The sequence below is a fragment of the Vulpes lagopus genome, chromosome 3 (genome assembly GCF_018345385.1).
Source record: "Vulpes lagopus strain Blue_001 chromosome 3, ASM1834538v1, whole genome shotgun sequence".
Classification (NCBI taxonomy): domain Eukaryota; kingdom Metazoa; phylum Chordata; class Mammalia; order Carnivora; family Canidae; genus Vulpes; species Vulpes lagopus.
Window position 1 is genome coordinate 127,082,770 of NC_054826.1, and position 52,869 is coordinate 127,135,638.

The window sequence follows — 52,869 nt, forward strand, 5'->3', positions numbered from 1 at the left end:
ACGCCGCCGAGTAAGCATCATTAAAGTCTCCCTTCCCACCGCCATCATGTCTAAGTCAGAGTCTCCCAAAGAGCCCGAGCAGCTGCGGAAGCTCTTCATGGGAGGTTTGAGCTTCGAAACAACCGATGAGAGTCTGAGGAGCCATTTTGAGCAATTTGGGGCGCTTACAGACTGTGTGGTAATGAGAGACCCCAACACCAAGCGCTCCAGAGGCTTTGGGTTCGTCAGGTACGCCACCGTGGAGGAGGTGGACGCGGCCATGAACGCTGGGCCGCACAAGGTGGACGGAAGAGTCGTGGAACCAAAGAGGGCTGTCTCCCCAGAAGATTCTCAAAGACCCGGTGCCCACTTAACTTGAAAAAGGTTTTTGTCCGTGGCATTAAAGAAGACACTGAAGAACATCATCTAAGAGATTATTTTGAACACTATGGGAAAATTGAAGTGATTGAGATCATGGCTGACCGAGGCAGTGGCAAAAAGAGAGGTTTTGCTTTTGTGACCTTTGACGACCACGACTCTGTAGACAAGATTGTCATTCAAAAATACCATACTGTGAATGGCCACAACTGTGAAGTAAGGAAAGCCCTATCGAAGCAAGAGATGGCTAGTGCTTCGTCCAGCCAAAGAGGCCGAAGTGGTTCTGGAAACTTTGGTGGTTGTCGGGGAGGTGGTTTTGGTGGGAATGACAACTTTGGTCATGGAGGGAACTTCAGTTGTCGAGGTGGCTTCGGTGGCAGTCGAGGTGGTGGTGGATACGGTGGCAGTGGGGATGGTTATAACGGATTTGGTAATGATGGAAGCAACTTTGGAGGTAGCGGAAGCTATAACGATTTTGGCAATTACAACAATCAATCCTCAAATTTTGGACCCATGAAAGGAGGAAATTTTGGAGGCAGAAGCTCTGGCCCCTATGGTGGTGGAGGCCAATACTTTGCCAAACCACGAAACCAAGGTGGCTATGGCGGTTCCAGCAGCAGCAGCAGCTATGGCAGTGGCAGAAGGTTTTAATTACTGCCAGGAAATAAAGCTTAGCAGGAGAGGAGAGCCAGAGAAGTGACAGGGAAGCTACAGGTTACAACAGATTTGTGAACTCAGCCAAGCACAGTGGTGGCAGGGCCTAGCTGCTACAAAGAAGACATGTTTTAGACAGTACTCATGTGTATGGGCAAAAAACTCGAGGACTGTATTTGCGACTAATTGAATAACAGGTTATTTTAGTTTCTGTTCTGTGGAAAGTGTAAAGCATTCCAACAAAGGGTTTTATTTATTTATTTTTTTTGTTTTGTTTTGTTTGTTTTTTAATGAGTCAACAAACGGTTTTAATGTAGATTTTTTTTTTGCACCCATGCTGCTGATTGCTAAATGTAGTAGTCTGATCATGACGCTGAATAAATGTGTCTTTTTTTTAAATGTGCTGTGTAAAGTTAGTCTACTCTGAAGCCATCTTGGTAAACTACCCCAACAGTGTGAAGTTAGAATTCCATCAGGGTGATGCCAGGTTCCACTCGAAATTAATTTGCAACCTGCTTGGGCACAGAAGCCATTGTCTCCACAAACCTTGGTGTGGTTGAACTGACAGTTAATGTGTTGTGACCTGGAGTTCACCGTTAAAAGGGTCACCCAAGCAAAGTCCTGGAGTTTATTTGGTTATTATGATTGTTGGCACATCCTATGCAATATATCTAAATTGAATTATGGTATCAGATAATAAATTATAGATGGGATTAAAGCTTGTGTATCGTCCATTATCATGTGTAATCAATAAATGATTTAATATTCTCTTGAAAAAAAAAAAACTAGACCGAATGGAGTCTCAACATTGATTTAACTACTCAGAAAATATTTATTGAGCACTTACTATGTGACAGACTTTAGCCTCTTCTTGGAGATGAGCGGAAATACTTCCAGGGCTGGCTCTAGGACCAAGCAGGTCTAGGAGGAAGAGTCTTCACATTTACTGTGCGGGAAATGCAGTCCCTAAAAGATTTCAGAAAGGTCCCTGGGAAAGCATAGATCAAAAACGCCTCCAGCAAGCAGGCAGCACCATAGATGACCAGTGGCTTGGGTGCCAGATGGTATTCGTGGAGGAGCTTCAGGGGCTTCAAGAAATCATATTTTGTTCAAAGGGGGCAGTTGGGGGGATCCCTGGGTGGCGCAGCGGTTTGGCGCCTGCCTTTGGCCCAGGGCGCGATCCTGGAGACCCGGGATCGAATCCCACATCGGGCTCCCGGTGCATGGAGCCTGCTTCTCCCTCTGCCTGTGTCTCTGCCTCTCTCTCTCTCTGTGACTATCATAAATAAATAAAAATTAAAAAAAATAATAAAATACCAAAGGGGGCAGTTGGGGGTTCAGTATTGTCAATTCTTGAAGATTTTTCAAAAGAAACCAGAAGAAAAAGAAGTAGAAGGAGGAAAGAATTAGGTTTATATGTGAAATATCCTGACTTTTAAATGTTGATGATTCAAACACAAAATTTAAGAACCCCATAGAACTGCAGCAGAAAACGCCTGCTGTTTAGCTCACAGGGCACCAGTTTAGGGATGTACTCACCTCAGGAGACTGTCACAAGGAAAACTACCATGGATAGTAGTGCCTGTCTGAGCTTTATTTTTTTTTTAATATTTTATTTATTTATTCATGAGAGACACACAGAGAGAGAAGCAGAGACACAGCCAGAGGGAGCCTGATGCAGGACTCCATCCAGAGACTCCAGGATCGCTCCGTGGGTGCAAGGCAGGCACTAAACCGCTAAACCCAGGGATCCCCCTGAGCTTTAGACAGAGCAAACACTCAAGGAATGCCAACTCCCAAATCTGGTGGCTTCGCTGAGTTTAAGAAGAGATTACCTTTGGGCAGCCCCGGTGGCGCAGCGGTTTAGTGCTGCCTGCAGCCCGGGGTGTGATCCTGGAGACCTGGGATCGAGTTCCATGTCGGGCTCCTTGCGTGGAGCCTGCTTCTCCCTCTGCCTGTGTCTCTGCCTCTCTCTCTCTCTCTCTCTCTGTCTCTCATGAATAAATAAATAAATAATCTTAAAAAAAAGAATAAATAAATAATCTTAAAAAAAAGAAGGATAAATAAAGAATCTTAAAAAAAAGAAGAAGAGGTTATATTCTGTAAATAAATCATGATCTGGGATCCCTGGCTGGCTCAGCAGTTTAGCACCTGCCTTTGGCCCAGGGCGAGATCCCGGATCCGGCATGGAGCCTGCTTCTCCCTCTGCCTCTCTCTGTGTGTCATGAAGAACAAATAAAATCTTAAAAAAAAAAAAAAAAAAAATCATGATCTACTTTCAGACATTGACTTGAGACATTGACTTGAGAACTAAGACATTGACTTGAGAACTAACTCAGGTCTTACAAAAACACTCGGAATAAGAAAAACTAGAGGGACGCCTGGGTGGCTCAGTGGTTGAGCGTCTGCCTTCAGCTCAGGGCGTGATGCCAGAGTCTCACATCCAGCTCCCCGCATGCAGCCTGCTTGTCCTGTCCGCCTCTCTGCATCTTTCATGAATAAATACATACAATCTTAAAAAAAAGAAAAACTAGACAAAGGAAATCATCTGAAGTAGGAAAAAAGGTTTAAAAAAAAAAAAAAAAAGCTTGCACTAATTAAGGCTGTTCAGCCAGGCTGGAGACGGTAAAGCAGAGCTAGCCTTAGGAAGAGAAGAGGGGTAGGTAGATAAAGGAATGCGAGAGAGGCCAAGATAAACAGGAATAATCGAATAAACAGCAGAGCAGATGTAGAGCAGACTACGGAAAAAAAGGGAAATCCGGTGGAGCCCCAAGAGTACAAATTTTTTAAAGAAAATAACAAGAACTCCCAGGGCCGCTGAACGGCGAACCCGAGCCCTCCCGCCCTGACGCCAGGCGGCCGCAGGAGCCAGCGTTCGCTGCCGCGGGACGCCCCTGAGCCCGCGCAGGGGAGTCGGCGCCTTCCAGCCCCCCGCCCTCCGAACACCGACGCGGGAGCGCGTCGCCCAGGCAACGCCACCGCCCCGCCCACGGGAGACGCCGGTGATTGGCTGGCGCCCACGGCCCCGCCCACCCGGCGGTCCTTGGCTCCTCCCGGCGGCCCTTACCTGCGCGCTCCCGCCCGCGCCCTCGAGGGACGGCCCGGCCGAGGAGGGGGTCGCTCTGCTGCCGCCTGCCCCCGGCCGGTGTGCCCGCGTTTCCCGTCCGGCTGCCCCATCTCAACTTCCGGTTTCCCGGTTCTCTCGCGGCGCCCGCCCGTGGGCATCGTGCGCGAGGACGGCAGGGGCGGGGAGACCGCGGCGCCGATAGCCACAAGCCCCGCAGTCGGCGAGCCCCGCTGGGAAACTGAGGCTGGCTGCGCCAGGGCCCTTTCCCGGAGAGCGCGCGGGGCTGGACCTCCTTCCCTGACACCTGTTCTGAAATTTTTTTTTCTTTTGAAAAAAATTTTTAATATTTTATTTAATTTGCCAACATGGAATATAACACCCAGTGCTCATCTCATCATATACCTGTTCTGAATTTTGTCTCAAAAACGAAAGTATAGGGATCCCTGGGTGGCGCAGCGGTTTGGCGCCTGCCTTTGGCCCAGGGCGCGATCCTGGAGACGCGGGATCGAATCCCACGTCGGGCTCCCGGTGCATGGAGCCTGCTTCTCCCTCTGCCTATGTCTCTGCTTCTCTCTCTCTCTCACTGTGTGCCTATCATAAATAAATAAAATTTAAAAAAATTTAAAAAAAAAAAAAAAAAAAACGAAAGTATAAAAAAACCCACAACGAAAGTATAGCTGCTGACCTGCCCCCTCTGTGACACATACCTTGTTCAATATAAAAACATACGGAGAATTAAAAAAACATGCTGCGTCAAAAACCAAGTAACCAGACGTTCGTGGAAGCAGTGAAAGCAGACTTTATTCCCTAACAGCTGACAGCAGGGGACAGAGCTGAGCTCTGGTTTGTGCAGAGCTGACTGGGGTTTTACGGGGAGGAGGAGGGAGGGGGAGAGCAGGGCCCACTAGAGTCAGAGTCGTGAGGATCACAAAGAGCCGGTCAGCGTGGGTGGGACTGGGCCAGGTGTGTCCACCCGCAGGTATGGAAGTCAGGAGAAGGGAGACAGAGGCCGGTCCTTCCTGATGGGAACATTCCAAAGGAATGGCTCCCAGGCTCCCTGCAGATGCTTCTGGGCTGTAAGACACATGCTCACAATAATAAACCCTTTTCTGTAAATGCCCTAAGAAAGGGAGGTCAGGTGTTGGCTGGAAGAGACCCTAAAATCTCCTGCAGCATTGAGCTTCCCTGATCGGGCAGGCATTTCAGTGGGGGCTGGGGTCCTCCTAGCCGCCTGCTGCTGAGGCCTTTCTAGAGTCTGTTCCAGTCTCTTAGTGCTGGTTTGGACAAGGCAGTTATGTGCTGAGAGTTCTGTAAAACTCAAGCTATGCCTTGTTGTTTTTAAGCTGTGGCGTATTGCTTTGTGGGGCTCACCGGGCAGCCTGCCCATCACAGTCAGCAGAAATGGCCTTTTCCTGCCCTGGGCAAGCTCCAGACAAGGGCATGAGGCTTCTTTCTAGGCAGCAACACCAAGCGCTTCCTTCTGGCTCTGTCAGGGCTAGCAACCTCAGCCCTGGCCAGGCAAGCTGTGGACTCCAAGGCCAGAGATCCCCCCAAATCTAGAAGAATTGACTGCTGGGTTCCACTAGCCCCTACATCCCAACTTCCAGAACACTGTTTCTGCCTGGGACCTTAAGTCAGCTCCCAGCACAGGAAGGGAGGGGTCACTCTAGTGAAACCAAGCTCCAGAGCTCAAGACTCACTCTGGCTGGCCCTTTGGTGTGGAAATTAGAGTAAATCAAGTTAATTTTTCTTTAGAGATTGGTGCATTTTTAGGAAACCAGGACAGTGTCCTCATCCCAAAATGCCCTTTGTTGCTGCTGCCACCTCCTACTGTCTCATACCTAAAGTGTCCCCCAGTCTTGGGTAAAGTTGCAGGTTACATTCCGTCACTGATGCAAGCCTAAGACACTGAGGCAGGCGGCCGGTGGTGACACGGGCACTCAGAAGGCATTCTGCTTGGTTCAGCCGGAGGACCCTTACCGGAGGCCCTCACAGGAGCAAACGGCGATGGCACCCAGCACCCACACTTGAGGGCCTTTTCGGCTGATGCTTACAGCCCTCATCCTGCGGCAGTCTCCTTCCCCCACCCACCAGCCTCAGACTCCCTCCTCTACTTGTCATGTGGTGTCACACAGAATCTTTTATATTCTTTTTACTTCACTGAATGTGAAAAAAAAAAGTAGAGTTTCCATTTGTTTTTACTTTATCTCATCCTTTGAAAAGTTCAATTTTTGGGATGCCTGGGTGGCTCAGTGGTTGAGCATCCACCTTTGGCCCAGGCCATGATCCCAGGCACTGGGATCAAGTCCCACATCAGGCACCCTGTGAGGAGCTTGCTTCTCCCTCTGCCTATGTCTCTACCTCTCTCTGTGTCTCTCATGAATAAATAAATAAAATCTTTTTTAAAAATTTATTTATGATAGTCACACAGAGAGAGAGAGAGAGAGAGAGAGGCAGAGACATAGGCAGAGGGAGAAGCAGGCTCCATGCACCGGGAGCCCGACGTGGGATTCGATCCCGGGTCTCCAGGATCGCGCCCTGGGCCAAAGGCAGGCACCAAACTGCTGCGCCACCCAGGGATCCCTAAATAAATAAAATCTTAAAAAAAAAAAAAAGGAAAAGTTCAATTTTTGTGAAAAAAATTTTTTTGAGTTGTCTCCACGCTGGGTGTGGAGCCCAATGCAGAGCTTGAACTTACATCCCTGAGATCAAGAGTCAGCTGCTTAACTGATAATACCCCTTTGTGAATATTTGTATAGTGTGTGTGTGTGTGTGTGTGTGTGTGTGTGTGTGTGGTGGTGGTGGTGGGAATCACTAATAGTAAGAATCAGGCCCTTGGAGAAATGGCTGCTCCTAGGACCAGGGCAAGACATACACCAAATGAGTCTGTAGGTGGTGGGAGGGGAAGCAGCACAAGCTCTCTAGACAAGTGTGGGGCCGAATATTCTGAAGCTGAACACCCACGGTACATCCTGTGACATAGTGATTCACTCCTGGGTAGAAACCCCGCGGTAACTCACATGCACACTCACCAGACGTACAAGAACTGCTAGATGTAGCCCCAAACGGAAAACCACCCACTGTCAAGGTAGGTGGGGTGAACAAATATGCAACAGGCAATACCATTCAGGAAACAAGCAGCATGTGGATTGAGTCTCCCACTGTGGAGTAAGTGAGATGAAGAATTCCTTGGGGAGCCTGACTGGCTCAGGGGGTACAGTGTGTGACTCTTGATCTTGGGGTTGTGTGTTTGAGCCCCACCTTGGGTTTAGAGATTATGTAAAAATAAAATCTTAGGGGTGCCTGGATGGCTCAGTCGCTTAAGCATCTGCCTTCAGCTCAGGTCATGATCCAGGGGTCCAGGATCCAGGCTCACGTCGGACTTTCTTAGTGGGGAGTCTGCTTCTCCCTCTCCATCTGCTCCTTCCCCGCAGCTCATGCACTCACTCACTCACTCTCTCAAACAAGTTAAAAAATCTTAAAATAAAAATAAATAAGATCTTTAAAAAAATCCTGTTGCGGGCACTTGGGTAGCTCAGGTCATGATCCCAGAGTCGTGGGCTCGAACCCCGTGTCTGGCTCAGGGGAACGTCAGCTTCTCCCTCTCCCTCTGCCTGCTGCTCTGCCTGATTGTGCTCTGTCAAGTAAATAAATAAAATCTTTTTAAAAATCCTACTGTGTGACTTCGTTTACATGAAGTTCAAAACTAGACCAAAGGTATTTGCTATATGGTTGGAAGTCAAGTCGGTAATTATGGGGGAGGGAAGTGGCCAGAAGGGGGCACCCGAGTAGGCCCAGAAGGCAAGCGCTGTCTTTGCTTGGTGGAAAATCATCACTCCTCATTTTTGGTTTGTGTACATTTCTGTATGTTACACCTAAAACTTTTCTTTTTAAAAAAGTAAATGAAGAGAAACCAGTCAGACCATTGCTATGGTCCAGGAGGGTGACAATGGTGGCCTGGACTTGGATGACAAGCAGTGGAAGTAGAGAAACAGGCAGATTTGAAAAATATTGAGGTAAATCCTACAGAACTTGGAGACTGATGAGATGTGAGAATGAGGTAAAGCGAGGTGATCCAGGATTAATTCCAATTTCTGGCTTGAGTGACTGAATAGATTGTCCCATGTTTACCAAATTACCAGAGACACAGAGATGTCATGTGGAAGATTCATTGGACCCACATTTAATGAGGATTTGCTACATGCAGGGCACTGGGGACAAAGCGGTAAAGGGCAACAGAAACAGTGCCATGGAGTTTGCATTTATGTGGGTGCATTTGTTTGGTCTTGAACATGAACACTTCAGGGCAATTAGGAGACATCCAGGTAGCAACATCAAATGGACAGAATTGAGACACAAAATATAAATTATGGGGATATTGGCACTGAGAATGCTTATGGAGGCCACAGCCGCTTTGAAACCAGCCCCGGTGGTACAGCGGTTTAGCGCTGCCTGCAGCCCAGGACGTGATCCTGGAGACCCTGGATCGAGTCCCATGTCAGGCTCTCTGCATGGAGCCTGCTTGTCCCTCTGCCTGTGTCTCTGCCTCTCTCTCATGAATAAATAAATAAAATATTTTTAAAAATTATTTATTACTGTATAACAAATGATCCCCAAACATTGCCACTTAACATAAATACTTATGGGGACGCCTGGGTGGCTCAGCGGTTAAGCATCTGCCTTTGGCTTAGGCCTGATCCTGGAGTTCTGGGATCGAGTCCCACATCGGGCTCCCTGCAGGGAGCTTGCTTCTCCCTCTGCCTGTGTCTTTGCCTCTCTCTCTGTGTCTCTCATGAATACATAAATAAAATCTTAGGAAAAAACCCATAAATACTTATGATCTCATGGTTTCTGTACCCGATGGGGCTTAGCTGGATGTCCCTAGGTCCAGCCTCTAGGTCAAGGTCAATAGCTGTGGTCAAGTCCTCTGCTTGACTGTGGGAGAGGGCCCAAGTCGACTGACCTTGGTGCCTCCCCATGAGGGCCTCTCCTGACCTGGCTGAACAAGCAAGAGATGAAGAGAGAGCGAATGAGGAAGCCACAGTCTGTTTTCAACCCCATCTCGGAAGTGATGGCCTCTTGCTCGTACTCGATTCTGTTTATTAGAAGTGAATCACTAAATCCAGGCTCCACAGAAAGAGAGTGGACGACACAAGCGTGTGATGGAGGAGACGTGAGGGCCACTGAAGGCCTGGAGGCTGGAAGCTTGCAGAGCACCAGTGTTCACTGCTCAGGCAAAGGCGAAGCTGGTGAGGAAGGCTAAGCAGAGACGACAGGAGAAAAGGAGAAAGAGAAGATAAGTAATAAAGAAGGAGGACAGGCGATCAAACACCCTGAGAGGTCCACTGGGAACCAGTGACCCACGGAGACACGCTCTGTGGCTGACAGTCCCACACGGGGGACAGATGAAAGCCAAGCAAACAAAAAAGCAGCAAGTGAATTAGAGATTATGGCAAGTGCTACAGGGGAACAAGCGTGCACCCAGATGGGATGTTGTCACAAGGAGGGGAAGAAGCAGCTGCCACAAGGAGACTGGCATTAAGAATGAAGTGGGGGGTGGGGGGAGTACCTGGGTGGCTCAGTGGGTGAACTGTCTGCCTTTGGCTCAGGTCTTGGTCCCTGGGTCCTGGGTTCAAGCCCTGCTCTGGGTTCCCTGCTTGTTGGAGAGTCTGCTTCTCCCTCTCCCTCTGCCCTCCTTCTGCTTGTGCTCTTTCTCTGTGTCTCAAATAAATAAATAATTTAATTAAAAGAAAAAAAAAAAAAAAAGGGCAGCCTGGGTGGTTCAGCGGTTTAGCGCGGCCTTCAGCCCAGGGCATGATCCTGGAGACCGGGGATCCAGTCCCACATCGGGCCCCCTGCATGGAGCCTGCTCCTCCCTCTGCCTGTGTCTCTGCCTCTCTCTCTCTCTGTGTCTCTCATGCATAAATGAATAAAATCTCAAAAAAAAAAAAAAAAGAAAAGAAAAGAAAAGAAAAAGAAAGGCAAAGGAAGAGGGCAGATGTGATTGTGGATGGGCGCAGGGGTGAGCTGTCTGGGTGCAGGGCTAACGCACATGGGGGAGCCGTGAGCAGCAGAAAAAGGATTCCACTAAATGATGTTGAAGTCGCGTGGATGGGGCCAAGTGGCAAAGCCGCTGCTGCCACTGCTCAGGCCTCTGGAGCCAGGGAGACAGACCAGAGGAGAGGCATGGGGAGTGCAACTTTACAGACACCAAAGAAATAATGGGGCTTGACACAAGGCTTACCTCGTGTCCCCCTCTCAACATCCCTAGCACCTCCGTCCCAGGGCTGGTCCTCAGTGAGGGCTGTGCCCTCGACACCCTGCAATCCTTCACTGCAAGCACCAGAGGAAAATGCTGTGGTTACAGCTCCAGGTGAGGATGTTACTTAACTCGCGGTTCAGAGACAGGCATTTAAGCCGCTGGAATAACCAGAGGCTATTTAACAACAGATAATAGAGATCTGTATAGTAATCTTTCCCTGAGCTGGAGGAGGATTTCTCCCTTTGCCCTCAATTATCCTAAATGGGAGAATTCTACGGAAACAGAAAATACAGGAAAATTTGTCTTTCGTTTGCAATCTCTGAAAAGATGAAAGAGATGAGAGGAAGATTCCCATCAGAGAGGAAGATTCCCATCAGGTGCTCTAACTGGCTGACACTAGACATCTTCACATTTGATAAGTAAAGTTGTTATACGCTTGAAACTAACATAACACGGAGTGTTAACCATGCTGGAATTAAAATTAAAAACTTAATTTAAAAAAGAATTACTAAAATAAAAAAAAGAATTACTATATCAAAACAAAAAATAGTGCGGTTTTTTTTTTTTTTTTGCTTGTTAGACACCAGCTACTTAAAAAAAAAAGAATTCTAAGGTAGGTAACAATTAGAATAGTTTGTGTGCATTTTCAAAATAATTTTAGGAGATATTGAAATATATATACCCCAAACAGATAGATTTTTTATTACAAGTCTCTCCTTTGGAGGTTTATCTTCTTGTTAGGTGGAAATAAGTAACAATCCAGCAACTTCACAAGAATTTTCATCTGTTAGGGGGTAACGCTGGGAGAGCGGAGGCAGGAATGGAAGGACTTCAATGTTCATTAAGCCCTTTTCTCAGCAAAGTTACTTTACTCAATAGAAGTCCAAAGGAATCCGAGCTTGGTAGCCCCATGCTGCCCAGCTGTAAGCCTCACGGGAGCAGCACCTGTCCGCTCCGCTCCGCGCCGGGTCCCCAGGGCCAGGGCCGGGCCGCGCTCTGGAGGAGAGCGAACATTCCCCGAGGGAATGCAGGGCGCGAGCGGGCGGTGGGCGGGGAGCGGGGGACGAGCCGAGCCCAGGGAGCGGCTGGGGATGACGGAGACCCAAAGCTAGTGTTGCTCTGGCGTCCGTGCGGGCGCCGGCCCTTCTGCCCGGGTGCTGTTTCCGGTGGTTTGCTCCAGCTGGTCTCTGCTTTTCTGACACATTTCCAGAAAAGGGGGATCACTTCGGAGTCAGAGACCTGGAAATCCGTGCTAACGCGAAGGCCGAGCCTCCCCGCCCAGCTCTGAGCCAGCTGCCCCGGGCCCTCGGTGCGGACTCCCGTCCTCACCGGAGAGCCCAGTTCTTCCCATCCTAGCCGCCCAGGCCCCCTTTCCCGCAGCGCAGCCCCCGCTGCCAGGGCTCACAAGTGGCCACGTCCACAGAGGCCACAGCCAGCCCCGCGCAGGTCGGTCTGGGGGGCGGAGGCGGAGGCGGGGACCGTGGGGAGGAGTCCAGATCTGGGAGCGCCGAAGGCGCCTCCGCCCAAGGGGTGGGGTCTCCGGGCTGGGTCCAGGAGATGGGGGGTCTCCCGGCGGCGCCCAAGAGATGGGGGTGTCCCGGGGCGTCCAGGAGATGGGGGTGTCCCGGGGCGTCCAGGAGATGGGGATGTCCCGGCGGCGCCCAGGAGATGGGGGTCTCCCGGCTCCACCCTGGGGTGGGCTTACCGGGCCGGTAGGTGGGGTTTCGCAGCAAATGCCGGGAGTGGGAGTGGGGTGGGGACTGCGGCGGGCAGAGTCCGGGAGGTGGAGCCCCGGGTGCCGGGCGCGCCCGCTGCGCACTTCCGAGCGCGGGGGCCCGCAGGCCTGCTCCCAGCCCATTGCCTATTTCGTCCGTCTTGACACACGCCAGCCCTGCGCTAGGTGTGGAGGACGCGAAGCAGCAGCTTGTGTTCCGGTGAGGCCCACGCTAGACAATAAAGGGACGAGATAAGCCCAGGAAGACGACGATCCGGCAGCGGAGCCAGAGCGGGCGCAGGGTGTGGCCCCGACGGATCCTCGGGGCTCGCGGAGCGGCGGCCCACGCCCAGCCCCGGGCCACGGAGCAGGTGGCCCGGGGCCCCAGGACAGGTGGTGCTCGCGAGCTCTGAACCGGAGGAAAGTGCCCTCGGCCCCGCGGCCAAGAGCATTAACCCTTAGAGGCAAGGGAAAGGCTTGACTTTGGAGGTCGAGCTGGGCTCAAGGCCAGTGGTGAGGTCACTTCCCCTCCCGGAAGCCCCTGCTTTGTCTTTGGGAAAGTCCGGACAAAAGCCACCTTGCGAGATTCTTAGGAAGATCTCAGGTGGCGCTGATGGTGCGCTTCTTCCCCATCGGGTGGTCCTGTCCTCTTCTTACCCGGGACTGCTCCTACACACATGCGTGTTAGCGCTCTGAGGTCAGGGCCTGCTCCCCCTGTTAACCTCAGCAAATATTTGTCGCATGAATGAAATGCCTAGCAAAGAGCCCCAACGCATAATAGGCATTTTTATCTATTTATTAGATTTTATTTATTTATTCATGAGAGACACACAGAGAGAGGCAGAGACACTGGCAGAGGGAGAAGCAGGCTCCCTGCAGGGAGCCCGATGTGGGACTTGATCCTGGGACTACAGGATCATGCCCTGGGCTGAAGGCGGGGCTAAACCACTGAGGCATCCAGGCTGCCCGTATAATAGGCATTTTTATAGGGCAGCTCTGGTCCCCCAGAAAACACAGGCTGACACACTCCCCCAAAGAGAACAAGACCAGTCCTGATTAGGAGGCAGGCAGTTCTTAACCTGGAGGGGTAGTCAGATTCCAGATTAGCCACTCCGTCCTCATTTCTCTGGCCCCGCCCTCTCCCCACCCCACTCCCAAACTGGAAGGTTAAGGGTTAACTGTAGGAAGCCCCTTCATTACCTGTACGGGACTAGAGCAGGGAACTTCCTGTTTAATTTTCCCGGAGTCCTTTCCCGGTCTGGCAGAGGCTGGCTCTGGCCCTAGGGCCCTCAAAGAACCCCTAGCACTTCCACCTCTGGAGTGGGGACCACGAGTGGTGAGTTGCAGGGAAGCCTGGGGTGCAGGCTGCCAGGAGAGACATAAGGAGTTCCTAGCAGCTTGGAGGGAAAAAGGGACCCTGGGCCTCAGCAATGGGATGGGGGATTAGGAAGCTGGAAACAAAGTCTCGGGGGGATCTGGGTGGTCTATGCCAGCTGGCCGTGCCAGCCAACTCTGCGGCCCTGAAGCTGCGGGGTGAGGTAGTCAAGGAGGGTGGCGGGACTTCTTGAAACATGGGTTTGCTGTACCCACTAGGGAGGGAAAGGTAGGTTCCATGTGCCCCCAGGTGGACCGGGCGGTCTCATCGACTCACCCCGGCACTGGGAAGGGAGCCTGGCCAACAAAAACAAGCCAATCCATCTCTTGCCAGCTGTGTCCAGGGAGAAAGGGAGGCTCCTGGCCCAGGATCACGGCTCTGGGCTCTCCTGCTGTCTGGGTGGGTCTAGTGGCAGCACCTCAACATTTGGCAGGCCCAGCCATTGCTTCCCCACCTCTCCGCTCCAGATTAAGCTGGTCGAACGCGGGAGGGAGGCTGAAGAGCCTCCCACCCCCCACAGATGTGCATATGAACAGAGCTTTTGTCTTGAAGACTGAGGGGGGAGGGAGAGAGTCTCTGGCCAATTTCCCCTAAATTCCGTCTCTTTCAAACCTTTTGGCAAGACCTCACCTGGAGGTTCCGGGCACCCTTGAGTGTGTGTCTAGGCCTGGGGGCCAGAATTTGGCATCTTATTTTTTTCCTGATTCGTGCAGTCATCTTCTGGCTAAAATTAGGCAAATTGCATGGGGCAAGGGGTGGGGCAGGAAATTGGGTCCTTTTCTGCCTCTGAGGTTTTCCATAGAGGTCAAGATCAGTGTTCTTACCTTAAAGAAAATCTTGATTCTACTTGGTGTGACCTTGAGCAAGCCACCCATCCTTCTGGAGCGTGGTCTTTGCCCTTGTCAAATGGAGAAGTTATAATTTACCATGTGGGCTGGGGTGGGATTAAGCAACCCTGAGCAGAGAGCCCATACATCCTTGCACTCCTACCTGCCAGCTGTTATTATAAGGTGACTGATTACCCGTGATTGGTTCTATTATTTTGCTCGTGCCACCAAAACATAATGATACAAAAAGCCCGTTTACTCGAACACTTCTCCGAGAGCTTCTCTGCACCAGACATTTTTGCATGCTTTCCTCAATCATCACACCTGCCAGGTAGGCGTTAATCATTTTCGTCTTATTACCTCTACTCACAAACACTGAAGCCACTCCAGGTACTAGGGGAACAGTTTTGAACGAGACGCGGTTCTTACTTGCCAAGGGCAGAGAGACACCCAACCATGATTGTGGCACAGTGACAGTAGACGGCAAGAGACAGGTTGCTGGTGTGTCGTGCAGTCCCTGAAGAGAGGTGCCAGGGGTGGAAGGTGCCCCATGTGGGGCCAGATGCCAAATGCAGGAAAGAACGTTGGCTCGTAGGCTAGGTAGGAGAATGGAGAAGCAGGAAGGGGGAGGGAGGCTGGAGAGATGAGGGCTGGCCTGGTCAGATGGCCAGGATGGAAGCCTGGGTGTTTGTTTTTTTTTTTTAAGACTTTATTTATTTATTCATGAAAGACACACACAGAGAGAGGCAGAGACACAGGTAGAGGGAGAAGCAGGATCCAGGCCGGGAGCCCGATGCAGGACTCAATCCTGGGTCTCCAGGATCACATCCTGGGCCGAAGGCGGCGCTAACCCACTGCCCCGAAGCCTGGGTCTTTAGCATCCCTATCATCCTCCTCCTTGGGGTGGGAACTGCTTGGCCAGGTTTAAAAAACACGATTTCCTCTTTTCTGCCACACCTCACTGCCCCCGCATGAACAGGAGCTTCAGGGAACCCTTAGCCCCACAGCAATGCCACAAAGGGGCTCAACAAAGCTCTTGGCCAGGCCGACTTCTCCCTGGCTGCATTGCCAAGGCCGAGTTAGCTCCTTAGGCATTTGCCTGTACCTCTGAGCCTTGGTGTCCTCAGATATAAAATGGGTCAGTGATGGGACCAACTAGCTGTGTTGGCTGTGGCCATGTGTGTTCTTGCTCAGTAGTAATGAGAACAGCAATTGCTAGCACTCCTGCACACCCACCATGTGTTGCCCTCCAGGGGCCTGGCCCTGCTCTCCTTCCCCCCTTTACGTGGTGGAGAGTGATGCCAGAGGCTTTCCAACCTTGCCGCTGCTTGGACTGTCCATGCTGGGGGTCAGGGGTCAGATTTGGAAGTTCATTTGTAGCCCTGAGGCAAAGGGGCGGGAAAGGCAGACAGATGTTGGAACTTGGGTTTTTGTTTCTATAAAATAATTTTGTCCAAAATTAAAATATAAAAGTGCCACAAAACTCTGGAGCAGAAGTGCTGGCCTATTCAAGACGACATAAGCCCGCTGGATTGTGCTGAAGGAGGGAACTGAGTCCTCTGGGTGAGGCTGAATTCAAGGCATCTCCCTGTTGGTAGATGTGGGCAGTCCCACAAGGAAACAGTAGCCCCACACCTTCCAGAGGGGTAGACCAAGGAAGAATCCAGAATTAAAAAAAAAAATTAGGGATGCCTGGGTGGCTCAGTCGGTTAAAGCATCTGCCTTCAGCCCTGGTCATGATCTGCGTGTCCTAGGATAGATCCCTGAATGGGGCTCCCTACACTGTGGGGGAGTCTGCTTCTCTCTCTCCCTCTGCTGCTCCCCCTGCTTGTGCTCTCTCTCTAATCAATAAATAAAATCTTTTTTTAAAAAATTAGGGAAGAGGGACAGCTGGGTGGCTCAGTGGCTGAGCATCTGCCTTTGGTTCAGGCCATGATCCTGGAAACCCAGGATCGAGTCCTGCATTGGGCTCCCTGCATGGAGCCTGCTTCTCCCTCTGCCTGTGTCTCAGCCTTTCTCTCTGTGTCTCTAATAAATAAACAAAATCTTAGAAAAAAAATTAGGAAAGAAAGAGAAATGATTGCCTCCACTGCCCATCACCCAGCTCCCAAGAGTGAACCCCCTAGAGGCCTCCTCCGGAGCAGAGCAGTCACAGATCTCTGCAAGTTGTAAGCCTTCGTCTTGGTCTCTCCTGTGGAGACGCACCCACCCATCCCTGCTCTCTGGCTCATCCTGGCCTCTGTCTCTGGTGGGACCCCAGTTGGTGAGGAGATTGGAACCCTGGGTGGGTGTTCAGCTGTGCACTGACCACCTGGCGGCTTTGGCCTTGACTGCTGAGCGCCACCTCCAGAGCCATAAAGTGAGAGTCAGGATGTCTGGTCAAGGAGAAATGAGATGCATGAACCCCCCCTGCCCTCACCCACACATGCACACCTATTATCTTCAAATTTTCAGACTTCCAGAGACATTGAAAGAGCAACACAATGGGGGCGCCTGGGTGGCTCAGTCAGATAAGCTGCCAACCCATAATTTTGGCTCAGGGAGGTGGAATCAAACCCCAAAGTGGGCTCCCTGCTCAGTGGGGAGTCTGCTTCTCCCTTTGCCCCTTCCCCTGCTCATGCTCTCTCTCTCTCTCTCTCTCTCAAAGAATTGAATAAAATCTTTTTTTTTTTTTAAGTTAAAAAATAAAATAAAGACGTCAGGCTCCAGTCCAGGTTCATTCATTTGGATGCGTGGCTGTTAGTTTCCTCAGGAGCAATGCGCCCCCTACAGGCGCTTTTTTTAAAACAACACGGAAGAAACCGTTCCATTGCGAGAATGTCTCGTATTTGCAATTATTCCGTTGTTTCCTTAACGGATCATTTCACTTGTTTGTTTTTAATTAATTATGTATGTATTTATTCGAGCGAGCGAGAGAGAGCACAAGTGGGAGAGGCAGAGGGAAAGGGAAAGAGAACCCCAAGCCAATTCTGTGACGAGTGCAGAGCCTCCAACCCACCCCCCAGATCATCGCCTGAGTCGAAACCAAGAGTCAGGTGCTCAAGCTCAACGGACTAGGCCATCCAGGAGCCCTATTCTCTCTTTTTTTTTAATTGAATAAATGTGATGTATAACACTGTGTACCTTAAAGATGCACAGCCTGGTACTTTGATACACTCAGGTATAATAGTATGACTGCTGGTGGAGTGCTACTTATCACACCACATAATTACAGCACACTATTGCCTGTATTCATCATATTGTGCATTAAATCTCTGGATTACTACTCCTAGTTACACGTTTGTACCGTAAACTCCATCACTCACCCACCACGCCCCTGTCCCTGGCAGTGCGAAGCTGGGAAAGTAGAGCTGGATCGCAGGCGATGGCCCGCTGGTGCAAGGGCCCACGTTTGGTGGTGCCATACTCCCTGTGGCCCAGCATCAAGAGGCAGGGAAACTAAACGGTCCTGTCTCGGGAATGCCAGTTTTGATCCCTGGGGGGAAGTGAACGTGGGGTTCTAAGTGCTGCAGGAGGGAACGTAGAGCCAGAACAGTGTTCTCTGCCTGTCAACATCCTGCTCTCCGAGCCATTACCTCTGACCAACGGGAGAACGGATTCTCGTGAAGGTCACACCGTTAGGCATTTCTTATACCACAGGTGCCACCCGAGAGGGACCAGCTGCCGTGAGCCGTCCCCCAGCTGAAAGATGCCTGAGGAGCCCGTCCCGGCCGCCCGGGAGCCAGAGCAGCTTGGAGCCGTCAAACTGGAAGAAGAGGACGCCGCTGGGCAGGAGGACCTCCAGCACGCCCAGGCCAGGCCCCGGCCCGAGGTGGCTCACCAGCTCTTCAGATGCTTCCAGTACCAGGAGGACATGGGCCCGAGGGCATCCCTGAGCCGGCTCCGCGAGCTGTGCCACCACTGGCTGCAGCCGGCCCTGCACACCAAGAAGCAGATCTTGGAGCTGCTGGTGCTGGAGCAGTTCCTGAGCGTGCTGCCCCCGCACCTCCTGGCTCGGCTCCAGGGCCAGCAACTCCGGGACGGCGAGGAGGTGGTGCTGCTGCTGGAGGGCATCCAGAGGGAGCCTGGAACTGTGGCGCCCCTGGTAAGAGGTGGGGGTCAGGAGGGCCGGACGGCGGGTAGGGAGACGGGGACCTCAGTGCACCCCATTTCCCTCCCTCTGCTAATTCCTTTCTAACCTCCTAACTCCTCTGACTCCCACCCTTCCTTGGTCGCATTTCCCTTGGGAGTCAGTAGGACGCGGATTATCCCCCTGGCCTGCCTGTCGTCTAACAGATGTATTTTGAACAGGATTTTAGTTTTAATACTGGCAAGAACTGTCCCCGTGCAGACATTGCTCTGGAGGGACAGGGAGGCTCTTCCCAGGTCTCCAGTCACAGCCCCAAAAAGGAAGTGCCCTCAGAAGGAACTGCAACCCTGGAGCCACCAAAGGAACCCCCGCCATCCCAGCCAGGGCCCTCCAAGCCTGCTGAGCTGGAGACCTGGAGACACCCCCCTAGTTCCAAGCAACCCCTGAGCCCAGGTCCCAAGATGACATTCCAAGTCCTGCAGGAGACTGGTGAGGAGCTGGTATCCTAGGAAGGTGGGAGCTAGGAAGCCCAGTATGTGCGGGTGGGGTGAGAAGGAGGCAGCCTCCCTCTCTGACAGGGATGGGAGGCAGCTAATGTCCCCCTAGGGGCCCTGGCAGCAGGTGCACTCCCCGTAGCCACGTGGAGGGTAAGTCTGGCTTCTAATAGCTCTTTCTCCTCAGTGCTGACAGTCCCCCAGGGCCCTGTCCTATGGCTGGAAGAAAACTCTCGAGATCAGGAGCTGGCAGCTGTGCTGGTGAGCTGGACTGCTACCCTCACCCCAGATGGTTCTTATGCCCTGGTTGCCCTCAGCCTCTGCGTTGTAGCAAATTCATGTCTTCCTTAATTTAAACCTTAACAGCTCTTCATCCCCCTTAGGTCATAGAGCCCCATTCTCTGTCACCGAGGGTCTCTGCCCATCCTTTTGTTACAGGAGTCTCTGACCTTTGAAGATGTCCCAGCAAAGAAGGCCTGGCCCACACACCCTCTGGGTAAGAGGCCCTTCTGGCTTAACAACCACTGCTCGCTCTTTCTGTTTCAGGAGTGGTCAATGAAGCTCAGGTCCTACCTGACTTTTTGGCCTCTTTGCCTAAAAATGGGCTATTTGGGGGGCACCTGAGTGGCTCAGTCAGTTAGGCGGCTGCCTTCAGCTCAGGTCACGATCTCAGAGCCTCTGCTCAGGGGGGGAGTCTGCTTCTTCCTCTGCCCCTTCCTCCTGCACTCATGCGCTTGTGCTCTTTCTCTCAAATAAATAAATAAAATCTTTAAAAATATATAAAAATAAAAATGGGCTATTTCGATGTGGATTCATTCATTTCTTCCTTCATTAGTTATTCATTTATTTTAGAGGCTCATTGCGTCTGAATTAATCATCAACCCTGTTAACTTTGAGTATTTATTTATTTATTTATTTGAGAGAGAGAGAGAACACAAGCAGGGGGGAAAGCAGGCAGAGGGAGAGGGAGAAGCAGGCTCCCCACTGAGCAGAGAGCCCAACCCAGGGCTTCATCCCAAGACCCTGAGATCAGGAGATGAGCCGAAGGCAGACACTTAAGTGACTGAGCCAGTCAGGTGCCCCTAACTTTGAGCTTTTAAAGTGGATAGTCATTGGGGCACCTGGGTGGCTCAGTGGGTTAAACTTCCAACTGACCTCAGCTCAGGTCTTGATCTCAGGCTAGTGAGTTCAAGCCCCCATTTAGGCTCCACACTGAGCAGGGAACCTACTTTAAAAAAAAAAAAAGTGGTTACTATAGAAAACTTTTTGTTGTCTGTCTGTTAAACCCTCACCTTCTGTGCACCTCCCAGCTTTGCAGGATGCCAGGTTTCTTTCTGCTTTGAGACCTTGAGGTTCAAGGCGATTCCTGGGAGCATCTAGGAATAGGCTTGCCCATCTCCGTTTTCTGCTTCTTTCCTAGGGTTTGAAAATGGAACCCCAGATGAGGAGTTTAAAGAAGAGCCCAAAGGGGTTGCCTGGCCCATTGGCATCTCAACAGAGGCCGGGGCAGATGTTCCTGGGGCGGCAGAAGAGCCCCACGGTCAGCTGCTGGGGCCGGCCCCTGAAGTGAGTGGCACCGGTGAAGGAGGGTCCCCTCCCGACAAGAGTGGCATTCTGGAAGTCAAAGTGGCGGGGGGCACCTCCAGGTCGGAACCAGAGATGAAATTCATCTGCACAGACTGCGGCGTGAGCTTCCGACAGCTGGCCCGCCTGGAGGCGCACCAGCTGCGGTCTCACCCCAGCGCTCGCTCCTTCCCGTGCCAGTGCTGCGGCAAGAGCTTTGGCCGCAGCTCCATCCTCAAGCTGCACATGCGCACGCACACAGACGAGCGGCCGCACGCCTGCCACCTCTGCGGCCACCGCTTCCGCCAGAGCTCACACCTGAACAAACACCTGCAGACGCACACCTCGGAGCCCGCCTTCCTGTGTGCGGAGTGTGGGCAGGGCTTCCAGCGCCGTGCCCACCTCATGCAGCACCTGCTGGCACACGCCCAGGACCGCGAGTCCCCGCGCGTCCCCGAGCCCAAGCCCGAAGCGCGCGAGCCGTCTGTCGTCCTGTGCTCTCACTGTGGCCAAACCTTCCAGCGCCGCTCCAGCCTCAAGCGCCACCTGCGGATCCACGCCAAGGACAAGGGCCACCAGTGCTCCGAGTGCTCGGGCAGCCTGCGCCCCGGCCCCGAGCGCAGGCCCTATGTGTGTGGCGACTGCGGCAAGGCCTTCCGGCGCAGCGAGCACCTGGGGGCCCACCGGCGCGTGCACACCGGCGAGCGGCCCTTCGCCTGCCAGGTCTGCGGCCGCAGCTTCAGCCAGAGCTCGCAGCTGGTCTGCCACCAGCGGGTGCACACAGGCGAGAAGCCCTACAGCTGCCCCCACTGCGGGAAGCGCTTCGTGCGGCGGGCGGGTCTCGCGCGCCACCTCCTGACCCACGGCGGCCCGAGGCCCCACCATTGCACCCAGTGCGGCAAGACCTTCAGCCAGACGCAGGACCTCGCCCGCCACCGGCGCAGCCACACGGGCGAGAAACCCTGCCGCTGCAGCGAGTGCGGCGAGGGCTTCAGCCAGAGCGCCCACCTGGCGCGCCACCAGCGCATCCACACCGGGGAGAAGCCCCACGCCTGTGACACCTGCGGCTACCGCTTCCGAAACAGCTCCAACCTGGCCCGCCACCGCCGCAGCCACACCGGCGAGCGGCCCTACAGCTGCCCGACTTGCGGCCGCAGCTTCCGGCGCAACGCGCACCTGCAGCGGCACCTGGCCACCCACGGGGGCGCCGGCGCGGAGGCGGCGTCCAGGCAGGCCGAGCCCCCCCAGGAGTGCCGGGAGTGCGGCAAGAGCTTCAGCCGCAGCTGTAATCTGCTGCGCCACATGCTGGTGCACACCGGCGCCAGGCCCTACTCGTGCGCACAGTGTGGCCGCAGCTTCAGCCGCAACTCCCACCTGCTGCGCCACCTGAGAACCCACGCCCGCGAGACGCTGTACTAGCCTCGCCTGGGTTCCGCCAGGCCTGCCAGGCGCGCCTCTCCCTCCCTGGTGTCCTGGGCCACCGCTCCGCCAACCCGCTGGTTCTTCCCTGGCCCCGGGGGTGCATCTCAAAGTGGCTAGAGTAACACAGCCTACTTGAAAAATGACTCTTATTTTTTCGAGGTCCAGCCAAACGCGGTTACCGTCACCGCTGTGACAGGGATGCCTTTCCCCCTTCCCTACCCCTAGCACCTACCATAGTACTCAAGATAGAAGTAGGCCCGGAGGGAGTCCACCACCACCCCTACACCCAGAAAGGCCCAGAGTCGGGGGTGTGTGACAGGTGTGCCAGCTGTCAGAGCCAGCTGAGTAAGGCCAAGGAATGCCACCCTACAATTCTAACTTCTCTGGAGTCTTCCCCTAATCTGTGCTGTCCCATACAGTATCCTCTAGCCATATGTGGCAATTTAAATTAATTAAAATGGAATAAAATTAACATCCCAGATCCTGGCTTATTGTGGGAAACCTTGTTTTTGGAATGGAGGTACGACCAGTTCAAAGTGAAGATGCTAGCAGATGAAATGAAACCTGCCTAATGGCCAGGTATGGTCGTGGGCTGGAGACCCCTAACAACCCATAATCCTGTAAACCCAAACCTGGTTTGGCCAATTTCTCCTCCTTCTACCCACCGGACAATCTTGGCCTGTTCTCCACTCTAGAGGATAGATGTTTTTCCAGACTAGTAGACAGGTTTAAAATCATGTGACTTTTTTTTTTTTTTTTTAAGACTTTATTTATTTGGAGATGCCTGAGTGGCCCAGTGGTTGAGCATCTGCCTTTGACTCAGGTCGTGATCCCAGAGTCCTGGGATTGAGTCCCACATCCGGCTCCCCTCAGGGAGCCTGTTTCTCCCTCTGCCTAGGTCTCTGCCTCTCTGTCTTTCATGAATGAATAAATAAATAAAATCTTAAAAGAAAAGACTTTATTCAGGACACCTGGGTGGCTCAGCAGTTGAGTGTCTGCCTTTTTAGGTATCCCTAAAATCATGTGACTTCTAAGACTACAGGAAAGAGGGGTGCCTGGGTGGCTCAATGGTTGAGCATCTACCTTTGGCTCAGGGCATGATCCCGGGGTCCTGGGATCCAAATAAATCTTTTTAAAAAAGGCTACAGGAAAGAAAACAACCTCCCTCAACTACAGAATGCACACACACCCTTCCTGCTTCTGTCTGTGGCTTTTTACCCATACTCTATTTCTAGGTTGTCTTGTTCCTCCACCTAACACATAGCTGCTGTTGAGCAGATTCTTCGAATATAAAGTGAACTTGTCAACAGGGGCTCACAGGACTTGGGGAAACTCTGGCCCCAAATCTGGGAAAGTAGAGATGGTTCTTGGGCACAACTGAGTGGGAAACTCTGAGCCTGGGGAAGGTCTATGCTTTTGGGGGTTGGGAGGAAAGTTGGATAGGGTAGAGAGAGTCACCAGATGTCGTAGAGGAAATCAGACTAATGGAAGACCTCAGAGAAGGAAATTTTTTGAGTCAACAAAGAATGAGAGTAAGGAACTGGGAGGACCCAGATCATTTGAAGGCTTTATTATTTCTTGAGTACCTACTATGTACTAGGAAATATGCTGGGCTATTGAGGAGAACAGGCCTGAAATAGAGGGGGGAGGCAGCCACAGAAGAACTGGGGGAAGGCCATCCCCAGCAGAGGGAACAGCATGTGCAAGCATCCTGAGCTACTGAGCAGGCAGCTGAAGAACACTGTCTATGGGGGAGCTCTGTAGGAACCCGATGACACAAATGGGGGCCTTATAGGCCAAGGTCAGTATATTTGTGATGGGAAGAGGGGAGGGTTTTAGACAGTGAGTTACTTCACTTTGCAATGAAATTGCTTTGACCCTGGTGCTAGATAGATTTGGCTTGAAAGAGCTAAAACCAGGGAGATCAATTAGCGCAGCAGATTACAGCTGCGGCTGAAGCTCTTGCCACACTCCCGGCACTCCTGGGGGGGCTCGGCCTGCCTGGACGCCGCCTCCGCGCCGGCGCCCCCGTGGGTGGCCAGCTTCCTAGAAGCTGTCTAGGCTCCAGATAACGGTAAGCTTGATGGGGCCATGGGGTCATAAAAGCTCCTGATGGCTTCAGCACAGGAGGAGGGTTTTGTCAAGGGAGTTCAGTGTGAAGTCATAAGATGAAGTGGCAGTTTGACACAGGGTCACTTGAAAATGCAGGGCAAAGATCTAGAACCTGGATGCTGACAGCAAGTAGGAAGAGAGGACATGGTCAAGGGGCAGTAAGTGCTGGATCAGGCCCTGGCACTGGGTGACCCCTTGGAGCTGGGGACCCAGGCATGAGATGGGCCTTCCAGTGTAAAAGGCTGTCAGAAGGTTCTCCTGAAAGTAAAAGAAGATGTGGGCTTGCACAGGCCTCTGTCAACAGGAACCCACATATTGGGGTGTCTTTTGACTTGGAAAGAAAGGGCCAGGGTCAATAAGTAACCCCTCGTCCTCTTCCTGCAGGTCAGGGTCTGTGAGCAAGCAGGGTCCTTGAAGATGATCAGGTTATGGTCTAGCCATTACCTCCTGCTGCACTCACAGGTGGCCCCCAGGGAGGTGATTTTTCTAAGAATCAAGAGTTTATTCCTATGATCCAAAGGGTCTGAAGAAGCTGGCGGACAGAGAATTGGGACCCAGGGAATTGGGATGCTGAGTCACAGAAATGCCCCCAGACCTTGAGGTCCCTGGCTCCCAAGCCCCTTCCCACCTGGCCCGTTGTTCTTAGGGCCCTGGAGCCCCACCCCCCACCAGCTGCACCTCAGCTGCTGCCAGACAGTCTCAATGCAAAATCTATGTGCAGGGCCAGAGGCAGGAATTCAGTGGGGGATGGAGAAGCTTGGGGAAAGGGAGGTGGGGCTCGTTGAGGCTCAGTCAGTTTCGGATGAGGTCATCATCTCAGGAAGTCTAGTCCAGAATTGCTTTGGGCTCCAAACTCAGCAGATGAGAAAGAAACTCTCTGCCCCTCCCCACACACTCTTGCAGGCATGGGTATGTGCTATCTCCCTCTCTCATAAATAAATATTAAAAAAAAAAAAAAAAAAAAAAAGAAAAGAGGGATGCCTGGGTGGCTCAGTGGTTGGGCGCCTGCCTTCGACTCAGGTCTTGATCCCAGGATCTGGGTTCAAGTCCCGCGTCGGGGTCCCTGTGGGAAGCCTGCTTCTCCCTCTCCCTATGTCTCTGCCTCTCTCTCTCAGTTTGTGTCTCTCATTAATAAATAAATAAATCTTTAAAAAAAGAAAAGAAAAGAAATGATGAGTTGGCTGCACCCCTCCAGCCCTGGCCTCCTCTCCCCAGTTCCAGCATTTGTAGGCCCACACTAGGCCACAGGCCTGAGTGGCCTGTGGGCCTTTTGCCCTGCCCTAGGCCCTAGGCTGCCTTTCTGCAGGGCCCAGCCAGGGGTCCATCCTCCTTCCCCCTCCCTCCCTCTCTGTGCCCCCCAACCCAAAGTCTCTGATCTTGGAAGGTGAATGGAGTTTCCGTGGCCTGGGGAAGGATGAAGACCCAGGGCAGGAGATGAGGACTGAGAGCTCCTCAGGCCTGAGCTCCCTGCTGCTCCAGAAACAGATTCAGGGTCTACTATGCAGCAAGCAAGGCCATAACCTTCCAGTCCTCAGCACAAGTCCATGACCAGCTGTAACCAGTGTCCCATGTATAGATCAGATTAGAGAGGTCAAGAGACCCCAGCTCAGGTTCATGTGACACATGCCCCGGCCCCACGCCAACCACTGGGGACCCCTGGTCCCAATCCAACAAGCACCTGATTTGAGATTTGATTCAACCAACTTGGTTTTTTTTGAAAGATTTATTTATTTATTCATGAGAGACAAAGAGAGAGGCAGAGACATAGGCAGAGGGAGAAGCAGGCTCCCTGCAGGGAGGGAGCCTGATGCAGGAGTCCGGGGAGGGGGGATTGTGATTCTGACCTGAGCCAAAGGCAGATGCTCAACCACTGAGCCACCCAGGTGCTTCATGATTCAAGCAGCTTTTATTAAGACACTAGAGCCAGAGCAATGGGTCAGACCTGGAGCAGGAGGCTGGCCAGGGGTGGGGAGCAGGGGGCTTAATCAGGCCTGCATGGTGCTCCTGAAGACCTGGGTCACACCATAGTAGAAATCCTGCAACACCTCCTGCAGAACACTGCATATGACCTCCACCACCCTGCAAAAGGTCTGTACGCCAGCAGCCATCTCCCGCACCCAGGCCAGTGCCAACTGCCACTTCTGGTGCAGGTAGCATAGCAGCCTTAGAACCTCAGGGCTTTGTCTTAAAAGCTCTCTTCTGGGTCACAGGCCTCTGGACCCTCCCCTTCCAGAACAGGGACAGAGGATCTGCAGACTCTGGAGCGCAATTCCATCCGCAGCGTCTCAGGAAGGGCAGGTTCCTGCAGGGGTGGGGTGGGGGCTGTTCAGGGTCCCCCCTGGGGGATGCAGCCCCAGGTCCAGTTTGTGGCCCTGGCTGAGGACTCTCAATCTTTGTGAGATTCTGGGAGACGGAAGCCTGCCAATGGAGGCTGCGGCTTTCCTGCCAACAGCGCCACACACGGGAGGACTCAGGCCCGGATTCCTCTCCGTGGCATAAAACACGGCGCTCGTGCGTGCGTGTTGCTGCCCAGCGTCCGTGCCTAGCTCACATGTGGAACTGAGGCCGGGCGGGAGGTTGCCACCTCCCATCCTGGGGGCATCCGTTCACACCCCCACCCCCTCAGGACAGGTGGGGACGGGGAGGGGAAGCAAGGAGGGCCGCAGTGGGCACGTCCCGCTCACCTCACTGTTGCTCTGGTAGTGCAGATCCACAGTGTTGATCAAGGCCTCATTGATGCTGTCCTGGGGAGGGGCGGGTGGGAGCTGCAGCCCTGCTCCTGCCCCTGCGGTCTTGCAGTCCCTCTGGGGCCTCCAGGGGTCCAGGTGAGTCCCCAGGGAGCTAGGAGCTCAGACCCAATGACATGGCTGAGCACCACCCCAGGGGCTAAGCTTTGGTAGGGGGCCGAGGCCCAAAACTCTCACCTCCAGCTCCATCAGCGCTAACTGCTCCTGTTGGGTAGAAGCCACACCAGTTAAAACCTCCCAGCTTCTCCCACACTGTTTGACCCCAAGCCCCAGCCTGTTCCCTGTGCACCGGTCCCCAGTAACTGGCTCCAGCCCTGGGACTCTGGGGACCAGGCATCTGGCATCCCTGCCTGTCATCAACATGCCCAGTGACTCAGATGCCTTCCTAAGCCCCCCTGGGCCCCGGCATTCCTCACCTGAGCACACACACCTGCCACACAGGTGTGAACTGAGAGTATTTCTCTGCGGCGGAAGGAACGAGGAAGCCTGGGGCAGCATGTCCTCTTCCCCATCATCACCATCACCGTGAAACCAGCCACCCATGCCAAATCGGAGGGAACACGGGAGTGGGGGCACGGTGACCCACCTGTTCTTGTCCTTCTGGTTGATCTCGATTTTGGTCGCAGAAATCATCTACCACCCTGTGCTGTGAGGAGAGGAGAGGCAGAGATGGGAGAGACCCAGTCCTTCTCCCTCAGGGTCCCAGGTCCACCCGCAGGGCCCCGACGCCCCTCACTCCCCCAACCACACGTCGGGAAGAGCTTCTTACCAATTGGATACATAGAATTTCCATGGGAGTTCTGCATCTCTGTGGGGTAACAGTGACATCCAGGCTCGCGTGACCTTGCCACCCCCACCCGTGTGTTGTACACAAGCACATGTACACACACGCAGAGGTAGGAACATTGCTGTGGAGAGTGCAGGGTGGACCGGGGCCCCCGGTTACCTGACCCTCTCTGTCCCTTCGGTTGGTGGAGGGGAGGACAGGTGGTGGCATCTGGTCCTCCGAGGCAGTGACAGAGACACGCCTGTGGCCAGCAGCTCTTCCTGACTGCTGACTTTTTTTTTTTATTCGTGAGAGACACAGAGAGATAGAGAGATGAGAGACAGAGACACAGGCAGAGGGAGAAGCAGGCTCCATGCAGGGAGCCCGATGGGGACTCGATCCCGGGACCCCGAGATCACACCCTGGGCCAAAGGCAGGCGCTGAACCGCTGAGCCACCCGGGCTGCGCATGACTGCTGACTTTGAAGACCTCTCTGGGCTGCCCACACTCCTGGCTTGACCCCCGGCAGTGTCAGGTCCCCCAGACCCCCCTCACCAGGCTCTACCTGAGGGCGAACCGTGGTGCTGGCTTCCGCGGCCCCGGGGGATCAGGCATCTGTCCCAAGGCATCTGTCCACACGCTTTTTCAGTCGGTGATCCTGTCAGCCCGTTGTCACATGAAATGGGGCAAAAGAAGGACCCAACGGGCGGGTGGGAACAATTTGCTCTCCAACCCATCCTCCCAGACTGGGCCTGGCCACCGAGCCTGGGGTCATTCCCTATCCCATTGCCACAAGGCCAGGAGACGCCTGGAGCATCTGGTCAAACTTGTGGTAGCGGGAGACCGGTAGGGTGTAGGGGAGGCTACAGGGCACCCCGAAAGGAAGGAATAGACACAGAGGCTGATTCAGGTCCTGGGCTGCAGGTCCAGGCATCTGAGAGGAATTTGAAAACTTTGCAGGATGGGGTGCCTGGCGGGGCTCAGTGATTGACAGTCTGCCTTGGGCTCAGGTTGTGATCCTGGGGTCCCAGGATCGAGTGCCGCATCGGGGTCCCTGCATGGAGCCTGCTTCTCCCTCTGCCTGTGTCTCTGCCTCTCCCTGTGTCTCTGATGAATAAATAAATAAATAAAATCTTAAAAGGAAACCAAAACCAACTTGCAGGATAGCACTGCCCCCCACCCCTCAGGTTTCTAGGGTATAGAGTCTTTGGGGATTGGTGCTTTTTCTGGCCCTCTGGACCTTCCATCCTCCAGCTGCCCCACAAACATGTGGTGTCTAACTCCTAGAGTAACTGCTTGTCCCATAGCTTGCGCTGTTCTCAGTGGTCCTCACACACACACAGAGCTGCCCCCATAGCTCACCCCAGACAGAAAATCACCCACAATCAGGACTTGCTGTATAAAGTGAATGACTCAGAACAAAATGAGACTGTGAGTTTTTTTGTCAACAATTACTTAGAATTTCCAGATGGTGAGGGCAGAGATTCGACCAAACAAGGTCAGGGTCATTATGAGACTGGGGTCCTGTTGAGAGCCTCAGACTCCTGCCTCCCCAGTGGGATACCCCACTGACCCCAGAGAATGGGACAGAGCCAGGTGCATGTGGAGGGATCAGCAGGCCTGGGGCCAGCGCAGTGGGAGGGAGGGATGCTCCGCAGGGAAGTGGTTCCCGCATGACCCCCTTCCCCTCCCGCCCCCTCCCCCCCAACTCCTACCACCACCATCACCCAGACATACCACCTCCCACCCCCCATCCCCCCATCCCCCCATCCCCCCCCCCCCCCCCCCCCCCCCCCCCCCCCCCCCCCCGCCTGCCGCTCTAGCTCACGTTGGCCAAGTGCATGGTTTGATCTTTCAGGGCTCCAGGGGCTATGACCTGAAGGGGAGGAACACATGTTAGGAAAAGACTCCAGGGGCTATGACCTGAAGGGGAGGAACACATGTTAGGAAAAGAGAAGCGGCCCAACTGCCACCCCCACAGAAAGTCCCCTTGGCTGCAGCTCCCTCCCCGGCCTCCACTGAGCCAGTTACCTTCTTGTATTTTCTCCAGCCGTGGTTGGAGCTCTAGAGAGAGCTGCTCTTTTAAGAGGTTGGAGGTGGGGGATCCCTGGGTGGCGCAGCGGTTTGGCGCCTGCCTTTGGCCCAGGGCGTGATCCGATCCTGGAGACCCGGGATCGAATCCCATGTCAGGCTCCCAGTGCATGGAGCCTGCTTCTCCCTCTGCCTGTGTCTCTGCCTCTCTCTCTCTCTCTCTCTCTCTCTCTCTCTCTCTCTCTGTGTGTGACTATCATAAATAAATAAAAATTTAAAAAAATAATAAAGTGTTTAAAAAAAATAAAGACATAATGCAATACCACTGCATTTAAAAAAAAAAAAAAGAGGTTGGAGGTGGGAGGGAGGAGGGAGGGGGGCGGGATTAGGGAGGGTGGAGCCTATCCTAAAGGGCAAGATATGGGGATGTGAGTGTTTGTGTGTGTGTGTCTGTGTGACACACAGAGATGGAAGCAAAGGTCAGACAGGAACACTGAGGGGCCTGGGTGGGGGTGGGCATGGCCCTTGCTGTGGCCCCTCCACTCTCTGAGCCCATGGGTCCCTGCAGGGGTGGCTGGAGAGGAGCCTATCTGCCAGGGGACAGGGTAAAGCCCCCAGGAGAGGTTCAGGATGGCTTACTGTCGACCTAGGCCCAGCTGACCAGGCTATCCTGACGTCCCCTGAGGCCTGGGGTAGGTAGGTGGGTGTCATGGTCCTGCAACCCTCGGGCACCCATGCAGGGGGCCTCCAGATCCTGGCCAGGCCCTCGGGGGTCCTCTCACACAGCCAGGCTCACCCTCTGCTCTTCCCTCACCCCACTCCGGGACCAAAGCCCCTCAGCCTCTGCTGCCCTCTCTATTGTGTCCCGGGGCTGGCACAACAAAGTACCTCCTTCTGGGTTCCTATACAGAAATGTATTCTCTCCCAGTTCTGGAGGCTGGAAGTAGAAATCAAGGTATCCCTTCTGAGGGCCTTGGGGGAAGGGCCTGTCTCCCAGACCTGCATACAACCGTCTCCATGTCCAAGTCCTTGTCCTTGTATGCATGCCTGTCCTCTAATCTCCCTTTTTTTTTTTTTTAAAGAATTTTTATTTTATTTTATTTATGATAGTCACAGAGAGAGAGAGAGAGGCAGAGGGAGGAGAAGCAGGCTCCATGCCCCGGGAGCCCGACGTGGGATTCGATCCCGGGTCTCCAGGATCGCGCCCTGGGCCAAAGGCAGGCGCCAAACCGCTGCGCCACCCAGGGATCCCTAATCTCCCATTTTTTATAGGGAGATTGGATTAGGGCCTATCCAATGGCCTCATTACCTTGATTCCCTCTATAAAGACCCTATCTTCAAATCAGGTTGCATTCTGAGGTGCTGGGGGTAAGGACTTCAACATATGAGTTTGGGGGGACACAACTCAGCCCCTAATACCGTCAAAGAGGACCTGGGCTCCTAGGGGGCCACCAGAAGTACAGAACTGTACTGTACATTTCCTCAGTGAAAGTCTCACTTGCATTAACTAGACCTCGCCTAGTGTCTCCCCACCCCCTAGGAGCCCATCAAGCACACCTAGGAGTCCAGACCCTTCCCTGAGCCATCTATAAATTCCAGATGGGAAGACAGAAGACAGCTGCTCCTGCTTCACCTACCTGTAATATTTCTGGGCTTCAACTGGGAAAGCCTGGCTCCCTGATCCCATGGAACAGTTGGCCCCTCCACAACTGGCTCACAAAGACTACTGTCTGAAGGTATTTTTGCTTCATTGAGGACTCTACCATTCTCTTTACAGCTCCAGTGAGAAATAATTCACATACAATTCACCCATTAAAGTGGATGACTTCTGGCAAATTGAACCCCAATAATAAATAAATAAATAAATAAATAAATAAATAAATAAATAACTCAATGCACAGAACTGTTCCACCTTCACCACAACCAATTTTGGAAGATTTTCATTACCTCAAATAGAAATCCTCTACCCATTAGCCAGAACTTCCCAATCCCCAAACCCCATCCCCACTAGTCCTAGGTAGCCCCTCATCTACTATCCATCCCCGGGTTTTCCTGTTCTAGAGATTTCAAATAAATAGAATCACATGGAAATGGTCACACTCATGTGACCTTTTGTATCTGGCTTCTTGCACTTAGCACAGTATTTTCGATCCATCTGAGTGGCGATATCAATCAGAACTTCATTCCTGGAACACCAGCAGTTGAGCATCTGCCTTTGGCTCAGGGCATGATTCTGGGATCCAGGATGAGTCCCGCATCAGGCTCCCTGCTGGGATCCTGTTTATGTCTCTACTTCTCTCTGTCTCTCATGAATAAATAAATAAATCTTTATTTTTTAAAATATTTTATTTATTTATTCATGAGAGACACAGAGAGAGAGAGTGAGACAGGCAGAGACACAGGCAGAGGGAGAAGCAGGCCCCATGCAGGGAGCCGGACGTGTGACTTGATCCCTGGTCTCCAGGATCACGCCCCAGGCTGAAGGAGGCACCAAACCGCTGAGCCACCTGGGCTGCCCCTAAATAAATCTTTAAAAAAGAAAAGAAACTTCTTTCCTTTTGATGGCTGAGAAATTTGTGCTGCATGGATATGCCACCTTATGCATCCTTTCACCTATTGCTGGGATGCTTGGGTTATTTCTACCTTTCAGTTATTATCAGTCTTGCTGCTGTAAACATGTATGTACATGTTTCTTTCTTTCTTTTTTAAAGATTTTATTTGTTTATTCATGAGAGACAGAGAGAGAGAGAGAGAGGCAGAGACACAGGCAGAGGGAGAAGCTGGCTTCTCTAGGGGAACCCGATGCGGAACTCGATCCTGGGACTCCTGGACCATGCCCTGAGCTGAAGGCAGACGCTCAACCACTGAGCCACCGGCGTCCCTATGTACTAATTTCTGTGTAGAAATTGATTCTTCCTTCTTCCTTCCTTGGGTGGAGACACCGATGAGAGGAATGGCTGGTTCATATGGTAACTATGGTTTCAACTTTTAAGAAAGCACAAATTTCCCAGCAGCAGTAGTATACAAGGGTTCTGATTTCTCCACATGCTGATCAACACTTGGTGTCACTTTGAGCCTAGCCACCCACCCTATTGGGTGTGAAATTCTATCCCACTGTGGTTTTGATTTGCATTCTCCTTAGGACTAGTCAGGTGGAGCATCTTTCCATGTGCTTATTGACCACTTGTGTATCCTCCTTGGAGAAATGTCTGTTCTGATGCTTTGCTCATTTTTATTTTTTAAAAGATTTTATTTATTTACTATAGAGAGGGGGGAGCGTATGAGAGAGAGAGAGATCACAAGCGGGGGTGGGGGGGAGGTTGAGGGAGAAGCAGACTCTCCTCTGTACAGAGAGCCTGATGCAGGACTCAATCCCAGGACTCTGAGATCATGGTCTGGGCCTAAGACAGACGCTAAAAAAAAAAAAAAAAAAAAAGACAGACGCTTAACCAATTGAGCCACCCAGGTGCCCCCTTTGCCAATTTTTAAACTGGGTTATTGATCTTCTTACTATGAAATTGTAAGCGTATTTTATATATTCTGGATACAAGTCTCTTGTCCAGAATATCCAAGATATGCCATTTGCAAACAAATTCTCCCATTTTGTGGGTGGTCTTTTTTTTTTTTTTATGGTGCTCTCTGAAGCACAATTTTTTTTAAATTTTTTTTTAAATTATTTATTTATGATAGTCACAGAGAGAGAGAGAGAGAGAGAGGCAGAGACATAGGCAGAGGGAGAAGCAGGCTCCATGCACCGGGAGCCCGATGTGGGACTCGATCCCGGGTCTCCAGGATCGTGCCCTGGGCCAAAGTCAGGCGCCAAACAGCTGCGCCACCCAGGGATCCCCAAGCACAATTTTTTTTTAAGTGGGAACAGGTATAAGGACTTTATTCTACTATCCCAAATCAGAAATAATTTTTCTCCTGATTCCGAACACTTTCATTCCTCTCCTTAAAACACTCTTATCAGGGAAGTTTCACCTGTGACGCTCAAGATGAAATGAAAATCAGGAATTCAGCAACTTAAAGTGTAGGTATTTCAGGCAAAGGAAAGTGCTAAGAAATTGGAGTAAGAAAGAACACCTCCAAAAAAAAAGAACACCTCCAAGAAAACAAAGTTTTCCTAAGGGCTAAAGCACCGTATAGGAAAATTGTGACAGGAAATGACAGGGAAAACAATTTGGTAGGAACCAGACCAAGTGCTTTAAACAATCTATTTTTAAATAGTTGACTTCAAAGGCAACTTCTTTATCCTCAAAACACAGCTATTTAAGACAGGATACAATTACAAGCACTCGTAGCTTCCCTGAACTTAAATGTAATGAATGTGATAGATAACCTTTCATGTGTTTAAAATTTTTTTTCCCTTAGGGATTTAAAGGGATTATTTCTCAACTACCATAAATATTTTCAAAGTAATACCTGGCAGTTTTCTAACCAAATAGGTATACTCTCTTGTACAATAAACCACTTCACACCTTTCAGCAAGAAAAAAAAAGCCACTAAATTTGAATAAAAACATCACCCAACGAATTAGAACACAAAGTTTGCTTTAAATTTTTTTTTAAAGTGAAAGGACACCAACCACACTCCTACTCAATTAAGAGAAACACTTTTACAATCCTGAGGTCTTTTATTTTCTTTACATTTATCATGCCATGAATTCATAGGGAATGGGTTCCAGCAGTTCAGGCTCCTTTCCATTGGTTCTCACAAAATGTGCTTCTCTGGGTGGGGCAGGCTGGTGCTTTAGTTGGACCCAAGTACCTTCCTCCTTGGTTTCCTTCTTTTTCTGATCATTTTCCTTCACACACTTCAGGAAGCTATCTCGGCTCTTTGGGTGTTTATTTTATTTTATTTTTTTGTTTTTTTTTTTTGTTTTTTTTTTTAATTTATTTTTTTTTAATTTTTTTTTTAATTTTATCTATTTATGATAGTCATACAGAGAGAAAGAGAGAGGCAGAGACACAGGCGGAGGGAGAAGCAGGCTCCATGCGCCAGGAGCCTGATGTGGGATTCGATCCCAGGTCTCCAGGATCGCGCCCTGGGCCAAAGGCAGGCGCCAAACCGCTGCGCCACCCAGGGATCCCTCTTTGGGTGTTTAATATGCTCAATGTGGACATTAATTCTCTTGGCAAGAATCTTGCCCTTAACTCGTTTGTTTACAACAATGCAAACGGCATGCTGAGTAACATTGTAGACTCTTCCAGTTTTGCCATGGTAACATTTGTGGGGCATTCTTTTCTGAACAGTGCCCATTCCCTTGATGTCCACAATATCACCTTTCTTATAGATTCGCATGTATGCGGCCAAAGGAACAACTCCATCTTTTCTAAAGGGCCTAGAGAACATATAGTGGGTACCTCTCCTCTTTCCCTTTGTGTTGGTCATTTTGGCAAATTACTGAAAGATGGCGGTTCCGCTGAAGCACAAATGTTTTACATTTTGATTATGGAACCATACCACTTAAAAAATAAAATTAATCAGTTTGACATGGCATTTGTCTGTAGTATACTTAATATATTTTTAAAGGCTGGAGAAGAAATTGCATGGAGCAATGATAGTGGACACAGATTTCACATTGGATGCTCCTCGTCTGTGCTCTCCCAGCCAACTTTTGGGTTCCTCTCGCTGCTTCATTCTTTTTTTTTTAAAAAAGATTTTACTTATTTATTTATTTGAGAAAGAGAGAGAGAGACTAAGAATAAGCACGGGGAATGGGAGAGGGAGAGGGAGAAGCAGGCTCCTGCTGAGCAGGGGGCCTACAACGTGGGGCTGGATCCCAGGACCCCGGGATCATGACGTGAGCTGAAGGCAGATGCCCAACTAACTGAGCCATGCAGGCGCCCTACTCTCTGCTTCCTTCTGCCACACATTCTCTCTCCATCTGCCACCCCATTGCCCATCAACTCTGAACCCCAAGTTCCTCTACAAAACAGCAATTTGGGTCTGTCAAGTTCCTGCTGCCAGACTCAACCCAGGTTCATCTGTGCTCAGAAGTAATGAAAGGCTTTCTCTCCAATTATTTTCATTGTCCTCCCGTGTGGGGTTCATAAGCTTTTAAAATAAAAGTTTCCTCCTCCACATATTTTCAAAGGATCCCGACAGAGGCCCAGATTTCTGGTTTTCTGGTCGCTTACAATTCCCAGGTGATGCACTGGTTGAAGACCCCTGGTACTGTTCAGCTTCTTGTGACCAATGGCAGGCAGCCCCTGCCCCATGCAGCCCTATGGGCTGGATGGAAACCCAAGAAGTCCTCGCTAAGTGGCTCCACCCTGCTCAACCAGGGCCATCAGCTTGACCCTACCAAGAATGTGAAGAGGTTGGCCCCTGGGAGGGAGACCCAGCAGAGACACAGGGAAATCACAACACTGGGATGACAGCTGCTGTCCCAGATCCCTTACACATCAGGGCCACCCAGCCCCCAAGCTTACTAAAATGCAGACTCCTGGCCCCACCATCAGAGGAATTCAGGGTAAGGGCATGGGGTCTGCATTTTTTAATTCCCTAGGTGATTCTGATGTGGAATATTCCAGAAGTATTGTTCCAGAGGCACTAATTTAGATACTGGATTCTGTGGAGGAGGTGGGTGAGGGTGCTAAGGAAGCAGTGGCCCTGGATTGAGGGGAACTGAGTCCACTGGCTTCCCAGCACACTGAGCTGAGGAGTCTGGGAGCTGTCCTTGAGGGAGGTGGCCGACACTCCAGGTGATGGTATTGAGAGGATCTGAGGGATCGGAGGGGGTTCTGTCAAATGGGGACAGTTCTGGGTACAGAAAGGAGGTCCTGAGGCTCAGGTTGTGGAGGGCCATCCGGGTGGCCACTGATGTCACCCAAGAGGTGGGCGCTCAGGGGCAGTTCCAGGGCTGGGTCTGGAGTCCCCATCCGTGCCGCATTGGGGGACGTCGCGGCTGTGGCACAGGGTAGGGCAGTCCTGGGAACCCCGGAGCAGCGGGTGGAGACCTTCAGGCCATCCCTCCAGAGCTGAAGCGCGCCCACCGCTCCTGCGAGGAGCTGTCGCCAGGTGGGTGCTGAGGAACGTCCCTCGAGCTCCCAGAAGCACCAGCTCTTCCGGGAAAGGGAGCGTCCTGCTGCAGAAGCGCGGGCGGGGGTGGGGAGTGGGGCGGGGGAAGGCCGGGCGGAGCAGGTGACCCGTCCAGGCTACAGGCCAGCCGTTTGTCCCGTCCCCGTCCTCGGGGCTCAGCTCCCAGCTGCCCGCCCGCCGGTGGAACAGAGGATGCGCCTCCGCGGCCATTCAGGACCCCCCCGCGCCCCCAGACCCGCGGAGGAGCCGGTCCCTCTCAAACGGAGGCGACGCCACCCAGCAGCAGGGCCAGAAGGGACACCTCGAAGGACAGCGACGGCCGCCCTGAGGCCTGATTGATCTCGCAGTGGCAATCGCAGGTCCCGGGGGCCAGGGTCCCCCTGGGGGGCCTGGGGGCGCGTGGGTCGGCGCTGGCGGCCGGGCAGTCCAGCCACTTGGGGCCCATGGGCTGCGGGGAGTCGGGCTCGGCCTTGACGCTGCCCTTGGGAAAGCGCCAGTAGTGGGCGCCCTTGAAGAAGTAGGTGTCACCTGCGGGGGAGGGAGGCGCACGTCCGGCCGGTCCAGGCCATCTCCCCTGACTCCCCCCCCCACCGCGGCCCCCGGGCCCGGGCGCTCCGCGCGCACTGCCGCACCTGTGTTGCTCACGGTGACGTCGTCCGGGGCGTGAGGCGCCCCTTCCCAAAGACTCAGGTCGCGGGGGTAGCCGGGGTCCGCGCGCGCCGCCGCCTCGTCGTAGCGCCAGTAGCGCCGGCCCCGGATCAGGTAGGTCTTCCCGTTCAGCGGCCACGAGAACACGGCGTCCACCTCCTCCCCCGCCGGCAGCCCGAGAGCCGTGAGCGGCCGCGGGGCGCCCTCCAGCTGCCGGTCCCGGAACACCCAGAACCGGGGGCCTGAGGGGCCGGGCAGGTCAGCAGGTGCGCCCCCACCCCCACCCCGCGGCCCCCCGGCCGCGCCCCTCGCGCACTCACCGCTGAACAGGAGGATGCGGCCGTCGGGGTGCCGGGCGTAGGCGGCCTGCACGACGTCTACCGCCGCGGGCAGTCCCTCCCAGAAGCGGTGCAGCCGCGCCGGCCGGGGGGACACCAGATGCCCCGAGGGCTGCAGGCGCCAGAACCAGGGCCCTGCGGCGGAACGGGGCGGGCGGGCGCGTCAGGCGGCGGCGAGAGCGCGTCCCGCTCCCCGGGGTGAGGACGTCCGTCTGGGTTCCAAGGGTGCGGCGGCTCCGCCTTTTTTTTTTTTTTTTTTTTTTTTAATAGCACTGAAAGTCCAGGGAAACCCCGCAGGCTTGGTGGGTCATCCTAAGGGGGTAGGAAGCCAACTCTATGGGGTCAAGGGAGATCTGAAGCGACTCACCTTTGAAGAAGAAGATTTCGCCACGGATGTTAGCGATAGCGTCAAAATCGCCATCACACCGGTCCGGGATGGGAAGAGAGGGACTACAAAGGAAAGGACGGTTGAGCAGAGCCGGGTCGGGGCTGCCAGTCTTTTTGCTGAACCGTTAGGACAGTCCTATGAGGTAGGGACTCTCACCACCCCATCCTACCAAGGAGCACACTGAGGTTAGGGACTTCACCCCCGGGGTCAGACAGCTGGAGAGGGACTCACCTGTCCGGGGGCAGGGCGGGGGGTGGGGGAGGAGGAGCCAGGGGTTTCCTTGTGGGCTTATCATATGGGGTCTGGGGCACTTTCCCTGTGGAGAGAGTCAGAGAGGCGTGAGTTCCCTGACCCTGCTGCAGAGGACCCGAGGCAAACTACCCGCCCCAGTCCCGTACCATAGAGCTGCTGCAGGCCTTCGCGGTCGTCCTGGGACAGGCGGTACTCGTGGGGGTCACCCACCGGGCCCTGGTAAAAGGGCCTCATGATTGAGTTGGGTGCTGAGGAGTGGCCCAGGCCCAGGGCGTGGCCAAACTCATGAACAGCCACAGCAAACAGGTCAATCCCCTCACCATCTGGGGAAGGAGGGAGATCGGGCTAGAGCTGTGCCCTTCCCAGACACCAGGGAAGAAGGCAGCCAGGAAGCATCTGACGTGGGGCCTGCTGGTAGAGCGAACAACCAGGAGACCCTCCAGGGATGGCTAAACCCAGACCCTTCCATGAGCCATTTTGTTCCTCCTGTGTTCGTTCATTTATTGGGTAGATTTTTTCGAGTAGCTTTGTTGGCAGTTCTGGACACTGGGATAAGGTCTGAAGAGGCCCACAGAAGGGGGCAGGGAGGGGGCAGGAGGAGGACAGAGGAAGGGGCAACCTCCTGATGTGGCACTGGCTGCCAGGCAGGGGAGCCTGTGCACACAGAAACCCTCTAGGGGAAGCAGGAACCCGGGGGTGCGTGCATCTCTCTGGAGGAGGCCCCAGCCCTTGGAGTCTCTCTCCTCCCGGCTCCAGTCTGTGCTCAGAACTCCCGAGGTGTGTTGCTCAGTCTCCTGGGCCTCAGTTCCCAAGACCTTGCTCCCACCCTCATGGTGCTCCCCTGCTCTTCCCATGAGCACCTCTGCAGTGCCCTGTCCCCACAGAGAGCCCTCTGTGACCCTCCCCCATCTACCCGTACCCACCGCCTCCACCCCTCCCTCACCTCCCTGAGGTCCTCTGATGCCTCCCTGCCTCCGCAGCTTCATCTACCTCCTCAGGCAGGTACTCTCAGACCACAGCCGGCTGGCCCTGGCGGCCAGCCTCCTTCCCAGCCTCTGTGGCCACAGCCTCTTCCTTGGGGACCCAGCCTGGGCGCCAGGAGTGAGCCTCTTCACGCTCCCAGTTGTTGGCCCAGTCCCAGCTCCTCATCGATCCACCTGCCAGCTCCCACTCGCATTGCTGAGAGGCCAAGAGACCAAGGCAGCAAGACGGGCCAGCGGCCACCCAAGGAAGCACCATTTCCACAGATGTGATCTCCTGCAGGGAAATCTCTAACTCGGCCAGCAGTGTGGAAAGTGGGTTTATTGGGAGCGACCTGGTGATCCGAAATGCAAATTTCTCTCAGCCCTAAGGGCCGCTGGATGGGAGTATAAGAGACACACGTGAGTGAGTCTTAGGAAAGGTAGCAAGTTCTTGCCCTCATTCACCTCTCATAAAACCTCCCGTCTGTCCTCATCTGACAGGTGGGAAACTGAGGCACAGGGAGATCAAATGAAATGACGGGCTAGCCAGGTACTCTGGCTGGATCATCTTGCCTTTCAGCAGCAACTTCAGATGATCTTGGTCAACTGTAGTGATGAATTTCTGCGTGGACTGTGGGTTCCTTATTGCCCTGAATGCTTTTTCTGAGAGGCTGGAGGAAGCTCAGTGTCTACATCAGGTAGGTCTCTTTCATCTCTCACCCTCCTTCCCTGCTTTGCTTCTCCTTTGGCCACACCATTCCTTGCAGCCTTCTTGTACTTTATAGCTGGGAAAGCACAGCTGCAGCCCCTGCCCACGAGAGCTTCCCTGGGGGCCAGTCTTCGGGGGTCCTTGATACCTCCTGTCCGCTCCTTTGCCCTCTCTATGGGTCTCAATTTCAGGCCCACAGCTGCTCAAGCTGCTCCCCAGCTCTGCCCCTCAACTCTTAGATAACAGATGCTGACAAATCTATTTCCTATTTCATCAAGACAGGCCATGCGATGCAATCTGTAACTTCCTGTGTGCCTGGGCGGATAGGGCCACCTCCCCCAAGCTCACCTCCTGCCTCCTCCCCTTCCTGCCCTGTGCAAGGACCCTGCTTCACTTACCTCAAGGACAAGGAGGCCCCATCCATCTATCCATCTGTCCATCCATCTATCCCTCTGTCCATCCATCTATCCATGCATGAATCCATTCATCCATCCCCTATTCTCTTTCTTTCTGTTCTCACCCAGCATCACCAAGGGTTCACTTCTCCCTCATCCTAAGACACCCCAGTACCTATCTGCCCCCATCCACAGCCCTCTCCTTCCCTAGTTGAGTTCTGTGGTCAGCAGTCTAAACCCAGTCTTCACTTCCTCAGTCCCTCTCATGCCTAATCTTGCTGCAGTTGGGACTCCTCCTCAACCTGCCAAGTCTGTAGGCACCAAAGTCACTTTGTCCCCAGATGACCCAGTCCAGGCCTATGTTACGTACTGGAATGGTTTGCCACCCTGCCCACTGCCCCCTGCTTGCCTCTTCAGTCTTGTTCTTGATCACCGTGGGCCTGTTCTTTCTCCATTTCCTTTGATTCCTCCTTTCCTTCTACCTCTCCTTAACCGTGGGGCTCTCCACAGCTCTGTACCTGACCTTCACGTCCTACATTGTCCTCCCAGAACCTTCCAACCGCCCTGTGTGCCCCCAGGTCCGGCTCCTAGCAGCCGGGGGAAAGCGGAGTGCTACCACATGCGGGGCCCTGTGCTAACAGCTGTGGGTGAATTACTTCTCTAACCCGCAAGTACTGCCTGCAGGTAAGAGGTACTGCAGGTACTGTTATAATTCCCATTTCCCAGACCAGGAAACTGAGTGCATGGAGGTCAAGTAACTTAAACCGGTAGCGAGCAGAGGAGCCCTGACTTGAGTAGTGCTTCAAGGCGGTGCTTCAGTGCTGCAACACAGCCTTGCGGGGCCTGCCTGCCATCCCCTGGCTGCTCCCTTCCCCAGAAAACGGCTCTTCCCCCCTGGCCAGCCTCCCCGCAGCCACAGGCGGATGGCAGAGTAGGATGGCTGAGTAGCTGGAAGAGTGGACCCCTCACTGTTTACGCTCCCCGCTGGAGCTGGGTCCGGCTCCTCTCAGCTGAGACCGCAGCATCCTGACTTGGCTTCATTTCCCAGCCTGCTCTTGCTTCCCGTTCCCCAGAGAACATACCCTGAGAAACCGCTTGCACAAGAATTTTCATCTCGAGCTCCACTTATGGGGAACCTGACCTAAGTCAGAGAAGTCCCAGTTCTGGGGCAAGACATTCAACCATTAATGCACTGCCCACACTCAACGGCCCGCAAGCACTGCAGACATAGAGCCAAACTGAACTCACCTCTGCCTTCCCAGAGGATCTTCCTCCTCCAGGGGCCCCAAGTCAGAAATGTAGCCATCACCCCTTCCTCCCCATCCCCTCTGCCCCCAGGATCCAGTCAGATCCCAAGCTTTGCCCAGCCTGACTAAACTGCCCCCTGACCCCCATCACCCAACATCATCTCTATCCAGGACCCTGTATCAACCTCCCGCCTCCTTCCCCCTATCTTGCCCCCCCTCCACCCCCCACTCCCCCACCCCCCGCTGTGGCCAGTGGTATCTCCACAATGCAGAACCTTCCATGGCTCCCATTCCCTTCCCCCACCCTGCCCCAGTCTGTCCCCGTGCTGGCAAGGCCCTCTGTGTTGTGAGACCCACCGTCCATCCTCAGTCTTCCTCCTGACACTGTATTTCAGCCTTCCAGCCCCAGATGCCCCCTGTGCTCCTACCCCTGATGACTCTGGACTCAGCGAGCTCATTGGCTTGCACTTTTCTCTGTGTCTTCCCCGTGGCTCCATGTACTCCAGCAGAGCAAGACCTCATGCATTACTCAGTCCTCAGTATACACATGGGGGATAAGCAAAGCCACCACATTTAGAAAACCCCATCAAGTCAAAGGCTTTGGGTACACCTCTGCTCTGAGTACCACAGACCAAAGGACTTCCTCTGCTAGGATTCCCCGCAGTTATGTCACTGTGTGTAGCAACTGCTGGTTACTCTTCTGACTCAGCTGCTAAAAGAAGCTGTTTTCCCCTCTTAAAGTGCTCAGCTCAGAGCTGGATGAGCCTCGGGGATGGGTAATTTTCTGTGCCAACTTAGCCACACTATGGTGTTCAGTTGTTTAGCCAAACACCAGTCTAGATGTTGTTGTGTAGGTTATTTTGTAGATGTGATTAACATCTACAATCAGTTGACTGTAAGCAAAGCAGATCATGCTCCATGGTGGGTAGGCCTTGTCTAATCAGTTGAAGGCCTTAAGAACCAAACCTAAGGTTTCCAGAGAAAAAGGAATTCTGCTTCAAGACTGCAACACAGAAATAATGCCTGAGTTTCCAGCCAGCCGGCTTGCCCTGAAGATGTCAGACTCAGGACTGCAACATCAACTCTCACTTGAATTTCCAGCCTGCAGGCCTGTCCCGTATATTTAAGGTTTACCAGTCTCCACAACCCTGTGAGCCAATTCCTCAAAATAAATCACTTACATACATCCTACTGGTTCTGTTTCCCTGGAGAAGCCCAACTGATACAGCCTCCATCGATACGAGTGACTTAAACCAAATTCATAAGGGCAGACAGGCCAGGGGAGAGGACCTCTCCTAACAGGGGAGACTGTACCTTTTGACCTGTAAGTCCAGGTCTCCTCATCATCGAAGTGAGTGTCCCCAGAGATGGGGTGTTCCCCGGGGAAGAAGGCATGGGCTAGGGTACCTCCCTGCCCGTCGAAGGGGTAACTGTCCTGGTGGTATGCCCGGACAAAGTCTATGAGGATGTCGGGCTCTGTTGGGGCCTGAGAAACCAGCTCCTGGAATTTGAGGCCTGACTCAACGCCCCACGTGGTCAGGGCGTGGTGCATGAGGGTCCGCACGGTCTCCTGGGTCAGTGCTGAACTCTGGGGAAAAGAGCGTACCCTGGGGAGACAGAAGGCATTTGTTCCAGGCGGGTCCAGCAGGCAGGCGGGGGTGGGGGGGTGGGCATTGGGACCTACCTCCACGTCAGGGTTCGCTTCCTCCACATGCTGCCGCTCAGAGCATACCGCCGGCGGCGGCGGCGGCGCCTGACCAGCTCTGCCACCCCCAGCACATCAGGCAGGGAGCAGCGGGGCTTCTGCATGGTGGCCATCGTTGCTGAGTCTGTGGGAGAGGTCATGGGGATAGGGGATCAGTGGTAGGCCAACCTGCCCTAGTCGTGGTGCCGGCTGGCTTCCTACACAGACAAACAGGCTCAGTGAGGTTAAAAAAACTTGTGCAGGAAGGGCCCCCCAGCTTGGCTTTGAACACAGGCTGTCCAGTTCTGTGAGCTCATACCAAACCATGACCCTGCTCTTCGGGGCAGCGTCACCCTCTTCACCTGGCCCTGGATGAACTGGCTGCTTCCCTGTGGTGCTCAGGTTTGGGGTCTGGGGGTCCTGCTTCCCTGAGCTGTGGTGATTAGACTCTGGAGAAAGGAGCCACGGGGGTGCAGTGCAGACTCCTCTCATTGAGGCTGGAGCCTCCATGGGAGGTGGCCTGCCCATACCTCACACCGTGGAGCCCTAATCCTCACCACATCCTAAATCCAAAGTCTCCAGGCTGGCTGGGTCTCTGGTTTCCCAGGTTAGGTCGGCCTGGAATCCCCCTTCCTAGCTCAGCTCCATTCCCAGCTGTCCCCTCATCTTCAAATGAAGGTCAAACCTCACCTCGTTGGTTGAGGTGACAAAGAGTACTGGAGCACATGCAGATGCCAGACACTACTCGGCAGTGGACAGGACAGAGAAAGGTCCCTCCTCCCTTGTAGCTGGCCACCATCCCCCCAACTCTCTCTTCTTCTTCATTAACCAAACAGATGAGCCTCTCAGATCTACCTCCAAAATATGCACCCTGGATTCAACTGCCTCTTTCTTGGTCATCATTCTCACCCTCCATTCATCAGCAACCATAGGAAGCTTACAACTGTAAATCCAACCCAATTGCCTCCTCCTTCAAACCCTCTGGTGGTTTCTTATCATGCTTGTAATCAAAACCAAACACCTTTCAAGCATCACCCCCCTATCCCCCATCAGGCTCTTGCTTTTCAATCCGCGTCTCAATACAGGAACACCAGCTTGTGCTGACCACGGGGCCTTTGCATTTGCCTGGGACACTCTTTTCCTACATCTTCCCAAGGCTGGCTTCCTCCTTTTTGTGTCCTATGAGTTCTTTGTGTCATATGAACTCCTCTCAACCCATGACACCCTTCAGAGACATCTGCCCTGATTAGCATTTAATTTTCCTCAAAACATGAATCACTATCTGAAATTATCTTGCATATTTCTGTTCTTGATCTGTGTGTGTGTGTCCATGAGAGCAGGGGCCTTTTCTGCTTTGTTCATCACTACACCAGCAGAGCCTGAAATGGCCTTACAAGTAAGAGATTCTTAGTTAATATTTATTGAAAAAGGAATGCTTGAGAACCTGCTGCATTGGGCCCCAAAATCAGCATTTCCTAGCGCCTGTGATTCAGGTGATGCTGAGGTTTAGAAACCTCCGGCTAATGGTCAGGCTGGGAGCAGAAGCAGGGCTGGGGAGAGGGCGGGGGTCTACCTACCCAGGACACCCGTCTCAGGCAGCCCGGCAAACCTCTGCATGACCTTGATAGCATCCCGCAGCTTTGCAGGGCTCTGCAGCTGGGCTTGGGCAGGGTGGGGTGGCGGCAGATAGCCATAGCGGGTCAGCCAGTCCTAGGCCACAGAGGGATTGGGGAAGCCGGTTGAGTGGGGTGACCCTTCCCACCCCCATCCAGGAAGCCCCACCTCCCGCCAGGCACCCAGGCATCCGGAGCCCAGGGGGCCCTGCTCCGGTGATTGCCTGCTGCCTCTCAGTCTGGCCTCTCCAGCCCTGGGTTTTGTCCCGACCCAACAGTCCTGTGCTCTACCTCCCCGCCCCTGCGCCTCTACAGATCTTCCAATCCCGGGCCCCAGCCTGATGGGTCCAAGAATCTGGGTCCCCAGGCCGCAACCCCAGTCCCTCTCCGGACATTTGAATCAGCAGTATCCCCGCCCCCCGCAGACCCGGGAGCCCGCAGACCCCGGTACTCACCACTCCCAGGCTCACGTCCTGCGCCGAGGGCTCCCGGGCGCGCGCGGGCGGCGGCAGCACCGAGAGCAGCAGCGCCAGGAGCCGCAGCATGCCCGCGGGGCTCGGGGGCGCCGCTCTGGGGGCCGGGGACGGTTGAGGAGGCGCGGGGGGCGTGGAGCTGCAGCTCCGAGTGCGCGGCGGCCTCTGGGTCCCGGGCCGGCCCCGCCGGACCCCGCGCGCCGTGGGCGGCCCCTCCCTCCCGGGCGGGGCAGGGCTGCGGCACCGGATGAGCGGCGGGGCGCGGCGGGGCAGTGGCCCGGGCTTCGGACCCCCGCGAGCCGGGGGGAGCCGGCCGGCGGCCCGGGACCCCGAGAGCCCGGTCGCGGCGCTCCCGAGAGGAACCGCGGCCCGGCGCCCCCGCCCCCCGCGCGCCCGCCGCGCCCGCGAGTTTCTCTTCCCAGAAGCGGGTCCGCTGGGACTCCCCGCGGCCCGGCTCGGTTCTGCTTTCTCCGCACGCCTCGGCCGGGCCCGGGGGAGGGGAGGCTCCGGGGCGCCCCCGCCGCCCTGCCCCGAGCCCCCGCGGCGGCCGGCCGGAGGCTGGGGCGCTCGCCTCCCCCGCGGGGTCCCGGGCCGCCTCCCCGCGCGCCCTGCCGGCGCCCGGCTGTGCGCGGTGCTGCGCCCCGGGGCTCCCCGCCCTCGTCCCCCGAGCCCGGGGTCGCGGGGGTCCCGGCCGCCCCGAGACCGCGCCGCCTCCCGCAGGTGCCGGGTGCGGCCCCCCAGGACCGGGCGCGGGGCGGGAGCGGCCTCCCGGGCAGGAGCGCAGCACGGAGGAGGGGTGACGCGCTGCACCCGGCGGAGCCTGGGGACCCGCGGAGCCACGGCCCGCCCCGCCGGGGAAGCCCCGGGCTGGAAGGCGGCGGGAGGGGACCCGGGAGGGGAGGCTTCCGGGCGGAGGGCGACCTGCGTGTGAGCGCAATAGCTTGGTCTCTGGAGCCGGCAGCATGAGGCACCCTGTGTTTTAGACAAAATAAATAACGAGCGGGATTAGCGAGCTGGAGATACAAACTAAAACATTGAAATCCTGTATTCGTCGACGCCAGCTGCGCTAACAAAATACCACGCACTGGGCGCCGGAAATTTATTTCTGGAGGCTGGAAGTCCAAGATCCAGGTGCCCGCAAGGGTGGTTTTTCCTGCCATTTCAGTCCCTCTCCTGGGCGTGCAGGTGGCTTGAAGGGGGTGCTTCCCAGGGCTCGTCCTCTCGTCGTGGTCTTTCCTCTGTGCCTCAAACTGTCAGGACAAGGTCAGGTTACCCCCACGGCCTCGTTGGCCTTCGTGGCCTCTGTAAAGGTCCTGCCTCTAAAAGCAGCCACAGGCTGAGGCCCTGGGGGTTAGGACTTCAACACAGCAGTTGGGGAGTGTGGGGTGAGGACACAGTGCACTCCACGGTAAATCCCATGTGTAATAAAGGCCTGCACTGCTCCTGCCCTTTCTCCTTCACTCTCAGACTACTAGGACACTCAGAGACCTCCCACACCAGACATGTGTATGGTTTTTCTTCAATATCAAAAAATTATTTGGGACACCAGCTGAGTGTCCTGCAACTCAGTTGGATTCTGACACTCCCTGGAGTTACCACAGACCCCACAGGGTAAGGGCTCAGTCCCTCTGGACACCCCGCGCCCCCCACTTCAGACGCCAATCACAAGTAGTAGGACCCCTGGTTACCCACAACTTCTGGCAGTTTGGCTACAAATTGTAGGTTCCCCTGAGCCTGCCCCCCCCCCATTCAATTATTTGCTAGAACAAGTCATAGGATTCAGAGAAACAGGTGCACCAGCCTATTATGCAGTAAAGGATACAGCAGAGCATGCAGCTAAACAGATAAAGAGATACAGCAGATGAGGTCCTGGAGGGTCCTGAGCACAGGGCGCCTCTTTACTAAGGGCCGGGCTGCCAGTGTCCTCCCGCCTGAGTCCATAGACACCAAACCTAAGGGCTTTTTTTTTTTTTTTCCCAAACCTAAGGGCCTTTACCACCGTTCAGTTCTTCCTTCACAGCTGGAAAAACAGCTCGCAGTTCAGCCCACTGAACTGACTTGTTTGTACCTTCCCTGAGCGCAGTGCCGGCCTTCCAAACAGGATGTGTCCGTTCACTTCCGAGCAGCCATCCGCAGAGCCAGCGGCTCTTTGTCAGTCAGCGGAGAGCAGGTTACGGGCACCGTCCAAGGGACGACAGCATCCAGCAGCTCCTTATTTTTTTTAAGGTTTTGTTTATTTATGAGAGACACACAGAGAGAGGCAGAGACACAGGCAGAGGGAGAAGCAGGCTCCCCGCGGGGAGCTGGATGCGGGACTCGATCCCAGGACCCCGGGACCCCGGGATCACCACCTGAGCCCAATGCAGAACCTCAACCACTGAGCCACCCAGGTGCCCCGGCATGGTCCCATAGAAACCATTTTCACTTTCTCATGGCACTGCCATCCCCATTAGAGTGTTTCTCTGACATTACCAAGACAACACCTGCATACAGCTCCAAGGTCATTTGAAGTCCTCCCCAGGGTAGCCTGTCCGGGAGCAAGGTAGAAAATGCCCCTGGAATGGAAAATGCTTCAGTCCAAAGTCCTAGTGACCGTTGCTGGGGGGCGTGCGCAGACTGGTGCCGGTCTACACCCTGCAGGGGCTGGAGCGCAGGGAGCTGGTCCCTCGCTGCGCTCCAGCCTCTCCTCCATGGCTTCCGGGCTTGATGCCTCCTACTTTATTTACAGTAGTAGGTAGAGGAAACGTCCGGGTCAGACACTATGCCCATCCCTAAAAAACAATCTGGTTTAAAAAATTCAAACATCGCACATAACACCTGTTCCAACATACCAATTCCTATACTTTTACCTTAATTCCACCCACCCTTACATTCCTGTTAGCCTCCATTTAGGACTTCATCTACAGGGTTAGGTTTTTTTTTTAAAAGATATTTATCTATTAATTTATTTGACAGAGAGCACAAGCAGGGGGAGCAGCAGAGGGGGAGGAGAAGCAGGCACTCTGCTGAGCAGGGAGCCTGTCGCAGGACTTGATCCCAGGACCCCGGGATCATGACCTGAGCTGAAGACGGATGCTCAGCCACTGAGCCATCCAGGAGCCCCTCATCCGTGAGTTTTGGTTTTACAATACTAAGTAGGGCGCGTGTTTCCTAGTATGACTTAATATCCATTTGCATAAAACATTAAGTAAAGGAGATGGAGCAGAACCTCTTTACATCATGCCTGCCCAAACATTCCAACTTTTATGGCCTTAACCAGCGCTTACATTTTTACATCCTATTACTTGTAGCCCAAGGCAGGGTTTCACCAGAGGGATTTTGGTGCCACAGTGCGTGGGGCTCCTATGTCAAGGAGTCCAGGGAGCTTCTCTCCTCTGCCCCAATCACTCTTGCGAGAGGCCTTGGATCAGAGAAGATTCTGGGAAGACGGTAGAGGAAGAAGCCCTGGGAGTTGTCTCTCCACTGGGACAAATACTGCACAAATAGAATCTGTCTAAAGTAAACTGTTTTTGGAACTCTAGAGTCCCCTGGACGGCTTACAACTTCCAGGGAGGCTAGGGAGGGCCAACCGCCACCAATTTCAGCTTTCAGCACAGTAGCAGCCTCTGGCCGCCACCTGCAGACAGCCCCCCCACAGCTTGTGGGAACTCGGGTGGGGGAGAAGGCGGCTGTCCTCCAGGGACCAGGAATCTCAGCACAGAGGTGCAAGGAGGGGGCAGCCGCTGGGGCCTTCCCCCAACCCTGGCAGGCCCCTGTCTCCCGCTGAGGTGACTTCCAGTGGATTCCAAGGGCCAGGGACTTTATTCCCCCTTCATTGTTCACTTTCCTGCTTTCAGGAGCCAGATATTAAAAACTAGAACATTCAAAACAACTGCATGTAATAGAGACAGAGACTAGAGTAGCATGGCCGTAACCAGGGGCGGGGGGTGGGGGAGTGGGGCTGGGAGATGCTGTGTAAGGGCACGAACTTGCAACTAGTGGATTAGTAAATCCTGGGGAGCTAATGTCCAGTACAGGCACAGGCGTCAACAGTCCGGCCTTACAAACTGCAAAGCTGCCAGGTGACAAGATCTGACGTGTTCTCACCACCTGAAAGAAATGAACATGATGTGGCGTGTTGCAGGTGTCTGTTAGCGCCACAGCGGTAGCCCTGTCGCTGTGTATTAATGTGTCAGATCCACACGTTGCACACTTTCAACTTACACAGGTCAGCTAAAAAAACACCCCGCCCCCGCCCCCCAAAAACCACACTGACACAAAGCAATTGTGTGTGTGTGTATGTGTGTGTGTTTGGGGGGGGTGCTGGTGAGAAAGCGACTGCACCTGTCCAAGGAAGGGCTCAGACAAGACCCAAGCGTACCCCGCAGGCTGCTCCCAGGCACAGAGACTGCCCGCGACACCTGCAAAAAACAAAACCACTCAACAAGCACAATAACAAAGGGGGAGGGAGACTCTGGTGTCCAGATCTATGGCATTATTAGACTCAAATGTCTAGTGTGCCACCAAACAATCACAATGCCGGCTGGCTGGCTCAGTAGGTGGAGCAGGTGACTTTTTTTTTTAAGATTGTATTTGTTTGTTTTTAGAGCATGCAGTGGGGAGTGGCAGAGGGAAAGGGAGAGAGAATCTCAAGCAGACTGTGTGCCGAGTGCCAGGTGAGGTTTGATCTCACAACCCTGAGATTAGGCGCCCCAGCAGGTGAGTCTTGATCTTGGGGTTATGACTTCAAGCCCCGCGGTGGGTATGAATAAAAAAAAGGGTGGAGGAAAAAAAAAGGTGAAGAGAAAAATAAAAAATAAAAAGGGTGGAGGTGGCACCTGGGTAGCTCAGTCGGTTGAGAATCTGATTCCACTCTGGTCTTGAGCCCAGGGTCTTGGGATCAAGCCCCACGTTGGGCTCCCTGCTTGGTGGGGCATCTGCTTCTCCCTCTGCCCCTCCTCCCACACTTGTCCTCGCGCTCTCTCTCTCTCTCTCTCTCTCTCTCTGTGTGTCTCAAATAAATGAAATCTTAAACAAACAAACAAAAAGCAGGGGCGCCATGGTGGCTCGGTTAAGCATCCACTCTTGACTTGGCTCAGGTCACCCTCTCAGGGTCATGAGACCCAGCCCAACGAGACCCAGCCCAACGTTGGGCTCCATGCTCAGCAGGGAGTCTACACTCCTTCTTCCTCTGCCCTTCCCCCACCTAAAAGAAACAAATCTTTACCCAAAAAAGGCATACAAGGAAACAGGAAAATGTGGCCCACTCAAAGGGAGAAAAAATAAACCAACAGAAACTATACCTGAAAAGACCTAATGGCAGACAAATACTGTAAGATTCTACTTTAATGAGGTATTTAGTGTCATGAAAACCACAGGGACAGGGAGTAGATGGTGGGTACCAGGGGCCAAGGGACGAGAGCGGGGGGGGGGGGGGGGGGGGGGGGTTGGTATTTAATGGGGACAGTCTCCATGTGGGAAGCTGAGGAGGTATCCAGGGGTGATGGGGCTGATGGCGGCAGCAAGATGTGAATGGCATCAGTACCACAGAAGAATGATCGAGATGGCAGGGCTCATGCATGTGTATTTCACCTCAATGATAAAAAAAGATCTATGTGGAAAACCAACATAAGTAGCCAGACAATGGGGACACCTGGGTGGCTCAGTGGTTGAGCGTCTGCCTTTGGCTCAGGGTGTGATCCTGGTTTGGGGATCAAGTCCTGCATTGGGCTTCCTGCTCCTCCCTCTGCCTGTGTCTCTGCCTCTCTCTGTGTGTTTCTCATGAATAAATAAATGAAATCTTTAAAAAAATTTTAAATTTCATGCGATCTCTTATATATGGGGCTTAAACTCACAACCCCAAGATCAACAGTCTCATGCCCTACTGACTGAGCCAGCTGGGCTCCACATTTTTACTTTTACCCATGAGAGGAAGTAGAGACAGCAAATGTAATAAGATTTCCCAAACTGACCTATCCAAAAGGTCATCCCTTATTTTTTTTTTTACATTTTTTAAATTTAAATTCAATTTGCCAAAATATAGTAAGACACCCAGTGCTCATCCCATCAAGTGAAGGGCATCCCTTAAACACAACATTTACCGTGTCTGGGTAAGAAGCATATTCAGTGGGTGAATGTCCCTGCTAAGGCTGGTCCCAAGGGGCTTATGTACAGAGCTCATCCGCTGCATCATCTGGGGTGCTCCACTTGGCATTTGTAGGGGTAAGCGGACAGCCCTCCTTGGGGCAAATGGACCTTACAGTGGCTTTTATCCCACCTGCCAGGCTGGCTCTTCCCTCCCGCGTGTCTGGATCATGTGCAGCCATCTGTGATTGTTTAATAAAGAGCTGTAGGTCCTGACTCACCCCAGTGTGCTCTTCCACTCTGCAGCATCCACAGCCAAAGGCACGGCCCCCACATGAATCACTCTCACAGTTGTGTCAGTAAGGGCTCCTCAGCCAGCCGATGATAGTGATCTATGAAACGAAACAACCCCTTCGCGCTGGCCCCGGTTTCAGTGGCTCCTCAGTTCTGCCCTCCCCTATATCGACTACCTTCCTCAGCAAGCAGAGGTCTCGGAGGTACTTTCTGTTGTCGCTGGGTAACTTCTCCCTGGGGGCGTGGCTTTTAGGCAATGGGCCAAAGCTTAGACTCACCAAAGTCCGAGCTTGTCTAGCACCAAGGGTTGTCCCAGCCTTCTCTTTTAATTGCATTTAACCATTACGAATAACCAAGGGATTGAATATTTTGTCTTTTTCTTACTAGTTTGCATTTCCTTATGCATCCAGTGAACCAGCTCTCAGGGAGCTGGATGGATCTCTACATTCCTTTGGTAACTTTTACCTTGAGTCACTGGATGCAGAAAAGCTGCTGCTCCCTACCACATGGGGGACCACATGCCCACTAGGACTCAGAGGCTCCTCATCACCCACCTTTTCCACCTTTCTCTTCCCAAACCATGTTTCTGTCAGTGAAGTCCATTCTAGTAAATCCTATTTCCCTGACACCAACTGTAAGGAGAACCACATGTCCCTGGCACCCCTATATACCCTACTTACAAGGGTTTTAGGAGCTTTGTGCCAACAACCAGGGGGCAGTAATAGATATATAGATATACGTAGTTTTTTTTTTCTCTATAATTTCACAGCATGTTTGCCATAAGACTGGCAGAAGGTTTAAAGTCTGATAATGCCAAGTTTTAGCCAGGTGTGAGCCAGGTGCAATTCATGTGCTGCTGTCAGGAGTGTGTTTTGTGGTTGCCCCACTATGGGGTCAAATCTTCACTTAAAATTTGATTCAGATGTGAAGACTGATGAGGCCGTCCACACCAAGAGACTATGACAAGATTGATTACTCACATAATGAGGATTTCTATGGGGAGCGGAGTCAGACCCCAAGCAGGTCAGAAGTGGCTTGAGAGAGTAAGGAGGGGTTTCATTATGGTAAAGGGGTGAGGCTGGGCTGAGGGCCCCTCCACACTGGCCAGAGGTCCCCTGATTTAAATTTCCCTCTAGTGCCAGAGAGAGAGCGTGCACCAGGGCCTTGTTATCAGCTTGCCCAGATGTGGAGCACAAGGCAAGAGGGAGGCATGTGGCTTTAAAGCTGTCAACCACCAAACATCAAGAATGGAGTCAGATTCTTTATTACAGAGTGTAAATTAATACCTACACTTTGCAA

General features: G+C 53.5%; 2 protein-coding genes across 9 annotated transcripts; one reads left to right on the forward strand and one right to left on the reverse strand.

The window, feature by feature from the left end:
- Positions 1–18,057: 18,057 nt before the first annotated feature.
- ZSCAN10 (zinc finger and SCAN domain containing 10) lies at positions 18,058–22,002 on the forward strand. Of its 3 annotated transcripts, XM_041746920.1 has the most exons (5): positions 18,110–18,340; positions 18,547–18,814; positions 19,016–19,080; positions 19,258–19,315; positions 20,240–22,002. In XM_041746920.1, exons 1-5 carry the CDS (start codon positions 18,110–18,112, stop codon positions 21,799–21,801), a joined length of 2,184 nt encoding a protein of 727 aa, XP_041602854.1. In that variant the 3' UTR covers positions 21,802–22,002. The 3 variants fall into 3 exon arrangements, 2 of the variants coding, with proteins under 2 accessions (XP_041602855.1, XP_041602854.1); XM_041746921.1 differs by lacking the exon at positions 18,547–18,814 and having other exon boundaries at positions 18,058–18,340; XR_005986558.1 differs by lacking the exons at positions 18,110–18,340; positions 19,258–19,315; positions 20,240–22,002 and having other exon boundaries at positions 18,737–18,814; positions 19,007–19,075.
- Positions 22,003–35,230: 13,228 nt separating this feature from the next.
- On the reverse strand, positions 35,231–51,737 carry MMP25 (matrix metallopeptidase 25). Of its 6 annotated transcripts, none has more exons than XM_041750675.1 (16): positions 51,558–51,737; positions 49,537–49,613; positions 49,182–49,302; positions 47,686–47,768; positions 47,282–47,424; positions 46,299–46,463; positions 45,196–46,185; positions 44,705–44,837; positions 43,128–43,272; positions 42,758–43,050; positions 38,277–38,453; positions 38,110–38,194; positions 37,858–37,940; positions 37,473–37,625; positions 37,137–37,394; positions 35,231–37,032 (listed from the first exon to the last, which is right to left on the reverse strand). In XM_041750675.1, exons 6-16 carry the CDS (start codon positions 46,371–46,373, stop codon positions 36,761–36,763), a joined length of 2,664 nt encoding a protein of 887 aa, XP_041606609.1. In that variant the 5' UTR covers positions 46,374–46,463; positions 47,282–47,424; positions 47,686–47,768; positions 49,182–49,302; positions 49,537–49,613; positions 51,558–51,737; the 3' UTR covers positions 35,231–36,760. The 6 variants fall into 6 exon arrangements, with proteins under 6 accessions (XP_041606609.1, XP_041606608.1, XP_041606607.1 ...); XM_041750674.1 differs by having other exon boundaries at positions 47,686–47,984; XM_041750673.1 differs by having other exon boundaries at positions 47,686–49,302; positions 49,574–49,613.
- Between the last annotated feature and the right edge of the window lie 1,132 nt (positions 51,738–52,869).

Excerpts from the sequence above, each read along its gene's own strand:
- ZSCAN10 (XM_041746920.1), top strand. The coding sequence starts at position 18,110 with ATGGGCCCGAGGGCATCCCTGAGCCGGCTCCGCGAGCTGTGCCACCAC. Across the intron at positions 18,341-18,546 it reads CTGGAACTGTGGCGCCCCTG|GATTTTAGTTTTAATACTGG; the intron begins GTAAGAGGTGGG and ends TATTTTGAACAG. Across the intron at positions 19,081-19,257 it reads AGGAGCTGGCAGCTGTGCTG|GAGTCTCTGACCTTTGAAGA; the intron begins GTGAGCTGGACT and ends CTTTTGTTACAG.
- MMP25 (XM_041750676.1), bottom strand. The coding sequence starts at position 46,373 with ATGGCAGGAAAAACCACCCTTGCGGGCACCTGGATCTTGGACTTCCAG. Across the intron at positions 38,454-42,757 it reads CTGGACTTACAGGTCAAAAG|ATGGTGAGGGGATTGACCTG; the intron begins GTACAGTCTCCC and ends CTCCTTCCCCAG. Across the intron at positions 37,395-37,472 it reads CCGCATCCTCCTGTTCAGCG|GCCCCCGGTTCTGGGTGTTC; the intron begins GTGAGTGCGCGA and ends CCGGCCCCTCAG.